General features: G+C 65.4%; 2 protein-coding genes across 3 annotated transcripts; one reads left to right on the top strand and one right to left on the bottom strand.

Moving 5' to 3' along the window:
• The first annotated feature begins 25,628 nt into the window (after positions 1-25,628).
• On the top strand, positions 25,629-36,998 carry C3H14orf180 (chromosome 3 C14orf180 homolog). 2 transcript variants are annotated; one of them, XM_058290972.1, is made up of 6 exons: positions 25,629-25,777; positions 31,938-32,056; positions 33,800-33,923; positions 34,954-34,989; positions 35,235-35,440; positions 36,293-36,998. In XM_058290972.1, exons 2-5 carry the CDS (start codon positions 31,952-31,954, stop codon positions 35,429-35,431), a joined length of 462 nt encoding a protein of 153 aa, XP_058146955.1. In that variant the 5' UTR covers positions 25,629-25,777; positions 31,938-31,951; the 3' UTR covers positions 35,432-35,440; positions 36,293-36,998. The 2 variants fall into 2 exon arrangements, with proteins under 2 accessions (XP_058146955.1, XP_058146946.1); XM_058290963.2 differs by lacking the exon at positions 25,629-25,777 and adding an exon at positions 26,394-26,837.
• Positions 36,999-37,532: 534 nt separating this feature from the next.
• Positions 37,533-53,116, bottom strand: TMEM179 (transmembrane protein 179). Its single transcript, XM_058290951.1, has 4 exons — positions 52,812-53,116; positions 42,012-42,149; positions 40,761-40,839; positions 37,533-39,618 (listed from the first exon to the last, which is right to left on the bottom strand). The coding sequence occupies exons 1-4, from the start codon at positions 53,114-53,116 to the stop codon at positions 39,439-39,441; spliced, it is 702 nt and encodes a 233-aa protein (XP_058146934.1). The 3' UTR covers positions 37,533-39,438.
• Between the last annotated feature and the right edge of the window lie 14,982 nt (positions 53,117-68,098).

Below are 68,098 nucleotides of genomic sequence, written 5' to 3'. Positions count from 1 at the left end.
TTACAACTGAAAATGGGAGGATTGCATCCAGCATCCAGGTGGAATCTGAGCCTCCTCTTGACATAAAGGTGCAATGGACACAACCAATCCAATGTCCACATAGAAGAGGTGGCATTGGATTGGGAAAAGTGGACATAATGGACAAAGGGTATGGGGAAAGGCAGGAAGAGATGAGAGGTGGAGGCGTCTTCGGGACATGGAGCTGCCCTGGATGGTGCTTCAGAGGTAATCACCGGACATTGTAAATCCTCACAGGGCCTACATGATGGAATAGAGGAGAGTATGGGCCATGATGTGAACCAATGTATATGAGGTGCAGAGGTGCCCAGAGATGTACTTACCAAATCCAATGGATGTGTCATGATGATGGGAACGAGTGTTGTTGGGGGGGGGGGGGAGAGGGGGGGTGGGGGGGTGGGGTTGAATGGGACCTCACATATATATTTTTAATGTAATATTATTACAAAGTCAATAAAAAATAAAAAAATTAAAAAAAAAAAAAAAAAAAAAAAATAGCAGATGCATCAACAAACATGTCTGTTTTGACAACAAACATCCTTTTTAAAGAAAGCAATCCAAATACGCACTGTTTCTACAAGGTACACCAAAATAAAATGGTGCTTGAACGTTAAAAAAACGAACGAACTGGCACAGCCACGTTCTGCCAACATAAACAATAAGGAAGGAAATTAATAGCAGGTAAAGTTAAAAAACAAAAAGGGGGACAAAGTAACGTGATACTGGAAAGAGATGCCCGGCCTCGCGGGGCCTGCCAGGAGGAGCTCCACGCAGCGCAGCCCCGACCTGCCGCGTCTGGAGAGAGGCCACCAGCCCCGGCCCCGGGCTTCGGGGACGTGGGAGGCTTGGGGGCCGCGGCCCCGCTTCGGCTCGTCCCTCGGCTCTCGAGTCTCGGGGGCTTGCGCCAGCTTCCAGGGATCGGGCACGTGGCTGTCTTCCCGCTGAGTGTGGGGGTCCCGGCTTGAGCAGCAGGTGCAGCGCCGGCCCAGCCTCTGTCCAGCCGGCCCCCCACCCGGGGCGGGTCTGCCTCAGGCCTGGACCCGTGGCCCGGAACAGCCTTCTCTGGGGCCCCTGGCCCAGGGGTCCTCTCCCCACGGTCTCTGGTCCTAGAGCACCTCCCGGCGAGGGTGCTGACCGCGTGCCCGCGGCTCTCTGCTCCCCACAGCCAGGCTCACCCCCCACTTGCCTAAGAGGAGGAGACGCCACCAGAGCTGCAAGCCCAGCGTGCCAAGAGCCTGGAAAGAGCACTAACGGGGAGCAGAGACGGCTCTGGTTGAGCACCTGCCTCCCACACGGGAGGCGCCAGGTTGGGCTCCCGGTGCCTCCTGAAAACAAACCAAAAAACCAACTCAGGGGCCCAGCGTGGCTCAGTGGTTGAGTGCCGGCTTCCCACATACAAGGTCCGGGGTTCAATCCCCAGACCGGCACCTCGCTGACAAGTGAACCCCGATATCAGCTGAGCCCCAGCCTCCACGCTTCTTGGCTTACGGCTGGTGCCTGTGCCGTGAGAAGCTGCGGGCACCCCCTCCCCGTCTGCCGATCCCGCCCGTTCTGGCCCTGAGCCCCCTGCCATCTCACGCCTATCACGACCGCTGCCTCCTGCGTCTCCACGATCCCAGCCGGGGGCCACAGCCACTCCCCTTCCCAGAGCCCCGTCGGGGGCCGCAGCCCCGTGCCTGGAGGAGGAGGGGCCGGCAGGGCGGAGGGCAGCCAGCGGCACCCCAGAGCCCCGCCCCCTCCAGGGAGGCCGCCCGCCCCTCCTCGCTTGCTGGCTCTGGCCGGGCCCCCAGGCCGTCAGCCCCCTCCAGGGTCTTTTCTGACGGGGGCGCCCCCCCCAGAAGGGAAGCCGGGTGCCTCGTGGTGTCCGCCCCACGCGTGAGCCCCTCCCGGCTTCTCCAGGCCCTGGGAGCCACGCGCCCTCCGCACCGCGGCTTCTGACCCTGCCGCTAGGGGAGGCACGCGTCCCGCTATTGCCCCTCAACAAAGGAGGAAACGGACCCTAAGAGGTCGTGTGATGTGACCAAGACCCAAAGGGAGTGTGGACCAGGAGCCCAAGCGGGTTCTTCTGGTACGCCGACACCAAGTGAGGGCAGGACGTGTGGCTGTGGCTCTGTGGGCTCCTGGGTGGTCCGCAGGCTTCCCGAGTCCCACCAGCTGCCGCTCTGCCTGCTCGGAGTTGCTCAGCCTCACACACGTCGGCCTTGATCCCAGAGTGGGGGTGCTGGCATGCACGTGCGCGCCATGCGTGTGTGTGCGTGTGTGCATCCGTGCATGCATGTGTGCGTGCGTGTGTGCGAGCACGTGTGCCTGAGTGCGCATGCCTCTAAGCCCCGGGGGAGCCCGGCCCCCCAGAGCCCCCATGGCCACGAGGCTTCCCTCTAAGCCCCGGGGGAGCCCGGCCCCCCAGAGCCCCCCTTGGCCACGCCTGCGAGCCCCCCTCCCCGGTAAGGAGCCGCCCACCCAGAGGCGAGCTCGGCACCTCTGTCCCTTCTGGAGGCGCCTTTCGGTCCCAAGGAGAAAACGTGAGCAAACAGGCGGGAGGGGCCGGGTGGAGGCAGCCCCTGCCCCCTGCAAGCCCTGGACCGCCACGAGGGCGAGACGCCCGAGACGCCGCCGCAGGCCGGGGGTGGGAGGGGCTGCGCTGAAGCGCGATGCGGGCCTTGGAACCGACGAGCTCTTGGATGACAACTGTCTCGCTCCAGATGGGCCCACCCGGGCGCCTCGTTAGCATGCTAATTTATTCTGACTCATTCCAAAGCTGCTGCACAGCAGGGCTGGCGCCCGAGCAAGCCCCTGGGGGCCGCGATTCCCGGCTGGAACGGGACCCCTCCACGGAGTCTGTCACCGGCGCCGGGGGACAGCGACGAGGAACGGGGAGGGGGGCGCCAGGCTGTGGCGACGCGTGAGGAACTGGTGATCTCACCCCGCGCCCGGCAGCCCAGCGGCCTCGGTCTGGGGCAGCCGCATCAGGCCACGGCCCGGGCTGGAGGGGGCACCGCCCGGCGCAGTAGAGGTGGCCGAAGCGCTGGCCACAGAGCTAACAGCGAGGCACGCCCAGGAAGCGCTCCCCCAAGGGGCATCCAGGGCGTCCAGGCTGGGGGGTGTCAGGGGGGCTGCAGGGTATCGGGGCTGCGGGGCGTCCAGGGCTGTGGGGCATCTGGGGCTGCGGGGTGTCCAGGCTGGGGACCCACCCGTGGCCTCTGCCCACCCACCGTCCCTTTGGTCCGGCCAAGGGGCCCAGGGGAGGTGGGGGGCTGGGCAGCACCCTGGGCTCCTCCATACCCCACCCCTCCAGGCCCCCCGCAGACCCCCGTGACTGCCTGCCTCCCCCCAGCGCCCACCTCGCACCTCGCACCCAGGGGCTTCCGTGGGGAAGGGGCGGCAGGCCCCTCCCGGAGGCCCGGCTCACGCCCTCGTCCCAGCCACGGGGGGTGACCCCAGCCTTAGGCTCCCCCCGGGGCCCCCGGGCCCACGGTGTCCCTTAGTCCAGGCCCCGGCCCCCTGACTCGCCTGCCCGCGGCGTGGCGAGCCTGCAACGCGCACCCGGCAGCCGGAGCGCTGGGGAACCGGCACCCGACCCGGCACCGTCCAGTACAGCCCAGGGGCCTCGCGCCCTGACGCCCGGGGGGCCGGCGGTGCAGACCACCCCCGTCCTGGGCCCCGCCCCCTCCCCAGGCCCCGCCCCCGGGCCCCGCCCCCTTCCCGGGCCCCCCAAATGGCTGTACCCCTCAAGCGCCTCCAGCCGGGGGCGCCGTGGTCAGCGTCCTGGGACCCAGAGCCCCCGGGCCTGGCCGCTGCCTCCCGGCACTTCACTCAGAGGCGCGGGTCCGACCCCAGGCCGGGCACCTCGGCTGGGAGACCTGGGAGCGAAGGCACCTGGCGGCCAGCACACCTGGGAGGTCGGCTGCGGCCCCGCCCCCGTGATGCAGGTGCGAAGGCAGCGCCTGCTCTGAGCCACGGGGCGGGGGGCCGGGCCTCCCTGGGGCGCCCTCCCCTCGGCTCACGGGGGCGGTGGGTGAGCAGAGGCGCCCCCTGCCCTGGTCATGGCACCAGCGGAGCAGGGCACCCGCCTCCCGGCAGCGCACACCCATCCCTGCAGGGGGCTGGGCAGGGGTCCCCCGTCCCGGCTCAGCCGGGACAGTCCCGAGGCCCGGAGACCCCTGGTCACCCCCTCTTCCGCCCAAGGGCCAAGCGTCCTGGCCCTGCCGTGTCCCCCGTGCTCTGGTCGCCAGGACACGCTCAGGTGGGAGTCGCAGGAGAGTGAGGGGCAGCCTGGCGGGGCGCGGGCTCAGCCCCCCGGGGGCAGACGTGGGGAGCAGGCCGAGCCCTGAACGGAGACCCCCGCCCGGCAGCCCGGGGCTCGGCTCGGCAGGGCGGCCCGGAAGGTTCCGAGCGACGCACGAAGGGACCCCTGTACGCCGCTCTCCGTGGGCGCCCTGCCTCTCATGGGGGTCCCCGCCATCGCAGCAGGGAGGACACCGCCGTTTGGTGAGGTTGGAGGGAAGGAGGCTTGGGGCGGGGGCGGGGGCGGGGGATGGCGTCGGCCCAGGCTCGGCCCAGCTGCGCGGCTCCTCATCGGGCGCATGGCCGGGAGCCTGGACCCCTGGCCACCGAGCGCCGCTCCTGCCTCAGTCGCCAGCTGGGCCCTGCGGGGGGCAAACAGGGACGGGTCCCGGGGGGAGGCACCGCGGGGGACAGGCGGCCAGCGCCAGGGGCGTCGTGGGGCACAGAGTCCAGAGGGACGGCGGCCTGCGCGTGCGCGTGGAGCGCCCGGCATTGTCTGGAATCACTGGAACGATGCGTCTGCGGGCGGTGGGGCTGGGGGCGGGGGGCGCGGGCAGAGGCGAACACGAGGCGGGCGCGGCCGCTGCGGCAATGGGATCGTGGGCTCGAGTCCCGAGATCAAGGGTGAACCGTCCACAGGAGGAAGCCTCATCTCTAGAGGACACGGGCAGGCCGGGCCCCGGGACAAGGCCAGCTTCGGGGTGCAGCCTCCGCGGGCCCCAGGCACGAGGGTCTGGGCAGCCATCTGCAAAGGGTGGCCCCAAGAGCTGGGGGCCTTCAATGCCACTGTGAACCCCAAATCAGAGCCGTGGCTTCGGGGCATCTGGGGACACAGGGGCTTTGACCTGAGCCCTTGCTCTGTGCACCCAGGACCCCGTCCTTCCTGGGGGCAGATGGACAGGCCCCGGTGGCCAGAGGAGGAGCGCAGGGCCCCCCGGTGCTCCCCCTGCCCCCTAACTCCCAAGTTTCAGCTCAGGCCTGCAGGAAACGGAGGGGACGGTGTCCGCGCGGAAGTGCAGGCGCGGCGGGCGCAGAGGCGCGGGGGCCACACGGCTTCACGCACGTGAGCGGAGGCGGGGTCCCGGGAGGCGGCAGAGGGGAAGGCGCTCCCTCGGCCCCACGCCGGGGCCCCCCAGGGCTCTCCACGGGACCCCGCGCCTCCGCCACGCCGCGGGAGCCTGCGCTGCCCCTGCGCGGCACACTCGTGCGCTGTGGTTCATGACGGCAAGGAGGGCAGCGGGAGCACCGGGCCGGGGTGCCCGGGGCAGCAGGACGCTGCCGGCCGAGCCATGTGCCCCCAAAAGGCTGCGCTGCACCCACGCGCCCAGGCATGGCCCGTGGGGAGGGGGCCAGGCAGGTGCCCACAGCCACAGCGTGGCAGGGCCAGGCGGGTCTGATCCATGCCCCGGAGCCTCACACAGGGAAGCCAGCCGGGGCGAGCGCCGCCCGCGCTTCAAGACCGCGAGACACGGCCTGTTGCACCGCCGCGCCGCCCGGGATTTGTCGAGGACCACGCGTGGGAGTCCCACCCCGCCGCCTGCTAAGAGGCACCCGCCCCAGCGTCGTGGGGGAGGCCGCCCGTCCATGCCTCGCCCTGCCGCTCCTGGGCCGCCCAGAGGGGCACAGGCGCCAGCGGGCGCTCGGGGGGCCACATGCAGGGCCCCGCCGGCTGGGGTGGCTCGAGTCCACGCAGGCGCCCACGCCACCCAGGGGAGGGTCCCAGCGCAGCCCCTGTCCTCACTGTGTGCAGCCCGGGCCAGGCGGGGGAGGGCACGGGGCACAGCAGGCCACGCCAGCCACGCGCCATCGTCCCCCAGCTCCGGGGTAAGGCCTGCTCGCCGGAGAAGGGCAGGCGGCCCCCACGCCCCCCGCGCACCTGCCGGGGCTCTCGGGCAGGCCTGGGAGGGAGACCAGGGCTGGGTCCCCCGCACAGTGGGCACCGTGCGGCCTCAGGCCAGGACTGAGCCAGGCGGGCGGCCGTGCGGTCAGGGCCAGGGCCTCGTGATCAGCCTTGCGCCGGCGTGGCGGTCCTCGCCCCTCCCTGAAGCACGGGGGCCCCTGGAGCAGCCAGGGCGGCCTGGAGGGGCGCAGGGACAGCGAAGGGTCTGGGGAAGTCGCCACGGCGTCTTGCGGCCTTGCTTCTGGCGGGCAGCCCGGGCCACACGGCAAGACAGGCCACGTGTGGCTCCACACTGTGGACCGTGCCACGTGGTGCACCGCCCCTGCCTGCTATACTTGGAGCAGCATCCCCGGCCCTCCGGCCCCTGGTGGCCCCCGTCCCTCCTGGAGCAGGCCACACCCCTCCTTCCCCGCAGGCCTCTTCTGGGGAGGAAACGACGGCGCGGGCAGGCGGCAGCGGGATCGGGGCCCGGGTCGAAGCCCCAAAACGGGCCGAGACCCCACCCCAGCGCCTCGGATGGGTCCTTGTGCTCCCCGAGGCCAGGCCAATTCGGGGGGCACCTAGTCCAATAGGTCTGACGTTCCCAGGAGAGAGGAGGCGCGGGGCGTGGGGCAGGCGCACAGTGGTGCCGCCGGGTCCAGCCTGGACGGAGCCCTGGCCCCCGAGCGTGCCGGGCGCTCGCCACGACTTAGGGCTCCCGCCCCGGGTGGGGTCTGCTTACGCCCCCCGCGTTGGCGCTTTGCTCCGGCCACTCCAGGGACAAGACGCGGCTGGCATCTCCCGCCACGCCAGGGGCCCCACCTGGGCCTGGACACCTGGGGGTCCGAGTCAGCGTCCAGCGCCGGCCCTCAGCGGGCGCTCACGGCTCGACGCAAGCCCCGCGCCCCTTTTCCGGCTCGGCCCCCGCGCCTGGCACCGCCGCCCAACCCCTCGGGGCCCTGCCTCGCTGACCCAGGCCCGGCTGCCCCTGCAGCCCTCCCCGGCCTCTGCTGACGTCCGGCCGCAGGGCCCAACGAGGTCGTCCGGTGCCGCTACGGCGCCCGGCAGCCACCCCGAGAGTTTCGGGCCCCCAGGGCAGCCGGCGCTCCCGCGCCCAGGACGCCGTCCTCCAGCTCAGGGACGTGGCGCTGGGCACGCACCGTCCACCCCGCGCCGCCGTGATCGAGCCGAGGACCTGCCGAGGTTTCTGCTATCCCCATTGCTCGGCAGGTGTCATTATTTTAATAAAAATACCACCGGGGCCTCCCGCCGCCTCCTCCTGCCTTGGTTACAGCACTGGCGCCCACGCAGTCCCTCCCCTCGGCCGTCCCCGGGCTGCGCTGTCCAACGGGACGAGGCCCCCACGTCCCCTCAGGCCTGGGGGCTGCCGGGCGCCAGTGCTGCATTCTCCATCGTCGGCCCCCAGAACAGGCGGGAGGGAAGGGCGCCCGGGACCCCCGGACAGGGGAACCCCATCCCAGGGACACGAGGGGCCAGCGTCCCCGAGCTCACGTCCGGGCCAGGGGCTCACAGCCGCCGTGAGGCCAACGGGACCGCGGGGCCGGGCATGCGTGGACCTCGGCCCTGCGCCCCGGGAGAGGTGGGCGCTGGCGTGGGGACCCGTCTGCGTAGCCCTGCAGGCGAGTGTCCGCCAGGAGGCCCCTGCGCTGGGAGTAACCGCGCGGCCGTGCGCTGGGCAGGGCAGGACACTGCTTGGCCACTGCTCGAAGGAGCTGCTTCCTGCCCCTGCCCCGGGGTCACCCCTCCTCCTGGCTGAGCAGCCCAAGTCCAAAAGGAAAGGAGGTGCCCTGTCCCCCCAGCTGAGGAGACCTGAGACTGTGGTGGGGTGGGAGGGGCTAGCCTGGGGCAAGCCGGGGTGGGGGTGGGGAGGGGCTAACCTGGGACAGTCGGGGTGGGGTGGGAGGGGCTAGCCTGGGACACAGGGTGGGGTGGGGGGCTAATCTGGGACAGTCGGGTGGGGTGGGAGGGGCTAACCTGGGACAGATGGGAGGGGCTAACCTGGGACAGTCGGGTGGGGTGGGAGGGGCTAGCCTGGGACAGACGGGAGGGGCTAACCTGGGACAGTTGGGGTGGGGTGGGAGGGGCTAACCTGGGACAGTCAGGGTGGGGTGGGAGGGGCTAGCCTGGGACAGATGGGAGGGGCTAACCTGGGACAGTCGGGTGGGGTGGGAGGGGCTAGCCTGAGACAGATGGGAGGGGCTAACCTGGGACAGTTGGGGTGGGGTGGGAGGGGCTAACCTGGGACAGACAGGAGGGGCTAACCTGGGACAGTTGGGGTGAGGTGGGAGGGGCTAACCTGGGACAGACAGGAGGGGCTAACCTGGGACAGTCAGGGTGGGGTGGGAGGGGCTAGCCTGGGACAGATGGGAGGGGCTAACCTGGGACAGTCGGGTGGGGTGGGAGGGGCTAACCTGGGACAGACGGGAGGGGCTAACCTGGGACAGTCGGGGTGGGGTGGGAGGGGCTAGCCTGGGACAGACGGGAGGGGCTAACCTGGGACAGTCGGGGTGGGGTGGGAGGGGCTAGCCTGGGACACAGGGTGGGGTGGGAGGGGCTAACCTTGGGCACGGTCGGGGGAGACTGGGCCTCACTGGGCACACGGAGCCCCCAGCCGCCTGGCCGCATCCCCCGGCTGACCCCGTCCCCAGCCCATTTCCAGACCCCCTGCCGTCCCCCGCAGTAGCCGCGCCCTGCGGTCAGCAGCGCAGCAGTCGAATGCAGCCTTTGGGGGTTTGGCTGGTGGAACTGGCCGCAGGAAACCGACTTTGCAATAAAACCGTTGCTAACAGTGAAATGGCGCTTAAGGTGCTTTCCTGCGGGAATCGCCTTGGCAGGCCTGGGTGCTGGAGCTGCCCCTCGGCTCCCGTCCCGGCTGGCCCGGTGGGGGGCGGGGGGCTCGAGGGCGCTGGGGGCAGCTCCTGGCTGGGCGGGCGCCCCTCAGCCATGGATGAGCCGCGCGCCCCGAAGTGAGGCCCCCGCCGGCCAATCCCACAGGCTGCGGCCCAAGCTGGCAGGGCCCAGGCACGAGGCCCGGGGGGGCTCAAGGCAGCCACCGCCCCTCGGGGTGGGTGGACCTGTCACGCCAGGCGAATTGCCGTGTTTCCGGCGTCTCCGTGTCGCTTCCAGGCTGGGTTGCCCCAGGCTGTGGCCTCTGTCTTGTGGCCCGATTCCTGCAGCCCCACCTGAGCCGACACCTCAGGGGACACCCTGAGCCCCAGGGAGCCCCGGAGACAGAGAGGCTAAGCGCATGCTGCTCTAGGCTGCTGGGGGTGATTTGTTACGCGGCGGGGGTAACTATTGCACCTTTGAGGCTGGGGGCAGCAGCGAGCTCGGCTCGTCCCCTCCCTGATGTTATACCCGGCAGCTCAGGAACACAGGGCCTGGGAGGGCAGCACAGAGGGGCAGGGGAGGACCCGAGCTGCCAGCCCGGGGGTCACGCCTCGGGCCCACATGCCATCTCAGAGACTCGGGGGCGCAGGGGTCGTCTCGGCGCCCAGGGCTCGTGCCGCCCTGAGGGCCCCACGGGGCTCTTTGCGCACCAGAGGGCAGGGGTCCCACCCGCCCCGCTCACCAGCCCCCTCCCTCAGGACAAATGCTCCACCCCCGCTGCCACCCCCTAGCCTCGCAGCCACAGGACGCAGCCTCGTGGCGCAGCCGCGGCAGCTCCCAGCAGCCAGCACGTGCCGTGGGCGCGCGCCCTCTGCCCTGCCCGGCTGAGGCTGAACGCACTCCTCACGGCGCTCGGAGGAGGCAGGACCACCGGGGGCCTTCACGGGCGGCCTGGGGTCCGCGGGTTCGACCTGGGCCAGGTACTTCCCACACCAACAGAAACAAGTTCCAGGGAAACGGACTTTGGCCCAGTGGTTAGGGCGCCCGTCTACCACATGGGAGGTCCGCGGTTCAAACCCTGGGCCTCCTTGACCCGTGTGGAGCTGGCCCACGTGCAGTGCTGATGCGCGCAAGGAGTGCCCTGCCACGCAGGGGGTCCCCCGCGTAGGGGAGCCCCACGTGCAAGGAGTGCGCCCCATAAGGAGAGCCGCCCAGCGCGAAAGAAAGTGCAGCCTGCCCAGGAATGGCGCCGCCCACACGGAGAGCTGACACAACAAGATGACGCAACAAAAAGAAACACAAATTCCTGTGCCGCTGACAACAACAGAAGCAGACAAAGAAGAGGCAGCAAATAGACACAGAGAACAGACAATGGGGGGGGGAATAAATCTTTAAAAACAACAACAACACCAGGTTACAGGCTCCCAGGCCGCCCCCAGATCAGAAGCACAGGAAGCTGCGTGCAGGCACAAGCGGCCGCTGGGAACATGGGCCCTGACGCCGCGGGGCTCTGACCTCATGGCCCAGGCCGGACCCTCGGGGGAAGCCGCACGTTCTCGGGCCGAGGGTCAGGGGCCCCGTGCTGCGCCACGCACACGAGTGTGTGCCACGATGCGTGAGCCGTCGGCGGGCGTCGGGGCTCTGTGCGGGGCTGCAGGAGGCGCTGCCGGGTGTTTTGCCCCGAAGTGCGCACTTTCCTGCGATTCCAGGAGGGAGACCTAGACGCGGCCACGCGTGGCGCCGCCCGGGCCCCACGGGAATCACCCGGTCCGGGTCAAAGGCGCCGGCTCGCCACAGCGGGAGGCGGGGAGGCTGTGGCGCTGCGAGGTCGTGCCCCGGGGGAGGGGCCGGGATCCACCGCCAGAGCGGACGGAGTGAGCCCACGGGGACGGCGATTGCGAGGGGGGACGAGTCAGTCCAAGTCCTGGGTTCTAGAAACCCCGAGAAGCCCTCACGGGCCTGCTCTGGGGGAGAGTGGGGGGAGCGGAGCCTCACCCCTGCTGACCCCGAGCCGAGCCCCGCCCCCCGAGCTGAGGCCCCTGCCCTGCTCGAGAGCCCCCTGCCCTGCTCGAGAGCTCCCACCCCCCCCCAGCTGAGCCCCCAGCTGAGCCCCCGCCCCCCGCGAGCTGAGCCGGGTGGTTACCCAGTGGCTGTGGGGTGTGACCATCGTCGAAAGGCAAGTCGGAGTCACGTCTGCAGATTGCCGCATTTTATTCAGGACACCGAAGTTTCACTGCGGGTGAGAGCTGCAGGGCGCAGCCCACCACCAACGGGAAGGGCCAGCCAGCCCGGCCAGGGGTCCCGGTGGGCAGGTGGGCAGGCGGGCAGGTGGGTAGGTGGGCAGGTGGGCAGGCGGGCAGGTGGGTAGGAGGGCAGGTGGGCAGGTGGGCAGGTGGGTAGGTGGGCAGGTGGGCAGGAGGGTAGGCGGGCAGGTGGGCAGGCGGGCAGGTGGGTAGGTGGGCAGGTGGGTAGGAGGGCAGGTGGGTAGGTGGGCAGGTGGGCAGGTGGGCAGGTGAGCAGGCAGGCAGGCAGGCAGGTGGGTAGGTGGGCCGGTGGGTAGGTGGGCAGGCAGGCAGGCGGGCCAGTGGGCAGGCGGGCCAGTGGGCAGGTGGGCAGGCGGGCAGGTGGGTAGGTGGGCAGGTGGGTAGGAGGGCAGGTGGGTAGGTGGGCAGGTGGGCAGGTGGGCAGGTGAGCAGGCAGGCAGGCAGGCAGGTGGGTAGGTGGGCCGGTGGGTAGGTGGGCAGGCAGGCAGGCGGGCCAGTGGGCAGGCGGGCCAGTGGGCAGGTGGGCAGGCGGGCAGGTGGGTAGGAGGGCAGGTGGGTAGGAGGGCAGGTGGGTAGGTGTGCAGGTGGGTAGGAGGGCAGGTGGGCAGGTGGGCAGGCAGGCAGGTGGGTAGGTGAGCAGGTGGGTAGGTGGGCAGGTGGGTAGGTGGGCAGGCAGACAGACGGGCCAGTGGGCAGGTGGGCAGGCGGGCAGGTGGGCAGGAGGGCAGGTGGGCAGGTGGGCAGGCGGGCAGGAGGGCAGGTGGGCAGGTGGGCAGGCGGGTAGGTGGGTAGGTGGGCAGGTGGGTAGGAGGGCAGGCAGGCAGGCGGGCCAGTGGGCAGGTGGGCAGGCGGGCAGGTGGGTAGGAGGGCAGGTGGGCAGGTGGGCAGGCGGGCCAGTGGGCAGGTGGGCAGGTGGGCAGGCGGGCAGGTGGGTAGGTGGGCAGGTGGGCAGGCACCTGCTCTCCCCTGCTCAAGCCCTCGTCCCGGCCAGGGGCGGGGGAGTGGAGGGAGGTGAGGCGCCAGCACTCACCCCTCCCAGCCCTGCCCGGGGCCCAGGGCAGCCCCGCGAGGCAGGGCAGTGTCCGCGCCCCCTTCGTCACGCTCCTTCCCAGCCTCCCTGTAACGTTTCAGCTGGAGCCCAGGTTATTTTTAATAAAAATTAGGTACAAGCAGATACAGGGGATTAATCGCCGTGTTATGATTTTATAGTTCTCCACGTACACCACCGTGGAAAGACAATCAGAGCCAGGGCCATTTCAGGCAGATAAAATGGGGCATTTATTTTTAATGGAAAGAGAATCTCAGGACGCACTGAGCCGTGGCAGGGGAGCTGAACAAAGAGGAGGCCGAGACCACGGGGGGTGCGGGGTGGGGGGAGGCTGCTGGCCCGGGAGGTGCGGGGGGCCGTGCCCCAGCCAGCCGGCGGGGGCCCTGCCTGAGGACGGAGTGGGAGGGAGCCCAGCTCCAGAGCCTCGGTTTCCCTGCCCGTACAGCAGGCTCCACAGGGCCAGGGAGGGGTATCTGCAGCCGCCGCAGCCACGGCCTCTGCTCCTCCCCTCGGGAGCACACAGTGGGCGCCTTCTGTGTGCCGTGGCCGCGCGCCTGCGCCTTAAGTCCCACCCGTCCCCTCAGCGGCGGGGGCCAGCCCCTCCCTGGAGCCCCAGCAGGACTTGGAGGCCAGCCTTGCCGGACATGGCTCGGGCCTGGGGCAGGGGTTCGGCCGCGCCCCGAAGGCCCCCGCCCGGGCCTCTCATGCTCCCCCAGCAGCTGGGACAGAGGCCTGGGTCTCCCGGGGCCCCGGGCTGGCGCTGCAGGGTGGGGGAGCGGAGGGCGCTGTCCTCAGAGCCACGGGCTCAGCCCTTGCTGGGGGCGGGGAGCCCTGGAGCCCTGCCGGCCCCCCATGAGCCCTGCACCCCTGGAGGGACGAGGGTGCCAGGAGGCCGAGCGGGGCCAGGGTGGGCCGGGGAGGCAGGCTCCTCCCCCAGCACCCAAGCCACCTGCCTGGCCTTAGAGGGGGGGCCCCAGGCTGCGCTCTGCACCTGCTTCGCTGACACAAGACCCTGCGGCGTGACCCTCTCCCAGCCCCCCAGCCGTCCAGGGTCAAGGAGAAGCAGGGCCCTCACTGCCGGTCCCGGGACCCCTCCCCGGGGGCTGCTCGCCTCACCCCCCCCCGGGCCAAGAGCCTGCTCTCCCCTCAGACCCCCGTGCTGCTCGGGGACCCCCCAGAAGGTTTGGAAATGTTAAAGAGTCTGCCAGCACCCCATGCGGGCGCCCCCAGGCCCCCTGGAGTCTGCAGAGCCGGCCCCACGCCCCTCTCCCACTGAGCCCCCACCCAGCCCAGGACCCCGGGGAGAAGCCGCGGCAGCAGCCCGGGACCCTTCCTCCCCCGAGGGTCTGGCCTCCGGGCGGCTGGGGGCGCGCAGCAGGGGGGACCCCAAGGGGTGGGGCCAGCCCCCCCTCTGGGCTTTACGTCCTGAAGTCTCCCACAGAGCAAGGCCCCCAAATGTCAGCGGAGATGTGGGGTGCAGGCAGCGAGGGCCCCTCACGGGGGCTGGTGGGGATCTCGGCACCCCCACAGCCCGCGAGGGCCACTGCCCGGCGGCGACACCGGGCCGCCTCTGTCACCACAGGCGCAGCGCCAGTGTGGACTCGCCTGCCCTGCCACGGGCCCCGCCACGTGCGCCACCTGCCAGGGGCACAGCCCCGAGAACGGACCCCAGCGGGCCGCAGGGCGCCCCCTCAGCTCCCAAGTCCCGCTGCCCGGTCCGTCCAGGGCCCAAGGGTCAGCGGCCCCGCGGGCACCGGGCAGAGGGGCTCCCAGGGCCCCAGCCCCCCGTGCAGAGCCGCTGCCTCGGGGCAAACCCCCGGCAGGAGCCGCGGGCCGGCCAGGCCGGGAGGACCCGGACCCGCTTTCTAAACCACACAAATTAATTTAGAGATGAGAGCGGCCCCCGCAGCTGGACCGCCGATTTCAAAGCAGCCTTGCAAATTACCAAACCCCTTTAAGAAGAAGAATTATTCCGGCGCCTCCGCTGCGCCCGGTTAATTATGCGTGCGCTTTTGTTCGGGCGTTTTTGAACATTCACAGGCGGTGGGTGTGCACTTGGGACCCGCAGCCTCGGGTCCTTGCAGGCCGCGGCGCCCTGTCCACCCGCAGCTGCCGCGCCAGCTTGGCGCGGGCCCTGGGTGCCGGCCTCGGACCTCTCTGTCCCCCTGGGGTCCTCGCCCACGGCCCGCCCACGGCCCGACCCCGGCATCTCCAGCCCTCCCCGTGTCCTCTGCCCTGACTGAGTGACGCGCTCGGGGTCTCGTCGCGCTCCGGGCCTCGCAGGCCACCAGGCCCTGGCCAGAGGTCAGTCATGCCCGGAGGGGTAGGAGACCGGGGTCCCCTCCTTTGCAGCCCAGTTCCAGGCTGCCTGGACCCCTGGGGCGCTGCAGGCCCCCCATCCATGGGGAGCTGAGCCTCAAGCAGGCCCAGGTGCTCCTGCCACGTGAGGCGGCCGCCGCTCCAGCCTGAGCGCCAGCGGACCTCACGCACGCCGCTGCACACAGAGTCACAGTCCTAGGGCACGCACACAGTGTGCACCAGGCACGCACACACTCACACATGTGTACCCATGCACAGTGCCCTGGACACATACACACAGTGTGCACCGGCACACACACACTTGTACACACGTGTACCTGTGCACAGTGCCCTGGACACACACATGCTTATACACAAGTGTACCTGTGCACAGTGCCCTGGACAGCCCTGCATGCCCGGGCCGAGGTCAGACCCCCAGCCCTCCGTGGCCTCCCCCAACGGCCTGTCACGTAAAGCCCCCCAGCTTCTCGGGCCACCAGCACCGCTGCCATTCTCCTGGGACAGCCCCCCGGGGCCCATGAGGGACGAGCACACTCGGCACCTCGGGCCGCTCCTGCCCGCTCCCCTTCCTGCCAGTGCTCAGGCCCGGCCTTCGACCCCCTCCCAGGCCCCATAAGCCACGCACACCCACCGCCCTCCGGACTCGGCTCCAGCCAGGGCCCCAGGCCCCAAGCAGCTCTGGGCATGGGCCAAGGCCTCAGAGCCCAGAGGTCACCCCGCGCCCCTGCGGGGACCCGCCAGAGGCACCGCGACCACCTCGCGAGGGAGGGGCTGGGGCCGGCGCGTGGGGGCTGGGGGGCTGGGGGGCCGCGAGCGGGCGGGGAGGGCCCCTGCCGCGCCGCCTTCACTTTGGAAACTGCCGGTTCAGCAGCCCAGCTAACTACCGCTCGGCGTGGCCTTAAAACTGTCCACATCATAAATCACCCCGGGATTCAGTGGCGCTGGTGGCAGGTGATTTTTCACAGCTCCGCCTGCTCACGTGTGGTGCGCACTCTCACGGGGCGCACGGGAGTGGAGAGAAAATGAATGGGACGGGATGCAGGGCGGGCGGCCGCCATTGAGGGGCGCTCGCGGGGTTGGCGGCGGGCTGCCCCGGGCTCAGCGAGGTCGAAGGGGCCCGCGCCCCAGCCTTCCCCCCCAGGCCCTCACCCCACGTGTTGCTCCTCCCAGGGAAGCCCGCCCTGCAGCCGGGACCTCACAAGGGGTCCCACTAAAACGACGGGTGTTTCCCTCCACCCAGGGTTTCCTCGGTAACAGCAGACGAGGCTCTTCCCAGGAAAAGTGCTGGGGGGGTGGGGGGGACTTGGGCCCCGAACAAAGAAAGACGGTGCCAAGAGCCCCACCCAGTCCACAGGGCGTGGGCCCAGAACCCCGCAGGGGGAGGAAGGGGGGAGACCGCCACGCCACAGCAGAAGGGGGTTCTGCCTCCTGTGTCTTCTCTCAGCCCCAAGTCGCTGATGCCCATCTATCCCTTCCACATAGAATTCCAAAGCCCTGCCTGGATCAAAGTCTAGACTCCGTGTGGGCTGGGATCAGGGCTCTGTGTGGGTTGGGATCAAAGTTCAGTGTGGGCTGGGATCCAGGCTCAGTGTGGGCTGGTATCAGGGCACTGTGTAGGCTGGGATCAGGGCTCTCTGTGGGCCGGGATCAGGGCTCTGTGTGGGTTGGGATCAAAGTTCAGTGTGGGCTGGGATCCAGGCTCAGTGTGGGCTGGGATTCAGGCTCAGGGTGGGCCAGGATCCAGACTCAGTGTGGGTTGGGATCAGGGCTCAGTATGGACTAAGTTCAGGACTTCACGTGGACTGAGGTCAGGTCTCCTGTGGGGCTCCCCCAGAAGTGGCCGGCACGGGCTCAGAGAGGAGGCTTGCCTTGCCCAGGGCACAGAGCTGGTGACAGAGACGCCGGCCCAGTGCCTGGTCCAGGAGGCCCGGACACCGCGGGTGGACCCAGGACTGGGCTATCTGAGCACCTGTCCCGCGTCCCCACGTGCTGCCACCCCAACAGTTTGCAGAGCACCACGGAAGGCGAAGGCGCCCACCGCCCTGAGCCAGGGCAGGGCCCGGCTCCCGCGAGCTCCTGGGACACTGTGGTCTGGCCAGCACTGGGCGGCCGGAGCTCCCTGGGGCCCGAGGGGCCCGGGACGGCGTGGAGCAGCCCCCAGCTGCAGCCGCCCGCCGCCGCCCGCTGGCCGGTCCTCTGCTGCCACCTGGTGGCCGCCAGCCGCCGCCCGCCGCCCGCAGCCCACCCGTCTCGGTGGACACCCTGCGGCTGTCGGGGACCCCCGGGTGGGGGCCGGGTCGCCCCCAGTCCCGAGTGGCTCCTCCGATCTTGAAAGGCATTTTGATCCTCAGAAGGAGCCAGAGGGCAGGCGGCAATAAAACGGGCCTAAGAGCGAGGAATTAGGCTGGAGAGCGACTGCCCGACTGCTAATCAGCTCCCGACAGCCCGGGGCGGCTCAGAAGTGCCCTTATTGCGCCTGTAAAAACACTTATAAAAAATTCTAATCAGCGTGGCTCCAAACGGCGTCTCCTCCGGCGCCGTTACACGCCTGGCGGCCGCCGCACACCCCCACCCCCTAGTTATTTACACACCCGCGTGTTCCAGACAAGCCTCTCCGGCCGCGAGGCGGGCACTCCCTCCCCGCCGGGCCCCAGGCCCGTCCAGGTGGACCCGGCCACCGCCGCGCGCCGCCTAGCCCGGCCAGCCCGGAAGCGCCGCAGGCCCTGCGCAAAGCCAGTGGCCAGGGGCGGCCAGGGGTGGCCAGGGCCCCGGGTGTCGACCGCCGCCCCACCTGCAGCCCGGCCCAGGGCCCAGTGGACGCTGTCCCCCGTGATCGGCTGTGCCTCTGGACCTGGGCCTGGCCCCAGCGACGCTGCTGACACGCCTGAGGCGGGTCAGGTCTGCGTGGAGCCTCGGTTTCCCCATCTGAGGCTGCCTGGCGCCCGGGAAGTCCGATGCCAGGCGGTCCCTTGGCCCCTCGCTAGCCATGTCCTGAGCCCTCGGCTTGGCCCAGAGCCTCAGGTTCCACGGCAGGGCCCGGGGGAGACCCTGCAGGTGGGCGTCGGGCTCGGGCAGGGCCCTCGGGCCCCCTCCCTGGTTTCCTCTTAGCACCGGGCTGGGGGCTCCTGGACAGGCCTCTGAGGCCCCTCAGCCCCGGGGAGCAGGTGCGGGAGGCGGGGAGCCCGACTGCTCGCTGGAGGCCCCCCACTTGGGATCCAGGCACCGCAGCTGTGCGGCCCCCAGGCCACCTCCCCCCGGCCGCAGGCACCAGCCCTGCCCAGGACCCAGCCCCCTGCCGGGGTCAGCCTGCAGTGGTGACCTCGGGGACCCTGGCCTCACCTCCCTCCAGGAGGAGCGCCCCCACCGCCCCACCCCCCCAGGAACGCCCCCCACCGCCGCCCCTCCCCCCAGGAGCGCCCCCACCGCCGCCCCTCCCCCACCAGGAGCGCCCCCAGCCGCACAGCCCGGCCCCCAGGGACTCGGTCTGGCGGTGCTGGGCAGCAGGTGGGGCCTCCAGCAGGTGAGCCGGCGCCGGCCAGTCCCGTCCCAGCAGGAGGGGGAGGAGCTGCCCGCAGGCCGAGCCCCTTCCAAGACCAGGACGGACGCCCCAGGAGAGGAGGGTGTTTCAACTCGAGCTACTTCTCGGGGCGATGCCTGTGCTCCCCAAGTGTGACGGGTCACCTCGATGACACGCAGCCTGAAGCTGACCCCAGCGGGCTCGCCGTGGAGGGGACGGGCTCCACGCGTGTGTAAGGGCGGGCTCCACGCGTGTGTAAACCACAGGCTCCATGCGTGTGTAACGGTGGGCTCCACACATGTGTAAGGGGGCTCCACGCGTGTGTAAACAGCAGGCTCCACGCGTGTGTAAGGGCAGGCTCCACGCGTGTGTAAGGGCGGGCTCCACGCGTGTGTAACGGTGGGCTCCACGCGTGTGTAACGGTGGTCTCCACGCGTGTGTAAGGGCGGGCTCCACGCGTGTGTAAGGGCGGGCTCCACGCGTGTGTAACGGTGGTCTCCATGCGTGTGTAAGGGCGGGCTCCACGCGTGTGTAACGGTGGGCTCCACGCGTGTGTAAGGGCGGGCTCCATGCGTGTGTAAGGGCGGGCTCCACGCGTGTGTAACGGTGGGCTCCACGCGTGTGTAAGGGCGGGCTCCACGCGTGTGTAAACAGCAGGCTCCACGTGTGTGTAAGGGCGGGCTCCACGCGTGTGTAAACAGCAGGCTCCACGTGTAAGGGCAGGCTCCACGTGTGTGTAATCAGCAGGCTCCACGCGTGTGTAAACAGCAGGCTCCACGTGTGTGTAAGGGCGGGCTCCACGCGTGTGTAAACAGCAGGCTCCACGCGTGTGTAAGGGCGGGCTCCACGCGTGTGTAAACAGCAGGCTCCACGCGTGTGTAAGGGTGGGCTCCACGCGTGTGTAAGGGCGGGCTCCACGCGTAAGGGCGGGCTCCACGCGTGTGTAAACAGCGGGCTCCACGTGTGTGTAAACCACAGGCTCCACGCGTGTGTAAGGGTGGGCTCCACGCGTGTGTAAGGGCGGGCTCCACGCGTGTGTAAACAGCGGGCTCCACACGTGTGTAAACAGCAGGCTCCATGTGTAAGGGCGGGCTCCACGCGTGTGTAAAGGGCGGGCTCCACGCGTGTGTAAGGGCGGGCTCCACGCATGTGTAACGGTGGGCTCCACGTGTGTGTAAGGGTGGGCTCCACGCGTGTGTAAGGGCGGGCTCCACGCGTGTGTAAGGGGGGGCTCCACGCGTGTGTAAGGGTGGGCTCCACGCCTGTGTAAGGGGCTCCACGCGTGTGTAAGGGCGGGCTCCACGCGTGTGTAAAGGGCAGGCTCCACGCGTGTGTAAGGGCGGGCTCCACACGTGTAAGGGCTGGCTCCAAGCGTGTAAGGGCAGGCTCCACACGTGTGTAAGGGCGGGCTCCACACGTCGGTAAGGGCGGGCTCCACGCGTGTGTAAGGGCAACTCCACACGTGTGTGAACAGCAGGCTCCACGCGTGTGTAAGGGCGGGCTCCACGCGTGTGTGAACAGCAGGCTCCATGCATGTGTAAGGGCGGGCTCCACGTGTGTGTAAACAGCAGGCTCCACGCGTGTGTAAACCACAGCTCCACGCGTGTGTAAGGGTGGGCTCCACGTGTGCCTTGAGGGCAGCTTCGTCGGGTCTGTGCCGGCCGCCGCGCACCCGCTGAGGCCCCTGTCCCGGCCCCGGCAGAGGAGCAGCTCGCGTACCCCTCCCCTCCTCGCTGGGGCGATCCCGGAAGACGCCACGTCAGCGGGCGTGAGCCAGGCCGAGGGTCGGGCGGCGTCAGAGGGACAGCCCGGCCCCCCAGAGGGGGAGGCCCCGATCCCGCTGTTCCCGCGGCCCCGAGGGAGGAACGGCCTCTTGTAAGCAGAGCCTGAGCCCCCGGGCGAGCGCGGCCGGGACGTCCGTGCCCCGCGCCTGCGAGGGGCCTGGGGGCTCTGGGCCCGGACGTCGCCCCCCACGATGGGGGCCAGGCAGCACCGCAACGAGCGAGGGGCTTCCTTACACCGGCTCTCGCCGCCAGGCCACTCCCAGCACGCCGGGACCCTGCGGGCCTACAGACGCGTCCTGCAGCAGCCGCGGCCAAGCGGGGAAGGCGCGGAGACCCCGGCGAGGGCCCGGCCAGCCTGCCCGCCCCGCCCGTGAGCCGAGGGGCCGCTCGCCCTGCCTGGTACCGAGGGGCGTCCGCGGAGCCCCCAGAAGGGACGGGACTCGACCAAGCCCTCTGCGTCCAGAACTTTCCCCGTCCGAAGAATGGACAGAGCCCCCGGGTCAGAGGGGCTGGCTGGGGAGGGGGCTGGAGAGGCTCGGCAGCCGGCAGGCAGCTCCAGCCCCGAACCCGCTGCTCAAAGCGCGGCTCGTCCGTGGTCCGGCAGCACCGTGGAACATTCTAGAAACGCAGGCTCCCGGCCTCTGGAATCAGGCTCCCCTTGTGACCACCTCCAGCTGACTCCGAGTAAGCACAGGTGTGGCCGGGGGAGCCCAGCGTCCCTCCCTCCCCAGGTCCAGGCCGTGGAGGCGGCCCCGGTGATGGGGATGTGCTCTGGCCGGGAGGCCGGCCCGGCACGCTGCAGGCCGCGGTTTGGGGGCGCGGGCACGCAGGCGTGGGGGCCTCCTGTGGACACGGCAGCGGGCCGGGGGCCGTGGTGCGTGGCTGCTGTGCTCCCGCCCTCGTCCTCCCCGTCCTCCCGGCCGCTCTGCAGCCAACACCTCTGTCCACGGAGGCCCCCAGCCCCCCGGCCCCGCCCCACCTGGGGGTCCTGGGCCAGGCCCTGTGCCGTCCCCGCTCCCCACCTCCTCCTGGGCGCTCGCCGCCCAGCTCACCCCCGCTCAGCTTCGGGACCCTCCTGGCTGGCTCGCCTCTTGTCCCGAGCCCTTGGTAAGGGGACAGCCAAGGGGCGTCCTCGCGTCCCCCCACCCTCAACACCTCTCAAGTAGCCCCCGGGCCTCGGCACCCCCGACACCTTCAGCCGGAAGGCCCCACGGGGCCTGGGGCTCCCCCCCCAGCACCCAGCCTCGCAGTAGCAGGGAAGTCCCACCAAGAAACATTGTGACTTTTCAGGCTGTGTTATATCAAGAAAGCCACATAAACGCTCTAAATAAATTCCAAAAAGGAAAATAAGACTGTTTTACCACTGAATCAATTCACCTCTAATTTTAATGCTGGGAGAAGATATTTTAACTTAATGATGCCATTATTTTATCATACGGTGAGCGATAAACCTCCTTCCTGCGTCTGCAGCCAGCTCTGCGCAGACAGAGCCGCGTCCTCGTTTAGAGATGGTTTTATAGGATTCTCCACTTTCCCTTTAATACAAAGTCTGGCCCTTAATTAGTCTCTGCCGGCCCCTCGAGCGCAGTGCCGTGGCCGTAAACGCGGCCCCAGCAGCCTGATCAGCAGACCCTCCCGCACCAGACCTGGTGGCCGGCCCCTCCTGCTGTGGGCACATGGGGGGCACACCTTGTGAATTCTGGGCCCGGCTCCCTGACCCCTTCCCAGCCGGACAGAGGCCCGCATCACCCAGAGGCCCCGGCCCCACCGCGCCCCTGCCCGGCCTGGCTCCAAACGCCCGGCACACGCTGAGTGCCCTTGGCTGCGCATGTGATCCCACGGGCAGCCGAGCAGGCACCGCTGCCCGGGAGAGCCACACACGCGGGAAGGCGGGGAACGCTCCAGCCCTTTGGCCGTAGGGACAACCGGGCAGTTGATGAGAGGCAAGGACACGGGGCGCGGCCTCGCGAGGAGCCCGTGGGCGCGGGGCGGGGGCCCTGGCGTGCCGTCCCTTCCCAGCTTCCTCGGGCTGCGGGGCAGTGACAGCCTTCCCCCCTGGGCCGGGGGTCGGCGCTCCAGGGAAGGGGTCCCCGCACCCCTGGGGGAGCCCGCAGTCTGGGAGCCCTCGGCCAGGGGCCTCGCTCCGTCTCGGCTCCACCCGCACGCGTCCCGCACGGCCCACCCAGCCGTCCCGCCTCGAGGACCTGCTTCCAAAAAAGGGTGCGTGAGGACGGGGCGCGGCTCTCCTTCCCCAGGGAACGAGGAGGAGCTGCCGGCGGCGAACGGGCCTGCAGAGGCACCTGCGACCAGGCCACGTGAACCGACGTGGCCCCTGAGGACGGAGCGACGCCTGTGGACGAGGGGCAGCCCGGGCCAGGAGCCCAGGGAGGCGCAGCCTGGCGAGGCACGCGGGACCCTCGGCCTCTGAACCCGCGAGACGACGTCCTGCTGCTCGCACGCCCCGTCGCTGCCACCCGGCACGGCGTCGGGCGAGCGAGGCTCCGCGGCGGCAAGCGAGGGGCAGCCCGGCCGGGAGCCCAGGCCAGCGCGCCCATCGGGGCCCGCACAGACGCCGGCCTCTCCGGCCCCCTGCCCTCTCCAGCCGCCCCCAAGACCTTGCCAGGACAATGGCCATCCCAGGCAGTTGCCCTCGGCATGGCTGCGGGCGGCCCCCAGGCTGGGGCTGGCTTCATAAATAAAATTTATCACGATGATTACGGCGCGCCGAGGACGTTTACGGCCTCTTGGAAGTCATGAATAATTTAAGGAACGGGAACAGGCGCGTTTGTCAGCGCGCAATGGGGCCCAGAGGTCCCCATTATCTCCACTGTGGGGGCGCCGGGCCGTCCCGCGCATCAGGCTGGAGCCCGCCGGCGCCCCGAGCCCCCCACGCACTCGTCTTCTGGATCCGGGGCTCTGGAAGGTCTAACCACAGGGGTCCCCACTTCTGCCTGAGGAGGAAGAGCCGGGGGCCCCAAGTCCGCGCGTCCAGCCTGCAACCCCGGGCAGGCCCCAATGGGCGGCGCCGGCAGACTGAAGAGCAGAGCGCAGCTTGTCCACAACGGCACCGAGACGCCGCAAGGCCAGGCCCTGTACCCCGCGCCCAGCTCCAGCTCAGCCCCCTGGACTTGTACGGGGCCCTGGAGAGGGCCCGGAGCCCGGGCTCACCCCCTTGCTTACCTCCAGTGACAGGAGGCTCACTGCCTCCTGCCGCACCTCTGCCCCATGAAGGCGGCGCACCCTGACCCAGGCCCCCTCCCGCTCCTCTCCTGACTTCCCTGCCCAGCCCGCCCCAGCGGCCCCCTCCCCCACCCTGACAAGATGCCCTGCCCGTGCTCCTCCGTGACCCCTCCTGGCCATGCCCTCCCCCGCATCCTGGCTGGCACAGAGCCCCCTCCCCGGGCCCTGCCCCCACGGGCTCCCACCCCCAGCCTCACCCGAGCCGGCTTCACCCACCCATCTCGCCTCGCTGGACCTCGACTTTGGCCGCCCAGGTCCCTCCTCCGGCCCCCGGCCCGAGGCTTCAGGTCACAGGTGGCTTGAGTTTCCGGGGGCCTCGGGGCGGCTGAAAGCAGCTCCCGTCAGGGTTCCGGAGGCGCACACGGGCTCGAGGCCTCAGGGCCGTCCCGCCGCGGGTGCCAGGTGCCGGGGGGCTGCCGAGCGCGGGAAGGCGCAGCCAGCAGCCCGCGACCTGACACCGTGGGACCCCCGCGGCATGAGCCGGCCGGGGCGGTGCTGCCAGGGGCGGAAGGGCCCGGAGCCCCCGCGAGCCCGCCCACTCCCTGCCCTTTCTGGGGCCTCGCAGGCCCAGGACTGCGCAGCTGTGGGTGCTCCAGCCCCCGAGCGGCAGCACCTGAGCACAGAGGGGCCCGGAGTGCGCGAGCAGCCTCGCCGGACGCACGAGCCCGTGGGGCGGGGGGGCTCTGAGCAACCCCCACAGGCCAGGATTGGGGCTCCAAGAGACGAGGCGCTGCGGGGTCAGCGGGCTGGGCAGGGGCAGCGTCCTCCCCCGCAGCGGCACCGGCCCACCGCGCACCACCAGCTCCCCGTGGCCAGGGGCAGGCGCGGTCCCCTCCCCCGTGCTGTCCCCCCACCGCCGACCCCCGAGGCTGCTCCGTCCAGACCGAGGACTCCCCTGAGAGGCCGGCGGGGGAGGCGCACTGGGGGCTCAGCAGAGGGGTGCAGCGCCTGCCTCAGGAATGCTGGTAGAGCACCCGCTGCCCGGCGCAGCCCGCTCTCCCGGCAGGGGTCACCAGGCCAGGAGCTGGCCGGAGGTGGGACAGCGTCCTGGGACCTGGGACGGCTGGGCCCTGGGGCCAGATCCTTCCAGAAGCCGTGCCGCCAGCAGGTCCCCCACCCCGGGCCTCCCCCAGGGCGTGCGCTTGTAAATAAAGTTTTACCTGCTGGCAGCCACGCCCACACGCGTCCTGCGTCCGCCCCGTCCTCCCCGAGCGCGGCCCACGGAGCCTCCCGAGCCGCCTTCCACTCCCCCCTAGAGCGGGGAGGCCACGGGCCGTGGGGCGCAGGCTGACACTGACGTGTGCGCAGAGGGTCCCCGAGGGGCAGGCGCGCCCCAGTCCAGCGCACCCTGGGCGCTGCGGGGTCCTTTCGCCTCACCCAGCGAGAAGCGCCTCCTCTGACGGCGCCCCGAGAGGCAGAGGCCCCACACGCCAAAGGGGGACGGGCCAGGGTCGGAGCCAGTGCCCGCAGCCGCCGCAGGGGCCGCTCGGACCAGGGGGTGCAGGGCTGCCGCGTGCACCGGCCAAGGGGGACGCGGAGGGAGGGGACTGCCGGCAGGCTCCTGCTGTGTGACCTCAGCAAGTTGCTGGGCCTCTCTGAGCTGCCATTTCCTCATCCACAAATGTGGGGCAAAACCAGTCCTGCCACGCAGGGCGGCCGTGAGCGCCAGCCCCTCTGACCCGTGTGCTGTCCCTCCTGCCCGTGGGGGCCAGGGCTCAGCTGGCCTGTCGGGGGCAGCCTCCGCATTTTTCTCCTGGACCCCAGAGGAGAGCCCCGTGGCCTCAGGGCTGCACGCGGGAGAGGCCTGATGGGGTCACCCCTCCTACAGCCCCACGCCACCCGGCCCCACGCCCCCACCCGGCACCCACGCCGTCTGGGACCCACACCCATGCCCGGCCCCCACGCCTGTGCCCAGCCCCAACGCCGCCCGGCACCCACACTGCCCAGCGCCCACGCTGCCCGGCCCCCACGCCGCCCCAGCCCCCACGCCTGTGCCCAGCCCCGACGCCGCCCCAGCCCCCACGCCTGTGCCCAGCCCCGACGCCGCCCGGCACCCACACTGCCCAGCCCCCACGCTGCCCGGCCCCCACACCGCCCCAGCCCCCACGCCCACGCCCAGCCCTGACGCCGCCCGGCACCCACACTGCCCAGCCCCCACGCCACCCGGCACCCACACTGCCCGGCCCCCACGCCGCCCGGCCCGTCCTGCCCCTGAATTCCAGCCTGCGGGTCTCTCCGAGAGCTCCGGAATGCGCTGAACCCGGGTGCTCCTGAGACGCGGCCCGGGAGGACGCCTCGGGCGGGGCAGGGCCGCACAGCGGCCACCCCAGTGTCCACAGGCCCCACGGGCCCTTCCTGGGGGGGTGCTGCTATTTCTGCCTGTGGGGGGGGTGGCGGTAATTATAGCACAGCCGGGCCAGCCGGCTGCAGCCAGCATGACCCGCGGCTCCCCGAGAGGGGGCGGGCAGCACGTCCAGACCCGCGCCCCAGCGCCCACCCTCGAGGGAAGGAGGGGCCCCAGGGGGCCCGGCCAGGGCTTGGAGGAGCTGGACACGGGCGGAGAGGCCGCCGCAGGTGGGCAGGTGGAGGAGGGGCCGGGGCGCAGGGGCGCTGGGGGCAGGGCCGGGCGGGGGCTTCCAGGGCCAACCCGGGCGTCCCGGCAGGCAGGCCCCTGGGGCAGCCCTCTGCACCTCGCGGGGGGCGCTCAGCCACCCCAAGGCCCCCTGGGGTGCAAGGCCACCCTCCCCGCAGGCCGCGTGGGGGGCAGCGGGAATGCAGCCGATTCACCCCCACAACTGGAGGGGGTCTCCACCGCGCCCTGCACCTCCAGACTTCTCCCAACGCAGGAGAGCACCTCCGGGAGCCCCGGTTCTCGGGCCTCGCCCCATCGCAGGGCCGGGGTCGGGCTGAGGTCAGCTGAGTGCAGGGGCACGGGCAGGGGGCAGCGAGGCACTGTCCAATCACCCTGCGCTGTGACGCGGGGTCTCCGCTCCAGGGCCAGGGGCCAGCCGGGCGCCATCGTGCGCCGTCCCCCTGGGGCGCAGCACCCCTGCTCTCTGCAACACCCGCGCGGCTGGCAAGGAGCCTGTTCCCCACGGGACCCGGGCTGAGGGCGGCCGCCAGGTCTCCCAGCTGCTGGGGTCGGGACCCAGGGTCCGCCCGCTGGAGGGTGCCGCCCGGCTCGCGGCGCCCAGGCCGGGGCCTCCCACTCCAGGGCGGGGCTTCTGCGTGGCGCCCCGCCCCGTGCGCGGCAAGGGGGCCCGGGGGTCTTGAGACACACCACGGCCAGGCCAGGGGGCCCTCCCCGAGCTCGCCCTCGCTCCCTCGGGAGGCGCGCCGTGACTGGGGAGGGCCAGGCACCCCTGCGCCCCCCAGCTGCGCGCTGCCCCCTCCTGCGCCCCTCTTCCTTCCACCTGCGGCCGCGCCCTCAGGAGCTGGGGGGGGGGCCGGAGGGGTGCAGGGAGGAGGTCCAAGTGCCAGGCGCCCCGGGACAGCGAGGCCGCCAGCGTTGTAATGGAAACCTGCGGGCGCTGCCAGGGCGCACGCCTCCCGCCCGCCCGCAGCGCCCTGGCCCGTCACAGCGATGAAGGGGCCCGCGCAGCGGGGAGCACAGCCCCGAAGGAGCGGAGGCCAGGTGGGCCGGCAGTGGTGCGAGGCGTGTGCAAGGGGTGTGCGAGCAGGTGTGCGAGCGGGTGTGCGTGTCTGCGTGAGAGTAGGAGGGAGTGGACGTGTTGAGTCTGTATCATCTGTGTGTGAATCAGCATGTGTGTGTGAGCGCGTGTGAGAGCGTGTGAGCTGTGGGGAGGGAGGCCCTGGGGGCGCCCGTGGCTGGGGACAGGCCCCTGGGGCTCCCGCCCTGGGGGGCTTGGCCTCGCCTGCAGAGCAGGGGCTGCCGCTGGACAGCGGGGCCGCCTGGGCGGGGGCAGCTGTGCCCCTCACTCCCCGGGTCCCACGTGCACAGGGGCCCGTGCAGGGAGCAGGAGGGGTGCGGGCCCAGGGCAGCCCGGAGTGGTGGGAGCCCCCCGTTAGAGGCGGAGGAGCCACTCCCCCAGGCCAGGCGGGAGCTGCACCCCACCCCTGCTGGGGGCTCTGGGGGCTCTCAGGGGCTGCCGGCCCGGGGACTGGGGGAAGCGGAGGCAGGTCAGCTGTGATGGCTGCAAGTGACCGGCTGGTGGGTACGGGGCGGGGGCGCGGGCGGGAGGCGTCAGCCCAGGGCAGGCCAGGCGGCACTGTCGAGCCCACGTGGGGGTCCCCTGGAGGCGGCCTGGGGGAGCTGGGACGGGGTGGGGGGCCCGCCTCTGACGTCTGCCCCAGACCTAGGACCCCAGGGAGGGTCTCCTGCAGGTGACCTTGGCAGTGGGTCCTAGGCTGGGGCCCCCCCGGGTGGCCCCGCCCCTCTCAGCCTCGGTCTCCCCATCCGCGAGGGGGGAGTCTGAGAAGTCCCCGCCAGTGCGAGGCGACCCCTTGGTGTCTCCCAGAGCAGAGGGTGGCCCCCGCCCAGATGGCGGCTCCCCCAGGCGGGAGGGGGCGGCGGGCGCTGCCGTGACACTGCACAGGCCCCTGCCTGGCACCCGAGCTATTTTCCATCCTTTATCGCCATCTGTCACGCGCCGGCCCTGAGTCCAGCATCCTCTCCTTACACGCGTCTCTGCCAGGGCCCCCACCCCGGCACTGAGAGCTGCCCTCCCCACCCCCCCCAGGAAGGCAGCCGGCCCCTCCCCCCGGCAGTGGGCAGCCGAGGTCGGGAGGTCCCGGGCCGAAGGAGGACAGAGCCCAGGCGGCCCCTAGGGTGGCAGGCCCCCAGGACCTCCTGCTGGGCACACGGGGCCGCCGCCCACCTCCCCGACGCGCAGAGGCCCACCTGGCCCCTGTGTGCTAAGAGCCGCCACCGAGGTGGCCGAGCGGGCAGGCGGCTCCCCGCCCCGGGCCCGCCGTCACCCACTGGCCGCCGGTAAACAGAGGCCAGGGCGCTGCCCAGGGCCGTCCCGCTGCACCTGCGGCCGGGGGCGCCGCCGTGAGGGAGGAGAGGGGCCAGCACACGCACACGTACACAGGTGAGCAGCCACACTCACGTGTGCTCGCACAAGCACACAGTTGAATGTATGCACATGGGCACATCAGGGCTCACATGTGCGCACACACATACGTGCACACTCACATGGGTGAACACACATGCACACAGGCCTCACACTTACACATGTGCACACACGCAAACAGGTGGGGACTCACATGCACACACAAAGGCACACACAGGACATCACGCTACATGCACACAGACACGTACTTCCACAGACACACATGTGTGTTCACACTCACACCCGCACACTCTCAGACACACACTCACATATGCATGTGCACACACAGGCACGTGGACGCCTGCACGCTCACACACATACACATACGTGCATATTCCTGCTCATATATGTAAACACGCCCATGTGCACACTCTACCCACTCGTGTGCTCGCATCACACAGTTGAGAGCAGGCTGGAGGGGCCAGCCCCGGCCATCGGCCCTGCAACCTGTCAGGGACGGGGGGCCGCTGTCTCCCCAGGAGATGCGAGTCTGCGTTCTAAGACCCCTGGGTGGCCCGGCCCCGCCGAGGCCCCGTGCACCATGGGAGCAGGCGGATGGACAGGGCTCCCGCCACCCTGGACCTGTTTCCTCCCAGAGAGTGGGCGTCCAGCCCGGAACTGCCCAGCATGTGGAAGGGCACAGGTCCTCCCCCAGGACAGCGCTGGCAGTGCTCAGGGCCACGTGGGGGACACAGGGACATGCAGGGGACACAGGAGCTCAGGGGATGCTGGGGACACAGGTGCTCAGGGGACACACAAGTATCACTCAGGTGGCACATGGGACACAGGGACAGAGGGACACAGGGCACTCGGCACACGGGGACACGGGAGCTCAGGCACACGGGGGCACAGAAACGGGACATTCGGGGACACATGGGGCACTCAGGTGGCACTCCGGCAGGGCACAGGTGGCGCTCAGGTATCACACAGGTGGCTCACAGGTGGTACTTGGGGCGGTGCGGGAGCCTGCCTGCCGCCCCCCTGCACCGCCCCAAGGCCGCCGTGCCCCATCCGTGTAGCCGCGAGGCTGAGAGCGGCCGGCGTTGCCCACGCGACAAACGGGCAAACGGAGGCTTCGGGCTCGGTCAGGAGGGTCCAGAGTTCTCCTTAGACGCTGGAGGAGGGGGCTCCTGGGCCTGCGGGGTCTCCAGAGAGAGGGGCCCGAGGGCGCTGGGGGCCGGGGGGGCAGCTCTGGAAGCTTGCGGGGGCGGCAGGACGGGGCGTTTGCGACGCCCCCACCCTCGGCCCAGCCCCTCAGCAGGGCTCGCTCCCTGGGGGTCTCTCCTCCCCCCTGGCCCCTCATCGAGCATGTCCCTGTCTGCGCCTGGACGGCCCAGCGGGGGCCCCTCAGGGCCACATGGCACCTCTGCCCCCAGCGTGTCCCTCAGCCCCAGGGAGGCCCAGGGAGGCCCAGGAAGGCCTGGGGGGGGTGGCCAGGAAGGCCTGGGGGGGGCAGCCAGGAAGGCCTGGGGGGCCGGTGCCGCTCCAGCAGGACGGGAGGTTTGGGTCCTGGCAGTGGAGGGGGAGGTGGAGGCCGAGGAGCACCCACGGGGTGTGAGGAGAAAGGCCGCCCCAAGTCCCGGCAGGGGCTACTGGCGGGCAGTGCCCCTGAGCCGCACGGGGGCAGGCTGGGGCGCCCGGTCGTACAACCTGAGCAGCGCGGCCCAGGACTCAGGGGAGTCCGAAGGCAGGAGGCCCCAGGAGAGCCCCCTCCTGTCCCCAGGGAGGGCAGTGGAAGGGCGCGTGGGCTACGCGGCCGTTTCGGGGCGCGGCCACTGCGGAAGGCGCTCCATCTCGGCTCGAAGCCCAGGGGGCACCGGCCGGGGGCTCGGAGGCCTCCCCGACCACATGGCCCGAGAGGAGCCCCTGCCCCCGAGGGCTGCCCCGGGCCAGGCAGTGCCCCTCTGCCCCCTCCACCAGGCCTGCTCCCCCAGCCCCCGGCTGAGCCGCCACGGAGAGACCCGCCAGCCCCAGGAGGCCGTGGGGGGCTCCGCTGCACCCCAACCCCAACCCCCTCCCGGCCAGCCACGCTACGGAGCCATCCGGGTGGAAACTGAGTCACAGAATGTCCCGGAATCCACGGGCTGCCCGGGCCCCCCAGGGCGCTGCCCAGCACTCCAGAGGTGGCGATGCCCCGGGGGCCTCCTCGCCGGCCCTGCGGCTCCCCAGGGCACAGGGGTGACTGTGGCCCCAGGGGCAGCCCCCCCGGGCCCTGGCGGTGCCCCCGCCTCCCTCCCGCCCCTTGTAACCCTATCTGCAGTAAAATCCTTGGCACCGCGACGGGAGGAACCTGCCGCCGACATCCCCAGCCCGTCCCCACGTCCGCGCAGACGTCACCCACGGGCGCTGCTCGCATGGGGTGCTTACGCCGCGGGCCGGGCGGGCCCAGCAGCCGCCCTGGAGGGGGCTAGGTGGCCCACCCACCCCCGCCCCGCCCCTGCAGCCCTGAGCCGCGGCCCCTCGGGCAGCCGCCGCCCTTTTGGGGTGTCCCTGGAGGAGCGAGGCTGGCTCCCCCCCAAGCGCCACCCTCGGGGTGAGGGGCCTTGGGGTGTGGACGGAAGCGAAAGGAGGCTCCTGTGGAATGCTGAGGACCCAGGCAGGGGCCCCCAAAGCCCCTGGCGTGGGGCGCAGGGGTCAGGGCGAGCCCAGGGCGGTGTGTTCCCCTGCACCCGCCCCCCCAGACACCCAGCCCGCCACCCAGCCCCCTGGGGACCCCGAAGGCCCAGCCGGGCAGTGCCCGCAGCTCCGGGCCCAGGAGGCGCCTCTCCGGCCCCCTGTCCCCACCACCCCCAGCGCCCTGGGAGGACTGGGGGGGGTTGTGCCAACCAGGACTGGGGGGTCTCAAGAGCCACGGACCCATGAAGGAGGTGACAGGCAGGGCTGGGGGGGACACGTGGCCTCCTGGGGCCTCCTGGCAACCGCAAATTGAAGCAGCCAGGTAGCATTTCACACCTTCAGTGAGCAAGACAAAGCTAGGCAGGAGAGAGGAGGGGGAGACGGGGGAGGGGAGGGGGAGAGGGAGAGGGAAGGAAAAAGAGATAGGAGGGGGAGGGGGAGGGGAGAGAGGAGGGCAGAGGAAGAGGGAGGGGGTGGGGACGGGGAGAGGGAGAGGGGAAGAAGGGGAGAGGAGGAGGGATGGGAGGAGGGGTAGGGGACAGGGGGAGGAGGAGGAGAGAGAAAGGCAGAGGGAGGGGGAAGGGGACAGGGAGAGGGGGAGGAGAGAGAAAGGCAGAGGGAGGGGGAAGGGGACAGGGAGAGGGGGAGGAGGAGGGAAAGGGGGAGGAGGAGGGGAGGGGGGAGGAGTGAAGGGAGGGGGAGGCCAGGGCCCCGGGAGCCCACGTGTCCCCTCCTGCCACGTGCCAGGCCTGTCGTGGTGCCCCCCACCTGACTGGGCACAGCCCCCCGTTCCTGCGGAAGCAGAGTTTGCGGGCGCCTCAGCCGTGCTCAGGACACCGCCCGCGGGGGGCACGGAGCTCAGGCCCCCGCAGGCCCCCGGGCAGCGGGCCAGCTGCGCGCCCCAGGAGTGTCCCGCGTGCAGAGCCGCCCACCCCGGCTGGGGCGGGTTTTAGGGCACAGCGTGGCCAGCCTGGGGCTCCCGGGAAGGGGGAAGGAAAAGGCTTTGTCCTCCTGCGCCCCCAAACCAGCTCGGCTCCCCTCAGGCCATGTGGGGTGAATGAGGACGGCGGCCCCCACCCCGAGCCCCGACTCCTCGCCACAGACGCAGCCACGGGCCAGGAAGGAGAAGGAGGGCCCCGGAGGCGCCCCCGGCCCGGGGAGGGTAAGGCTGCCAGGAGACGGGTCCTGCGTCGGAGCGGGGCTCCCGGGGGCGGGGGGCTCCCGGGGGCGGGGGACTCCCGTGGGCGGGGGGCTCCCGGGGAGGGACTTCCAAGGGACCGGGCTCCCAGGGGGGGCTCCACGGAGCAGGCGGGGCTCCCGTGGGTGGGCGGGGCTCCTGGGGGTTCCAGAGGGGAGGGGCTCCCAGTGGGGGGGATCCCAGGGGAGGGGTCCAGGAGCTGGGGGGCGCGGGCTGGGGGGGCGGAGGCCGCTGAGCGGGCAGCAGGAGCCCAGGTGCCTGGGGCCGAGCCCCCGCCCGCCGAGCCCCTGCCCGCGAGCCTCCGGAAGGCAGCATCTGCAGGGGAGCGGGGGTCTGGCTTGCGGCGCAGCCTGGGAGTCCACGGAGGGCAGGTGGGCCAGGCCTGGGGGCACCGGAGGGGGCCAGGCAGGAGGCGGGGGAGGTGGGAGCCATGGCGGGTCCTGGAGCAGGGCAGTGCCAAGGCCGGGGCTCTGCAGCCCGGGATGCAGGGTGCGCAGGGGGCGTCCCCGGGCCGCCACGATGCAGCCGCGGTCCAGATCGAGGGGGCCGCGTGGGGTGAAGGGGGGGCGGGAGAAGCAGTGCACGGGGAGCAGCAGCGAGGCCCTCCCCCCTGCTCAAGTGGGGTCCCAGCAGGCAGGGGCAGCTTCAGAGGCCGCTGGGGCAGGCACAGGCACAGCAGGTGCTGGGTGCAGGGGGTCCTGGGGACGGGGGGTCCTGGGTGCATGCGGGGTCCTGGGGATGGGGGGTCCTGTGTGCATGGGGGTTCCTGGGTCACGGGGGGTTCCTGGGTCACGGGGGGGGTCCTGGGGCATGGGGGAGTCCTGGGTGCATAGGGGTTCCTGGGTCACGGGGGGGTCCTAGGGCATGGGGGGGTCGTGGGTGCATGGGGGGGTCCTGGGGCACGGGGGGGTCCTGGGGCACAGGGGTTCCTGGGGCACAGGGGGTCCTGGGTGCACAGAGTGGGGAGATATGTTCTGGGTGGACAGAGCGGGGAGGTGGGTCCTGGGCCTGCTGGGAGGCAGGGGGTGTCCAACACCTGCCGGGCGCTGTCCACCTGCCGGGCACCGTCCTCCCGCCGTGCAGCCTGGTGGCGCCCGAGGGAGAAGGAGCGCCGAGCTCCTGGGGCCGGGGCCAGCGGCCGGCACCACAGCCCAGGCCTCCTCACTGCCCGGGCACGAGCTCCCGAGCCAGGGGCGCCCATCCCCCATCCCCAGACCAGCCCTGCCCGCCGGCTCCCCGCCCCCTCCCCTGCCCTCGCCCCGTGGCCCCCTTGGCGTCTGAGGCAGAGAAGAAAGGGCAGTGGGGCAGGTGCGCCCTCCGGGAGGAGCGGCACCGGGGCCTCCTGCCCTGCTCTCGGGCCCACCTGGCAGCCCCCAGACCCCGGCCCTGCGCCCGGCGTGCCCCGTGGGCGCTGCTGGGTGCCCGGGCCCGGCCTCCCCGCCCGGCGCCCCTGCTGAGACCGCGCCCGCAGCCCGGGCGGCGCAGCTGACGTGAAGCCTCCGCCGGCGCCCGTGACATTTGAGCCGCCGTCACCGTCTGCGGTGGTTTATGACTCCGAATACGGCACAGGAGCCGCGGGCATGGTGCAGGGCGCGGCCCGGGCGGGGGGGAGGCAGCGGGGCCGCGCGAGGCCGGGGGGCTCTGGGTGGGGGAGCAGGTGTGCGGGGCGTCGGGGGCCCTCACGCTGCCTCTGCCGCCCGCCCCCAGGACGGGGGCAGCAGGCGCCCCCCCTCGATCCTGAGACGGAGCCGGCCGGGGGGCCGCAGGGCCGAGCCGCGGGGGAGCAGGCGGCGCGTGCGGTTCCAGGAGCCCCTGGAGGCGGCTGTCCACTGTAAGGGGCGCCCCTGGGGGCCGGGGTGGGGTGCCGTCGGGAGAGGCCCCAGCTGCCTGCCCGCCCTGAGCAGGCGAGAGCCCCGACCCCGGCCCGCGGCCCCTGGACAGTCGCAGAGCCGCCGCGCCGGGCAGGGACACGTCCGCGTGCCCACTCCCCTGAAGCCCCCTCCGCTGCGCATCCATCTCTCAGGTGCCCGTGTCGCCCAGTCCGGGGCCCCCAGAGGCACCGCCAGCCCTCCCTGCCCCTCCCCCCTTCCCTTGGGGCTCAGCCCCGTATGTGTCATCCAGGCTGCGTAACAAAAGCTGCACAAACTTTGTAGCCTCAAGCAACGTGCATTTATTATCTCAAGTTCCAAGGCACAGCTCAACCTGCTCAGGCAGCAATCCTCTGAGGCCCAGGGGTCCTTTTCCAAAACTTCCCAGAGTTGTAGAAGAATGAGTTTCCCGGTAGCTGTAAAATCTGCAGGAGCGGCTCTTTCAGGGCCAGCAGCAGAACCTCTCTGAGCTCGAGATCATCTTTTGAGGGTTTGTCTGATTAGATCAGGCCCACCTAAGAGCCTCTCCCTTTGGATGAACTTAAAATCAACTAACTAGGGTCTTAGTCACATCTGTGCCATATTCCGTTGGTCAGAAGGAAGGCACAGGTGCCAGCCACGCTCACGGGGAGGCAGGGCCATCAGCGGGCAGAGTCACAGGACCATCTCAGAAACCCCGTCACAGCCCCCAGGAAAGGGGCTCCCTCCGCCCCTGCTTCCGCCAGGAGGATCACTCCCTGCCCGGCCCGCTGCTTGGCCCGCACTGGCTCCCAGCACCGCCAGCATCGCCCGGTGGCCCTGCCGCGCCCCCCCACCCAGCGGCCGGGCACTGGCCCTGCCCACCCCAGCTGCACCCAGCTCCCGGGGCCGCCCGCACCCCGGGTTCCCAGCCGAGCCCTGGCCTCTCCGCTGCCCGGGAAGCAGGTGTGCGGGGGCGTGGGGGCAGGAGGCCCCCGCCCCCCGCTGGAGCCCCCTCTCCACTCTCCTTCCCAGACATCGCCCGCAGGGAGGCGCCCCCCACCCTCAGAGGTAAGCCCCAGCCTCCCGCTCCCCGGCAGTACCGCCACGGCCCGGACCACCGACCCCCCCCACCCTCACCCCGTGTGCCCCCGCCTCTGCTTGGCTGCCCTGACAGGGTCCCCCTATCCTGGGCCCCCCAGGGACCCCCGCCCCACCCCCGCTGCCCACAGGGCTCCGAGGGGGCCTGGCCCGGCGGCCGGGACGGCCCCGCCGTGGGGTGGGTCCCCGCCCTGACCCGCCGCCCCGGCCCCCAGCGCCCGTCCGGCCCGCGCCCCGCGGCGCCCTGCGGCTCTGCGCCTGCGTCCTGCTGGCCCTGGCGCTGGGCCTGTGCTGCAGCCGCGCCGAGCCGGTGGCGCTGGCCCTGGAGGAGCTCCGCGCCCGGCTGCGCGCCCTCGCCCTGCACCTGCGCCGCGCGGCCCTCGCCTGCTGGCACCGCCTCCGGCCGCACTGACGCGCAAAGGTCAGGCCCGGCGAGCCCCAGGGCGGGGTGAGGGCCCAGGGCAGCACCACTTGGCGGGACCCGGGGAGGACGGGGGCAGCGGCTGCGGCGGGCGCACGGAGAGGGCGCCCCGTGGTGGAGACCGGGCGCCGGCCCCCACTCCACCCACAGACCCCCGCTGCTCCACAGAGGGGCCGCCGAGAGGTCTCCCTGGAGAAAGGATTCCGCCACCGGAAGTCAGGGACCCCGCGCTCCAGCTGCTCGTCCCTGGGGCCAGGCCGGCTCTCGCCCTGGAAGCGCTTAGGGACGGGATCCCCGCCCCGCGCCCGAGGGATGCTTCGGGGAACGTGACTCCGGCTTCTTTGGGACTCGGGGTCCGGGGCCTCAGGGACCCCGAGGCGGGGGGCACCCCCCGGGGCTGCACGGGCCCTCGAGGCCCCTCCTGAGGCACACGGGGGCCCCGCATCCCCACCCCGGGCCCCCCGCGCCCACTCCCACCCCCTCGCTCAGCAGGGGGCCTCGAGGACGGCTGGGGGGGCGCGGCGAGGGAGGAACAGCGAGGGCTGAGCCCAGACCCCCGGCCCCTCAGGGCCACCGCCCCTGGCCGCCCGGCTCTGCTGGGGGCCGGGGGGCCGCGCTGGGGCCCCAGGCAGCTCCGCGCGGGCTGCAGCCCCTGAGGCCTCTGCAGCTCGGCCGGGGGGCCCGGGGGGGGGGGCAGCCTCGCCGGAGGGGAGCCGGGAGCTGGTCCTGCACCCGGCCCTGGTGGGCACCTGGGGAGGGGGCTGGCAGCGGGAGCGTGGCGTCCTCAGCGCCTGCCCCGCCCCGGTGGGCGGGAGAAGCCGGGGCTCTGCTAAAGCACCGTGGCTCCCCCAGGCTCGGCGCTGCCCTGGGCACGGAGCAGCCGGCACCCCCGGAGGCCCCGCCCCGCCGTCGTGGCCCCCTGGGCTTTGCGGTGACGACCGACCCGGCGTGAAGATGGAGAGGTGCCGACACCGAAGACAAGAAGCCAATTTCTGCTTCCTAGTGTGCAATTATTTTGTAATCTTAAAATAAAAGTGGCTCATGCAGTTGAGCTCCCGCCTCCCATATGGGAGGTCCTGGGTTCAGTTCCTGGTGCCTCCTAAAAACACTATCAAATAAGCAGAACAAACCAAAAAACCAACTCAGGGGGGAGCGGATTTGGCTCAACTGATAAAGCATCCTCCTACCACATGGGAGGTCCAGGGTTCAAACCCCGGGCCTCCCGACCTGTGATGAGCTGACCCATGCGCAGTGCTGATGTGCACAAGGAGTGCCGTGCCACGCAGGGGTGTCCCCCATGTAGGGGAGCCCCATGTGCAAGGAGCGCACCCATAAGGAGAGCCGCCCAGCACAAAAGAGAGTGCAGCCTGCCCAGGAATGGAGCCGCACACATGGAGAGCTGACACAGCAAGATGACACAACAACAAGAAACACAGATTCCCGGTGCTACTGACAAGAATATAAGTGGACACAGAGGAGCACACAGTGAATGGACTCAGAGAACAGACAATGGGGGGGAGCAGGGAGGGGAGAGAAATAAATTAAAAAATAAATCTTTTTTTAAAAAACTCAAGGAAGCCGATGTGGCTCAGTGGTTGAGCGCCAGCTTCCCATATACAAGGTCCTAGATTCAATACCTGGCCCCTGGTACCTCAAAAAATAACAATAAAATTAAATAAATAAAAAATAAAAGCTGGGATCGGATGTGGCTCAAGTGATTGGGCTCCCGTCTACTTTATGGGAGGTCCGAGTTCAATTTCCGGGGCCTTCTGGTGAAGGCGAGCTGGCCCGTATGGTGAGCTACTGCAGCAAGATGATGCGACACAAAGAGACACAGAGGAGAGACAATAAGAGACGCAGCAGCTGGGGAGCTGAGATGGAGCACCTCTACCCCACTCCAGAAGGTCCCGGGATCAGTTCCTGGAGCCACCTAAAGAGAGGACAGGCAGACCCAGAAGGCACAGCGAATGGACACAGAGAGGGGACAACTGCAGGGGGAGATAAATAAATCTTAAAAATAAATAAAAGCAGTTAAGACGAGATAAGCCAAGGGAAGGGACAAGCAAAGGAAACACCTGAGGCAGATCCCTCGTGGTCACACTTTTCTGCTTTTATTTTGATGTTGGGAGATGGATACACTTAAGTTTAAGACTATTTACGCTCCGCTTAGATGGAAGTAGAAGGAAACAAGGATGCCTGTCACCAAAACCACTGCGGGGGCGAAGCAAAGGTACCCAGGGTGGCCCGTTCCAGAACGCCGCGGCCGCGCCCTCCACCCTTCCCCGAGGAGAAGACCCCCGCCCAGGGGGCCCCGGGGCCGGCTGCTCTCCTGGAAGCCCCCAGCGTGCTGGTGTCTGGGGACGTGGGTGGCCCGCCTGCCAGCGACAGCCCCTGCACGGGTGGCGCAGGTAAGCCAGGTGGGTGCCTCAGGCCAGGGGCTGCACAGCCCAGGTCCTGGAACCATGAGCGGCCGCTCCAAGGACGGGCCGGGAAACCTGCCCCCCACCCACCCCACAGGAGCTGGGAGCCGAGACGCGCTGGGGGCCGGGGAGCACCACGTGCAGAGCCACGAGCCCACATCCAGGGCTGCAGAGCGCCACGTCCAGGGCCACGGAGCCCACGTCCAGGGCTGCAGAGCGCCACGTCCAGGGCCAGAGAGCCCACGCCCAGGGCCGCAGAGTGCCCACGTCGGGCAGGGCTGGGCGGGAGGCAGGGACCAAGGGCAGCCAGCAAGCCCGCCCGAGGCCCTGCCCGGCTGCTGGCTCCGTGGGCGGCAGAGCCCTGAGGCTCAGGGAGCGACGGCCGCCCGGCCCCTGGCCCGGGGCCCCACCTGGACAGCATGTGCTGCCGGCCAGCTGCCCCCGAGGCCGGGGAGGCCCCGCAAACTCCGTGCTCCCCACCCAGAAACACACGCCTGCCCGACCAGGGAGGGGAGAGCCCCGCGCGTGGAGCGCAAGCGGGGCGGGCAGCGTGGCCAGGACGCAGGTGCCTGCTGGGCCCGTGGTGGGCTGGGGACGAGGGCAGGGGCTGGGAGGGCCGGGGCGCCCCTGTGGGCAGGGTCCGGGGCAGGCAGCGCCGGCTCCGCCCGGGACCTCCCCCAGCAGCCTCAGCGCCGCCTCCGTAAAGTGGGGCGAGGGGACCCCTCCCAGGAGGCCGGGCTGGAGCAAGGGGGCCACGGAAGAGGTGCCACGCTCACACACTCAGCCACGCGCACATCCGCACACTCCTGCGTATGCTCTCGTGCACACGCCCCCTCGCACGCCCGTTTGGGATGTTCACACGCACTCGCGCACACTCATTCACACGCTCACATGCGTGCGCACACGCTCGCCGCAGCGGGGCCTCCGTGGGGGATGGTGCCCCCGTCTCCGCACCGCGTGGCCCGAGCCGACTCCAGGCGTTCAGGCGAGTCCCCGTGGCCCCTGGAGGGGACCGAGGCCGCCCGCACGTCCAAGCCGGGGCCCCACCTGCTGCCGCCGTGCTGGAGAGCCGGAGGGTCTCGGCTCCAGGGGCAGGGGCCGCCCTGGGGGCCCGAGGCGGGCGGGGGTCATGCGGGGTGGCGTCCACCCACACGCGGGACCCTCTGCTCCACAGGACTCGTGTCCCCCCCCAAGGAGCCACCGAGGGTGCGCAGGGGGCTCTGGGACGAGGCTGGGGCCCGCGTCACGCCCGAAACTGGCCGGTGGCAGCTGCTGCCCCGGGGCCACAGGCGCGGGGACCCGGGCCGGCCGCCACCCTCCAGCTGCCCGGCTCCTGCTCACGCGGCACCCGCCCACCGTCCACCCGTCCCGAGGGCTGAGTCTGTCCACGGGTGGGACGGGCTTTCGGGGTCAGGGGCCGCCTGGCGGGCAGGGCACGGGGGGCATGCAGAGCAGCGTGGCAGCGTGGCGGGCCCAGGCGAAGCCCTCCAAGCCACGCCCCCAGGACAGGCCGCACGCCCCTGGGCAACGGGGGGCCGGGAGACCCGGCCGGGACGCGCGGGGCCGCCCGCCCAGCCCCTAGATGACGGCGCTCTTCTCCTCCAGGAAGGAGGCGCGGGGCGAGGGCCGGGCCAGCAGCAGCTCCTTTTCGTGGATGAGGCTGTCCAGCAGGTCCTCCTGGCGGGAGCTCTGGTAGACCTTGAGGAAGGTCAGCACAGAGACGGCCAGCCAGGCCAGCCACGACACCCAGAGGCCACACTGGACGGGGGGGGCACGAGTCAGGGCGGCGTGGCCACAGCCCCACCCTGACCACCCCCCTGCCCACAGGCCCCCGGGCCGCAGGGAGGAGGCGGGCGAAAAACGCTGAGACCCCCACCCCACCCGCTCAGAGCCTGAACAGAGACCCAACCCCCCCACCCGCTCGGGCCTGCACCTCTGCTCCCCGGCATCACACCAGCACCCGCCCACCCTCCCCAGACACCCCAGCTCGTGCAAACGCTTTGGGAAAGCGCCCGCGCCTCAATCCCAGGGGCCGTGGGGGAGGGGGGCCCGGGGTAGCCCCCTCCCCAGCCCTGACGGCTCCTCCCCTCTGGAGCTCTCGCAGCACAGGAGGGACAGCGCAGGGGGCATGAGGCCCGGCGTGTCCGGCCAGCCCCCTGGGCGCTGCTGCCAGCTTGGCGCACGCCCGCCCCCCCCGGGTCTAGGGGGCCCGCGAGGCCGCGGCCCTCGCTGCGGGGAGGGGTCTGGGCCGTCCCAGCTGCAGCTGCCCCCGCCGGCCACCCCACGGAGGGCGCCACACAGGGTCCTCCAGGACGGGCCACAGGGCCCGTGACGGGACCGCGACGCTGCGAGCCCCAGCCAGGCCGCCAGCTCACCCTGCGCAGACCCCGCCCCCAGGGCCAGCGGTGCCCAGGGCGCCCTGGTGTCAGCAAGTGGCCCGAGCCGCCCCAGACCCCTCCCACGCCACCGCCTTCAGAGCCGGCACAGGCGCGGGCTGGACAGGGCGCCCTCCCACGGGCCCCGGGCCCCTCACCCGTCCTCGGGTGCCCGGAAGCTTCTCCTGGCCGGGGAACAGCGCGCCCCTGGCCTTTATCCAAACGGGGCCATGCAGAGCTGCCCGAAGCCAAACCCCCACCCCGGGCGCCCCCTTAGCCCCCACCCCGCCAGCCCCACGGCGGGCGCCATCGCACTTCCGCCCACCTGCCCCCTCCCTGCAAGCCACCCCCAGAGCCTCCTCCTCCAGGAAGCCTTCCCAGCACAGCTGCCACCACCTGCATCTCGTCCACCCAGCACCGCAGGGACGCAAGAGTGCAGGTGCTGCCCCCCAGCCCGGGCAGCTCGCCCCCGGCCTCCCCCCGAGAGTGCCCACCCCCCGGGGCGTGTGCACACCCGCCGCCTACCTGGGTGATGGCGAACTGGTCGTAGAAGGCCGAGTTGTCCACGCCCAGCTCCAGGTCGACCCCCTGCAGCGCCTCGCAGCTGAAAGGTGGACGCGGGGCGGGAGGTGACGCGGGGCGGGCGGTGACACGGGGCGGGAGGTGACGCGGGGCGGGAGGTGACGCAGATGTGGGGGCCGAGGCAAGGGCGGGGCCCTGTGGACACCGTGGGGGGACACGGCGGGCCGCGGGAGGGGCCAGTGGACTGCGGTCCCTCCTGCACGAGCCTGTCCTGGTCCCCGCATCCCCCCAGCACCGCCGGGATCACGGGCTCTCAGCCCCCGGCCGCAGCTGCCCACTGCGGCGCCCCTGCTCACGAGCCGCAGGCCCTCTGCACTGCCCTTCTCAAGGGGCTGGGGGCCGGACAACCAACCCGCGGGACAAGCCCCAGTGATGCCCGCGGCAGGCTGGGGTGGGTCTGGCTCCGAGGACGGGGCCCGAGACTGGAGCGCCAGGGCCCGGTGGGTGTCCTGCCCCCCCACCAGCAAAGGTGAGGTCAGGACACACCAAGAGGAGCGCGACGCCCGGAGAGAGGCTGGCCCAGGGGCCAGGGCGCCCGAGGGGCTGTGCATGCGCTCCTGGGGGTCACGGGGCCTGGGGTGCCCGCCTGGAGGGGACCGAGCCACACCCAGGGCCTGCCCACTCCAGCCAGGGCACAGGGCGGCACAGGGTGCCCGCCAGCCAGGGCAGCTCTGCTCCTACCGACATTATACAGTGCAGTTCCGCGTTGATTTGCTTCCAGAAAGTACCTGGAGCCCCTGGAAGACGTGACCCAGGGCCCCTGCCTGTCCAGCATTTGGCCTGAGGTCCCGCCAATGGCCCAGAGGGCTCTGGACAGCGGGCAGCCCCGCGGGCGGCCGGGCAGCTGCCACAGCCCCTCCGGGCGGCCCCAAGCCAGCCGCGAAGAGCTCCGTCCCCGACCCGCCTTCCTCCGCCCTGTCCTTCGCTGCCACACCTGCCACACCCTCCCGGGCCGTGACCAACCAGCCTTCCGGAACTGCGGCGGCCCGGACCCTCCCCTCCCAGCGACGCCACGCAGCCCCGGGCCCTCCGGGCTCCCGGTCCCTGCCCTGGGGAGCCGCTGGCACCCCGTCTGGACGGAGGGGGCGCCCGGCCTGGACTGGGGGGAGCAAAGCTACAGGCCCGTCCCGGCGGGAGGCGGCAGGGGCGTGGGGCCGGGCCCTGCACACCTGCCGGTGGGGCGGGGCCACGCACCTGTGCGGCCCGGTGCCCTTCTCGGTGACGGCGTCGCACCACATGCTGAAGCCCACGGTCACGATGGTACTGGCGATGAAGACGAGGAAGGTGACGCAGGCGCCTGCCAGCAGGTTCAGGAAGGCGCGGAAGAAGGAGCTGCGGGCGGGAGAGGGGCGCTGACGCGGGCGCGGGCGCAGGGTGCGGGCGCGGGCCAGCCCCGGCGAGAGGGGCCCTGAGGGGCCTCTCCTCCGGCGGCCCCTTGCCCGGCGTTTCCACGACCTGGGCTGCCCGCTGCCCGCTGCCCGCTGCCCACGCGGGGCCTCATCTCATCCTCCCAAATCCCCCGACTTCCACCTCGTTCAGAGGCAGAGCCGTGGTTGGGGACCAAGGTCGCTCTGCTTCCGGAACATCAGGCTCAGCGCACGTGCGGCCTGTGAAATGCAAGCTACCCTTTCAAGGTCATCACCAAGGTCATCCATCACCCACGGGGTCATCGACGTGGGCCACCACGAGACCCAGCTCTGGCTAATCCATTTAAGCCTGAGAGGTCGAGCTATGATGGGCCCAACACGCTCTGTGTGGCCCAAAGGCAGGGGCGGGAGGCCCACCGGGGAGGCTCGCTCAGGGAGGGTGCGCTGCCCACCAGCCCGAGGGCCTCTCCGGGGCCCCGCGTGGCCATGGCCACGGCCGGGTTGCCTTCCGAGGCCACCGATTTTGCTGTCCCGGCAAACGGGTCAGGCTGGCCCTGGTGCCAGCCTCAGGGGACAGGGGACAGTTCTGGAGAACAGAAGCAAGTGGGGGGTCTCCTGCAGGCTCTGGGGGGCTCCCCAGCGGGTGGGTAGGAGGTCAGGAAACCCCATCCGCCCCCAGACGCCCTCCAAGCTCTCCATCAACACCCCCACCCACGGCTCTGACCGCTCCCCGGAGGCGCAGGTCCTCGGCTGAGCCCGGGTGGCCGAGCCCCGGGGCGGGTGCTGGTGCTGCAGGGCGGGGATGGGGCCAGGCGCCCAGGGGAGCTCCCCGTGCTAGGAAGGCAGCAGCTAGCTGGGCGACGACGAAGGTCTGGGCTGGCTGCAGAGCCTCCTCTGAGACCGCACAGCTCTCTCGGGTCCCCAGCAGCAACGCTGCCGGCATGCCGACTCTAAAGAACGTGCCAATAAAAACTGGCTTCCAGGTAATCAGCTAACAAGCAAGGTCTCTGCTGGAATCCCCACCAAGAAAACAGCCATCGCTGTCACCTGACAGTGGAAGCTACTCAGAAGCAAAATGGGCACCAATGCACTGTCCACCCACTCATCCACCCGTCCCTTCATCCATCCATCCATCCATCCATCCACCCATCCACCCTTCATCCCTCCATCCACCCACCCATCCCTCCATTCCATCCACCCACCCAACCATCCATCCACCCATCATCCACCCATCCATCCAACCATCCATCCCTCCATCCCACCCACCCAACCATCCATCCACCCATCATCCACCCATCCATCCAACCATCCATCCCTCCATCCCTTCATCCACCCACCCATCCATCCCTCCATGCCATCCACCCACCAAACCATCCATCCAACCATCCATCCACCCATCCACCCACCCACCCATCCATCCATCCACCCATCCACCCTTCATCCCTCCATCCACCCACCCATCCCTCCATCCATCCACCCACCCATCCCTCCATTCCATCCACCCACCCATCCCTCCATCCATCCACCCACCCAACCATCCATCCACCCATCATCCACCCATCCATCCAACCATCCATCCCTCCATCCCTTCATCCACCCACCCATCCATCCCTCCATGCCATCCACCCACCAAACCATCCATCCAACCATCCATCCATCCACCCATCCACCCACCCATCCATCCATCCATCCACCCATCCACCCTTCATCCCTCCATCCACCCACCCATCCCTCCATCCATCCACCCACCCATCCCTCCATTCCATCCACCCACCCATCCATCCAACCATCCATCCCTCCATTCCATCCACCCACCCAACCATCCATCCAACCATCCATCCATCCACCCACCCATCCATCCATTCATCCATCCATCCATCCACCCACCCACCCACCCATCCACTATCCATCCATCTAATCATTCATCCATCCATTCATTCATTCATCCATGCATTCACCCACCCACCCATCCATCCATCATCCATCCATTCATTAATTCATCCATCATTCATTCATCTATCCATCCATTTATTCATCCATCCACCCATCCATTATCCATCCACCCAATCATTCACCCCTCCATCCATTCACTCATTCTTCCATCTATTCATTCACCCATCCATCCATTCATCCATCCACTCATTCTTCCATCCATCCATCCATTCATCCACCCATCAACTCATCCATCACATTCATTTATCCATTCAACCAATCACTCAACATTCATTCCATTCATCCATCCATTCATTCATCCATCCACCCATCCATCCTTCCACTCATCATTCAGTTCATTCATCCATCCATCTAATCAATCACCCACCCATCCATCCATTCACTCATCCATCCATCCATTCACTCATCCATCCATTCATTCATCCACCATTCCATCCAACCAACTGTTCACCCATCCTTCCATTCACTCATTCATCCATCCATCATTCCATCCAATAATTCACTCATCCATCCATCCATCCATCCATCCATCCACCCATCCAACAAGCACCTTCTCAGCATCTATTCCTGGCCTTGTGCTGGATGCTGAGGCTGAGGGAGGGAAAAAATGATGGTCCTGGCCCCCAGGAGGCGCTCCCAAACCAGACGCAAATGATGAACCGAGGTCACCCAGACCCCAAACTCAAAGCACATGTCACTGAAGCTGCTGTACAACTGGAACCATCTGATGTCTCCGGCAAAAGATCCCAAAAGGGCTGTCAAGGCCAGGGCCCCCTTCCCTGGCCACATGATCCAGTGGCCACCAAGCAGACAGCAGGCAAAGAAGAAACACCCCAGGTAGGGAGTCTTGAGTCATCACCTAAGCAGTCTCAGAGGAGGGGTGAGGCAATGGACCATGGGCTGTAATCCCAGCAATTACACCCAAAAGGGCAGCAAAGGTGGGACTCCCCTAGCATGTTTGCACATGCACACACGTACACGTAAGCATGCTGGGGGAGGGCAGGCAGCCCATGCCTCTGCACCTATGCACACTGCCAAACTTGACAGGAAAGGTGAGGACAGTGCGTTGGTCACACCCGCCACAATCCCTCACCCACAACTCCAAAATCCAAAAGTTCTCAAAACTCATACGGGCTTACCTCAGTTTTCTGCACCTCGCAGATACTGCAATTTTTACAAATTGAAGGTCTGTCGCAACCCTGCATCAAGCAAGTCTAGTGGCGCCATTTCTCCAACAGCCAGCACTCACTTTGTGTCTCCACGCCATGTTTTGGTAATTCTAGCAATGTTTCAAAATTTTGCCTTATTGTTCTACCTGTTATGGCGCTCTAGGATCAGTGATCTTTGATGTTACTGCTGTCATTGTTTTGGGTACCACAAGACACGCCCACATAAGATGGCGAACTCAATCCGTAAGTGCCGCGCGTGTCTGACTGCTCCACGACCAGCTGTTGCCCCGCATCTCTCTCCTTCTCCTCAGGCCTCTCTGTTCCCTGAGACACAACAATTTCTAAAGTAGGCTAATTAATAACACTACACTGCCTCTAAGCGTTCACGTGAAAGGAAGTCACCCGTCTCGCTTTAAATCAAAAGCTAGAAATGATTAAGCTTAGTGAGGCAGGCATGCCAAGAGCCAAGATAAGCCAAAAGCTGGGCCTCTTGTACCAAAGTAAGCCAAATTGTGGAGGCAAAGGAAAAGTTCCTGAAATTAAAAGTGCTACTCCAGCGAGCACACAGAAGATAAGAAAGCAAAATGGCCTTATTGCTGATACGGAGAAAGTTTTAGTCTGGATAGAAGATCAATCCAGCCACAACATTCCCTTAAGCCACAGCATAACCCAGAGCAAGGCCCTAACTTTCTTCATTCCCATGAAGGCTGAGAGGTGAGGAAGCTGCAGAAGAAAAGTTTGAAGCTAGCAGAGGTTGGTTCATGAGGTTTAAGGAAAGAAGCCGTCTCCATAACGTAAAAGTGCAAGGTGAAGCAGCAAGTGCTGATGGAGAAGCTGCAGCAAGTTACCCAGAAGATCTAGCTAAGATAATTAATGAAGCTACACTAAAGAACAGATTTTCAAAGTCGATGAAAGAGCTTTCTCCTGGAAGGTGCCATCTAGGGTTTCCTTAGCTAGAAAGGAGAAGCTTTGAATGCCTGGCTTCAGAGCTCCAAAGGACGGGCTGACTCTCTTGCTAGGGGCTAATGCTGCGGCTGACTTTAAGTTGAAGACAATGTTCATTTACCATTCTAAAATTCCTAGGGCCCTTAAGAATGATGCTAAATCCCCTCTGCCTGTGCTCTATAAATGGAACAACAAAGCCCGGATGACGGCACATCTGTTTTCAACATGGTTTACTGAATATTTTAAGCCCACTGTTTGAGAATTACTGCTCAGAAAAAAAGATTCCTTTCAAAATACGACTGCTCATTGACACTGCACCTGGTCACCCAAGAGCTCGGCTAGAGATGTACGATGAGATGACCGTTCCTGGCACGTCTGCTAACACAGCACCCATTCTGCAGCCCATGGATCAAGGGGTCAGTTTGACTTTCAAGTCTTACTATTTAAGAAATACATTTTGTAAGGCTATAGCTCCCATAGACAGTGATTCCTCTGATGGATGTGGGCAAAGTCAGCTGAAAACCTTGTGGAAGGATTTGCATTCCAGATGCCATTAAGAACATTTGTGATTCATGGGAGGAGGTCAAAATATCAGCATTCACAGGAGTTTGGAGGAAGTTGAATCCAACCTCATGGATGACGCTGAGGGGTTCAGTGGAGGAAGTAAGTCCAGATGTGGTGGAAACAGCAAGAGAACGAGAATTACAAGTGGAGCCTGAGGTGGGGGCAAACTACTTGCGACCTCAAGTGAAAACCTGAACAGATGAGGAGTTTCTTCTCAGGACGAGCAAAGAAAGCAGCTGAGATGGAATCTACTCCTGGTGGAGATGCTGTGAACGTTGTTGAAATGACAACAAAAGATTTAGAATATCCCATAAACTTAGCTGATAAAGAAGCAGCAAGGTTTGGGAGGATTGACTCTGATTTTGAAAGAAGTTCGGTGGGTAAAATGCTATCAAACAGCATCACGTGCTACAGAGAACCTTTCATGAAAGGAAGAATCAATCGACTCAGCAAACTTCCTTGTCCTATTTTAAGAAACTGCCACAGCCACCCAAGCTCCAGGAACCACCACCCTGGTCAGTCAGCAGTCACTGACACGGACACTGACACGGAGGCCAGACCCTCCACCAGCAAAAAGACTGCAACTCGCCAAAAGGGCTTAGACATAATGCTATTGACATGAACAGACTACAGTATCGTGTAAATATCTCCTTTCAAATATTTTATTTATTTATAGTACCTATCTCCCCACCACCCACCCCATGTTTCCCTCGTCTGTCTGCTCATTGTTTGCTCACCTTCTCCAGGAGGCACCGGGACCCAAACCCAGGACCTCCCACATGGGAGGCGAGTGCCCCACGGCCCGAGCCACGTCCCCTCCCCGTGGGCTGTGGCATCAGCTGCCTTTTGGCGTCTGGCTCGTTTGGGTGGGTGAGGCATCTAGCTCGTTGCAGCAGGAATGGCGTCTGTGCGTCTTCTCTAGGAGGCACTGGGACCTGAACCCAGGACCTCCTTGTGGTAGGCAGGTGCCTAACTGGTTGAGCCACATCTGCTTCCCTACACCTCTTTTTATATGCACTGGGAAACCAAACATCTGTGAGACTCACTGTGAGATTTGTGGCGCTGTGGTGGTCTGGAGCCCGCGATAACTCCGAGGGGTGCTTGTCCTGGCAGCCACACCTCACCTGCGCCCACGCTCAGCTGTCCCAGCCTTAGTTTCTCCCTGAGTGTATAAGTCATGACGCCGTGGGCTTGCCTGGGGAAACCTCCCTGTGCCTGCCGCACCCCTGCCCCTCGTCCTGCGGGGCTGTTCCCCTGTGCAGAGGCTGCCCTGGCCTGAGCCTGCCCCGGAGCAGCTTTCGCCCAGTGTCCAGGCTGAGAGGCGGCTCACCCGGCCAGGCAGGGCTTGGAATTCTGACCCGCCCTTCCGAGCCCCAGCAGGAAGCAGCTGTGCCCGGAGCCGGCCCGTGTCAGCCCAAGGAAACAGGATCAGAGGAGCTGCTGAGCCGCCACAGGACGAGGGGCTGGGGCTGGGACTGGCTCAGGGGGCCGCGGTGCCGGCTGGAGGGGCGCGGGGGACGGGGCTGAGGCAGGGAGCAGGGACGGCGCTGAGCACTGGGCCAGACGGGTGCTCCAAGGACAGCAGGCGGTTCATCTGGCACCCGCGCCTCCCAGGGGCTGGCCGCGGGCTCCAGCCATGGCACTCACCCGACCTGGGTGCCCGCGAGGAGCTCCCATGGACAGAGCAGGGAAGGACCCCGGCACGGCCACTGCCCCCGGTCCCCTCCCAGCTGCCCACCCACACGCCCATCCCAGCAGTGGCCTCAGACCTGCAGGACCCCTGGACCTGCCCTGGCCTCTTCCCAGAGGCCACCCCAGCAGGTCCCTCTTTCGAGCCCACCTGGGCAAGGTGCAGTCACGGCCAGGCCAGGCCCACGGCCCAGCGCCTGACCCCCTTCCCCTTCCTACATGGGACTCTGGCCATGGCAGGGCCTCTGGAGCTCCCTCAGGGCAGGGCTCCCTGGTGGCCCCCTGCCCCCCCCACGCCTGGCACCGCCACTGGACACAGCGGGTGCCGGGTCCAGCTGCCCCCATGGCTCCTCCAGCTGCCCCTCCCTGCTGCCCTCCCCACTGCCCCTCCCTGCTGCCCTCCCCACTGCCCCCTCACCCCTGCCCTCCCTCCCCCCTCCTCCCCCCTCCCTGCTGCTCTCTCTGCTGCCCCCTCACCCCTGCCCTCCCTCCCCCCTCCTCCCCCCTCCCTGCTGCCCCGGCACTGAGATGGTTTTAACCAACTCGAGCATCAGAAAGCCCCACCCCCAGGAGACCCCAGGACCCAGCACCTCCCAGTGAAGGACGCGGTCTGCAGTCGCTGCCCCTCACCTGTGTCTCACCACAGCCGTGGAGGGGTCAGTCCAGGCCGGCCCCGAAAAACAGTCCCGCAAGGGGACCGTCTGCCCTCTCGGCCACTTCTGGGCAGTTTCCTAGGACCCTAGTGGACTCTCCAGGCCCGGGCAGGCAAGAGGCAGGGCGCGGGGGGCGCCGGCACGCATGGGGTTAACGTGCCCTCCGCTGCTGCTGGGTGCCTTCAGATGTGCTGTCGCCATGGCAACAGGCATCCCAGCAGCCCTGAGCAATTTGCAGGCTGAGGGAACTGTGCGCAGGCAGAGGGGGTGTCCGCCAGCTCCCCCCGCCCCCTTCCTGGGCCCCGAGCCCGCCCCACCTGCCCGGAACGTCCACGGCCCTCAGGGCCACAGCGCCGTGGACGGTTCCCCAAGCCGCTGGCTCCATTACTAACGGGGACTAGTGCTGGAGCAGTGGAGACCAGGAGCGATGGGCAACTAGTAATGGAGCAGTGGGGACTAGTAATAGAGCAAAGGACAACTAGCAATAGGGCAATAGACAACTAGTAATGGGGCAGTGGAGACTAGCAATGCAGCAGTAGACGACTAGTAATGGAGCGATGGGCAACTAGTGATGGGGCAGTGGAGACTAGCAGTGGAGCCGCTGGGGGCTCTCAGCCCAAAGCTCCCCACAGGCCCTCTCCCGACCGGTGCTCCTGGGCACATGCTGTGGGGACCCCCACTGGCCGAGGGACATCCCTGTGTGAGGAAGGGGCTGCTCCTGGGATATCGCCTCAACAGACCAGGCAAAGGGCTCTGCCTCGGCGTGGGGAGGGGTGCCTGGGTAGCACCCTGGCAGGCCTCTGAAGGTGGGCGCTGCTCTGAGAGGATGAGAGTGCGCCTCCGTGCCGGAAGGTCTGGCAGGCGGTGATGCAGGGCGCTTGCCCAGAGGGCTGGAGGCCCAGCGGCCGTCAGTGGGCCGGGGGAGCCCTGTCCATCACACGTGCTCACTCCAAAGCCTACCTGTGCCCCCACACACCTGTGCCCCCACACACCTGTGCCCCCACACCTGTGTCCCCCCACCTGCCTGTGTGCCCCATGTACCTGTGCCCCCCACCTGTCTCTCCATGTACCTGTGTCCCCCCTACCTGCCTATGTCCCCCCTACCTGTTTGTGTCCCCTCTACCTGCCTGTGTCTCCCATGTACCTGTGTCCCCTCTACCTGTCTCTGCCCCCATGTGTCTGCGTCCCCCATGTACCTGTGTCCCAACCTGCCTGTGTCACCTCCACCTGCCTGTGTCCCCTCTACCTGTCTCTGCCCCATGTACCTGCATCCCCCATGTACCTGTGTCCCCTCAACCTGCCTGTGTCAGCTCCACCTGCTTGTGTCCCCTCTGTCTCTGCCCCCACGTACCTGTGTCCCCCATGTATCTGTGTCCCCTCAACCTGCCTGTGTCACCTCCACCTGCCTGTGTCCCCTCTACCTGTCTCTGCCCCCACGTACCTGTGTCCCCCATTTACCTGTGTCCCCTCTACCTGTCTCTGCCCCCACGTACCTGTGTCCTCCATGTATCTGTGTCCCCCCAAACTGCCTGTGTCACCTCCACCTGCCTGTGTCCCCTCTACCTGTCTCTGCCCCCACGTACCTGTGTCCCCCATGTACCTGTGTCCCCTCTACCTGTCTCTGCCCCCACGTACCTGTGTCCTCCATGTATCTGTGTCCCCCCAACCTGCCTGTATCACCTCCACCTGCCTGTGTTCCCTCTGTCTCTGCCCCCACGTACCTGTGTCCCCCATGTATCTGTGTCCCCCCAACCTGCCTGTGTCACCTCCACCTGCCTGTGTCCCCTCTACCTGTCTCTGCCCCCACGTACCTGTGTCCCCCATGTACCTGTGTCCCTCCACCTGCCAGGACTTGCTCATTTAGTCTATGCGGCCTGGACAATTGTGCCAGGTCAGCTGCTCCAGGCTGCCAGGCTTCCCCGGAGCAGACCCTGCAATGCCCCCCTGGGGCCCGGAACGCACCGGGGCAGCACGTCTGCAGGGGTGGCCTCCGGGCCTGAGCAAGTGGGCAGCAGCACCCCCTTCTCAGGGCCCAGCCCCTCTGCTGCTCCCTCAGCAGACACCCGGTGACCCTATGCTCAGCCCGGGGACACAAGAGGGACAAGGGACACAAGGCATCTCTGCTCCAGCCTCCTCCAGCCGAGGGCCTCTGGGACGCGCAGCCAAGGCGCAGATGGGTCCCGAGAGCTCGGCCACGCCCTGCGAGACTAAGATAAGTCCCGACCCTGTCGACGGAGGACGCACAGCTCACTGACTGGCCACTGGCTTGTGTGGTGGGCAAGGAGGAGAGGGGCGGGGCACAACCACCTGGCCTGGCCCCTGATTCCCGCTGGCCGGGAAGGGCAGGTGCCACGATGCCCCGGGCCCAGCCGCGGACAGAGGTCCGGTAAGACCAGTGCACCCCCAGGGCGCGAGGCTTCCCAGCCACATCCACAGCGTGAGTGGCCAGGGGGGGCCGAGGCCGTGGCGGTCCCCCACCACGGGCCAGCCACCTGGGGGTGAGCAGCGAAGGCCACGGGTCCCCCCTGGGCGGTGGGCAAGGCCGCTCCAGGGGCTGAACTGTGTCCTGGCAAAGACACGCTGCCGTCGCAGGCCCCGGTGCCGTGTTTGGAAAGAGGGTTGTTGCAGAAGGAATTCATGGTGGGGTCGCTATGGACCCCGATCCACAACTCAGTGTCCACAGGAAAGGAGAAGGCGCGGGGAGGCCACGTGGACGCGGAGGCGGCGGCCGGCGGGCTGGAACGGGCGCCAAGGGCGGCCACCGCGGGAGGGCAGCCGCGCAGGGTGCCCCCAGGTGTCAGGACGCGGCCTGCCCACGGGGTGCGGGCTCCCGCCTCCAGGGCACCAGGCAGTTCCATGGTTTGGAGCCACCACCTGTGGTCACACGTCACGCACCCCGGGGAGACTCAGACTGGCCAGGCCCCAGGCCAGCGCCTACGTTTACGGGGGGACGAAGCGGCAACGCCAGCCTCAACCCCAGCTTCCGGGGGACAAGGGTGGGACTTCTCAGCCCAAAAAACAGAAGCTGCGGTGACAGAGGTCCCGGGGACCACCACTGCCTGGAGCAAAACGGGCACCCCAGGAGCCCACGGCCCTTTCTGGGGTACTCAGCTCGCCCCCCCTCGCTGCCGGGGCGCCCTCAGCTCGCCCTTCCCCCACAGCCCACTGCAGACCCCCCGCAGAGCAGCTGGGCCCCGAGAACCCCCAGGTGAGGCGTGTGGGCTCATGAGGTGCCCCTGGCCACGGGGAACCCCTGGAGTGCCGTCCCAGGAGGCCTCCGGGCAGAAGAGGTGACGAGGACAGCGGAGCCTGGAGGCGGCAGGGCCCCCACCTGCGGCCGTGCCCGACACCTTCCCCGGGCCCGCCCTCACACTCGCCGCCCCCTGCCCAGCACCCAGCGAGCCAGGCCGCCAGCCGCTCCCGGGTCAGGGCGCGAGGCCCCGCCTGCTCCCGGGATGACGGTGCAACCTGCGCTCCCGAGGCGCCGGCGCCCGAGGCGGGGGCAGGTGCGCTCGGGGAGGTGTTGTCTTCACCGCCCCTGGGTCCGGCGGGGACAGAGGCCAGCTTGCCCGGATGCGGTGAGGGCCGAGGGCGGCGGCGAGGGGCCTGGGGGACGCCGGGGCGGGCGCGGCGGCACCGCGGCACCCTACTTACTCCTCGTGTCCCTTGCAGAGGAAGAAGAGCGCGCGCCAGGCGTGCGCGGCGGCGAGCAGCAGCGAGAGCAGGCCGGCGAGCAGGCCGAAGCGGCAGGCGGCGGGCGGGCCCCACTCCTGCACCGTGAAGCGCTGGCGCTCGGGCACCGTCAGGTTGGCGCTGAGCCACATGCCCGCCGTGAAGAGCAGGCAGCGGCCGCGGAAGTCGTGGCCGTGCTCGGCCAGCGGCACCACCACCACGAAGCTGGCCAGGAAGGCCAGGAAGTAGCAGGCGCACTGCGCCAGGAGCACGCTGCTGCGCGCCATGCCGGGCCGGGGCGCGGGGCGCGGGGCGGTGGAGCGCGGGGCCGGGGCGCGGGGCGCGGGGCCGGGAGCCCGGGGCGCGGGGCGCGGGGCCAGAAGTCCGAGGCGCGGGTTCGGGAGTCCGAGGCGCGGGGCGCGGGGCGCGGGGCGGAGGGCGGCGGGGTCGGCGGGGCCGGGGCGCGGGGCTGGACGCGCGGAGCGCAGGCCGGGCCGGGGCCGCGCGGAGGCTGCGCACTGACGCGCCGCCGGGTCCTCGCGCCGCGCCCCGCCCGGGGACGCGTGCGCAGCGGCCAGAGCGTGGTGGGGGGGGGCTGCGGTCAGCACCACGGACAGCTGCCGGCCCCCGCCCCAGTGGGCTAGGGCGGAGCACGCCGGGTACCCCGTGGGAGGTGCGGCCTGGACAGCCGCGGGGGGCGCGCGAGCGTCGCGGGGTCGGTTACGGAGACGCGCCTGGCGCCATTCGCCGTCCCAGGCGCTTTACGTGGGTGGCCCGTGGGAGGTCACGCAGGCCCGTGCTGCGTCCCCGGTCCCCCTGCGCGTGGAGGAATGGGGGTAGGAGAGGAAGGGGCTCCGTGGGGACGCGTCCAGGGTGGTGAGGCAGGGGGTGCCATCCGGGCCGATGGGTTCCTCCAGGCGGGCTGGGGTCGTCTGGAGAAGGACGGGGGGGGGGGGGGGGGGGGGGGGGGAAGCTGCGGGAGGACGGAGGGGCCCGGGGCTGGGCGCGCCCTCTGCGGGGAGCCCGTTCCGCGGCAGACACGAGCGGAGTCCTGCGTCGGTCTGTGAAGGGGAGACGAGCAGGCCAGGGGCGCGGAAGAGCCCTGCGGAGCTGGGACCGGCTGAGGCGCTAATTAATAGAATTAATGTCTTTTCTAGCTTCCCTTAAGGCCAAGGAGCTCAGCCCAGCTCCCAGTTTGTGGGAGTCCTTGTGCCTTTCTTTCTAAAAGAAACAGGCGGCTTAAAGTCACATCAGCACTTTGTTGCAAGCACTAATTATCTTTGGTTTTTATTGCCAAAATAATATATGTTCGTATTTTAATTCAAGCAATACAGATGATAAATATGAAATTAAAGGTAAGTTTCCTCCTTGTCTCCCATCCCCTCACACGACGGGGCCCACTTTTAAGAGTCAGCGGTCCCGTTTTTCAGTCTTTGGCTGAGCAAATAAACACGCACACGTATGATTTACAAAAACGGGCCATCCTACGCTGCCGTGCTGCAGATTGATTCTTCTGACCAGTAATGCGTCACGGACAGTAGTCCCTGCTGGCGCGCATCGGTCTGCTTTATTCGTGGCGATAACTGCATAACGCTCCCTCATCATGATGATGCCACAATTCGCATAGCTCGTCCTCTTGATGGACGCTCGACGTCTCCAGATCTTGCTATTTCAAATCCTGCTGCGTGAGCATCCTCGCACACACACGCTTGTGCACTTGAGCAGGTGCTTCTTTGAGAAATTCTTAGAAGATGAATGACTGAATCATGGGGTATGCACACTTAAAATTTTGACAGAAATTGCCAAACCAGGTCTCTCAAAAGGTTGGGCACAGGTACCCTCACATCGACACGCCATGGAGAAGGTGCAGGCCCCTCTCCAAACTGGGTCATACCAGTTGTTTTTAAAATGCGTCTTACACGTGAACAAAGTGTCTCCTCGGTATCTACCTTCAGGCTGCTCTTGTCTTTATCAGGTTCAGCGTCTCTGTCACGCTCGTCACCTGTGCAATGTATTTCTGGGAGTTGCACGCTCACTGTACAATCATCTGAAGTGTGCATTGAAGACCAGCCCCAAGTGCTCCTGAGGGCGATCCTTCTCTAGGGAGCTGGCTCGGGGTTTGTGCTTTGCTGATAACAGTTCAACTGAGGAGCCCACTCGGGCTGTGCAGCCCCCCACCCAGACCTGGGCAGGACTGACAGGAAATCCAATCCATTGTCCAGTGGTCTGGCTGATTTCAAACAGAAGAGACCACGCCAACCAAGAGGGGAATGACACAGTGGGCAAACCACAGAATATGCTGAGAAGATAATTCAGCAGCTGCCATTTTAAAAGGCACAAGACTGGGGCATTTAATATAGAAGAGTCCCAGCCAACCTTCAAAAGGTTGCAAATTCTCTTGTTGCTGAAATAATTCCAATCTAGAGAAAATACGGATGACTCCAAATTTTATTTTGAAAAGCCAGCATTATATTAATGCCAAAACCTTATTAAAATAGTGCAGGAAAGAAAACAGTAGGAAATATCAGTAACAAAAAAATCAAATCAAATACTGGGAAATTTTATACTACCCAAAGTATTAATAAAATAAGAAAACATGAACAAGTGGGACATATACTACCAATGCAAGAGTAGCTTAGCATTGGGAAATCTATCAACAACTTAGTATATCAATAATTAAAGGAGGGAAGCGGACCTGGCCCAGTGGTTAGGGCATCGGTCGACCACATGGGAGGTCGCGGTTCAAACCCCGGGCCTCCTTGACCCGTGGAGCTGGCCCACGCGCAGTGCTGATGCACGCAAGAGTCGTGCCATGCAGGGGTGTCCCCCGTATAGGGGAGCCCCACGTGCAAGGAGTGCGCCCCATAAGGAGAGCCGCCCAGTGCGAAAGAAAGTAGAGCCTGCCCAGGAATGGCACCGCACACATGGAGAACTGACACAACAAGGTGACACAACAAAAAGAAACACAGATTCCCAGTGCCACCGATAAGGATAGAAGCAGTCACAGAACACAAAGCGAATGGACACAGAGAGCAGACAACTGGGGACAGAGGGGAAGGGAGAGAAATAAATAAAAATAATAATAATTAGAGACAACTCATATTTCTGTTTCAAGGGATGCCTAAAAGGCATGTCATACCACTGAATAGCCATTCCTAGTTAGAAAAAAAGAAAAAACACCTCTACATAAAATAAGAAGAAAAGTACTTAAATACGATAAACACTATCTTAAAACAACAGCAGAAATCTGCTGTTATTAAAATCAGGAACACAATGGGAATGCTCGTTACCACTATTATTGACCATTTATTTGGGGAGTCCAGCTAATGAAACAGGATGAGAAAATAAAATAAGTGGCTATAAATATGCAAACAGAGTCATTATCTTTATTACAAGATAGTATGGCTATATATCCAGAAAACTCAGGGAGCTCCACTAAAATAATATTCGAATCTGCAAGTGAATTTTGTAAGATGGGTGAACACAAGCCAAACACGCACGATTCAACAACCTTCCTCTAGACTAGCATCTGCGGTCAAGTTCCCTGAGAAACGGGCTCTGAGACCTGCGAGCAGCAGCCCGGGGGAGGAGCCAGGCGGCAGGACTGGGCGGGGGCTGTGCTGCTGCAGCAGGAGCCTCAGGAGCTCTGGCGGGCAGGTGGTCCCTCTGGAGAGTCCCAGTGAGGGACAGAGGCCACATCGTGCTCCTCCCACGTTGTGCAGCTGTTGGATGTGCATCGCCTCGGGTGAGAAGTGTCCTCCTGCAGAAGGCAACACCTGGACAGAGTCACAGCTGCAACCGGTCCCCAGCCACCGTTTCAAGCAGCTGGGAGAATAAGAGCCTCTGCCTTGGAAAGGACAGTGGCCAGCACAGCACGACACCCCAGCAGCCCACCCTGCAGCTGCTCAGACCGTGCGCCTCTCCTAGGAAGTCCTCCCTCTTTGGGAACAGCTCTGCTAAAGCTCTGCCCGCTGGGAAAATCTTCCCTCGGTCAGCTCATGCCTTTCCCGGCTAGAGATTGTCCCGTGAGCCTTCCTGCGGTTTTCCCAGGTGGAGATTAACGGAATTCTGCTGAGGCAGCTTCTGGGGACTTCTGGCCCTGATACCCCCAAGTCCAACGTCGCATGGATGGCATCGTATTCAGCATGTCTGCTAGAGTCCAGCTCACGCTGGGCAGTTCTGGCTGCATGACCAACAGTGTCCTGTTTCAGGCTCCCTGTCTCTGCCAGGGCCCGGAGCAAGCCAGGAGCTGGGGCATAAATGGAACGCAAGCCTTTCCTGCAGACAGCTGGAGCTTGCCCGGGACCCCGGGGTCCACGCTGTGATCATCCAATTTGGACTTGCTGTAAAGACCTCGTAGCACCGAATGCTGCGGGCAGAAGGTCTACTGTTTGTAGGCCTGAGCAGAAGGGCTCTTAAACCACAGCCCAGACTTCTTGCAGGGCCTCCTCCAGCCCTGGGCCCAGGCAGAGCTGGCAGCCTTCCACATGCCACAGTAAATGAGTGGGAGCAGAATTCCCAGATGTGGAGTGTGCTGCGTTCAAAACCCAGAGGGGCTTCCCACACTGCACTTCCTCCTCCTGGGTGGTGGGAGGCGCAGGACACAATCTCTTGTTCACAGCAGGCTGTAGACCCCTCAGCTCCCAGAGGGGCTCTGCAGCAGAGAGCCCCTGTATCGTCCTTGGGTTTATCTCCCACACCGTGGCACTCACGTGTCTTATCAAGGCAGACAACATACTTGCCACTTCTTGCTTATCCCATCAGAGCAACTCGAGGCCGTTGCTTTTGTGACCGACGCGGTGTGTGAGGCATGCACGGATGGTGCAATCTCTTCACTTCGTACCCGGGCGAGGCTGCGCATTAGCCTTGCTGTCCTCCCACGTGAGACCCTGTTTCTGATGGGGATGGAAAAGAACACATTCGCCAGACCAAGGGCTGCCTATCACATCCCTGTCCAGCAAATACGCCACGTCCAGTGCAGGGGCTGCAGTGCAGGTTTCTGCTTGGTTGAGTCCACTCTCATCCTCCGGAATCCATCTGGTTTACGAAGGGGCCAGTCAGGGAGTTATGGGGCGGTGATGGGCACTGAGGCAGCAGTAATCCCTGCTTAGGGCCTCCTGCCTCGATGGACAAGGGTCAGTAGCTTCAGAGACTTCGACTTGGCCTTCCCCTCCGTGAAAGTGCTTAGACTCTGGGCCAAGGGACCAAAGAGGATGCTTCCAACTACACAGTATTTCCATCCCAACTACACCATTGAGGAGCCAGGAAATGACCCCTGGTAGCCCCACTGTGGGCCGGACCTGGGCCAGAACCCATTTATGACCTGCCCCTTAAGGGGGTTGATAGTGTCCCCAAAAGTCCATGCCCGCCTGGAACCTCAGGTGTGGCCTTATTTGGAATTAGGGTCTTTGCAGGTGTAATTGGTTAAGATGAGGCCCTCCTGGATTAGGGTGGCCCTAAGTCCAGTAACTAGAGTCCTTATAAGAGGAGAGACACGCAGACACGCAGGGAAGTGGCCGTGCGAGGACACCGAGGAACCTGGAGAAGGGTGTGAAACAGATTCTTCCCTAGAACTTCGGGGCGTCCCCGCGAGGGGCCAAGATCAGCAGGGCTGGCCGAGGGAGAGGCTGCTCGGCGACGCAGAGGTGATCCTGCAGGGTGGCCCTTCAGTGCCAACCAAATCCCAGCAGGGCTGGAAACGGGCCAGGCACTGGGCATGGCCACCCCACCGGGGAAGGGCTGTGGCCTCAGAGGAGCCATCTCTCCTGGGTTCCCCTGGGTTGGCAGCCGTGAGCCACCAGCAGCTGGGGGGTGAGCGCCTCGGCCATGACGGGGGGCCTGTGTGGAATTCTCCAGAGCCCACAACAACCAGCCAGCCGGCTAGAAATGGAGTCCCATCCACACCGGCTGCAAAATCCATAAACTATAAAAGACGAGGAGGGGAAGCAGATGTGGCTCAAGCAATTGCTACCAGACAGGAGGTCCCAGGTTCAGTTCCCGGTGCCTCCTGGAGTAGGCAAAGCAAGACAGCGAGCTGGCGTGATGGGCAGGTGTGGCGAGCTGACACAACAAGGAGACACAGAGGAAAGACAATGAGAGACACAACAAAGCAGGGAGCTGAGGTGGCTCAAGCATTTGGGCACCTGCCTCCCACGTGGGAGGTCCCAGGTTCAGTTCCTGGCACTTCCTAAAGAGAAGACGAGCACAAAGCAAATGAAATGGACATAGAATGCAGACAGCAAGTGCAAACAATGGGGGGGGGGGAATAAATAATCTTTAAAAAAGAAAACAACACATAAAATGAGATTGAGTAAACAGAAAGAAACCCCAAGTTTCTGCATGAGATGTCTAACCAGCCCTAAATACCAATCCTCCCCAAAGCAATATACAGACATATTGCTGTTCCTATAAAACTCCTATTTTTGATAGCTAAATAAGTAATTTCAAAGTTTCATTATGAAGAATAAAATTGCAATGATTTCTGGAATGTTTTGCAAAACAGTCAATTTGACCGTGGAGTCATGCTGAAGTAGCAGACAAATATGGGAAGAGATACAAATAGGCATGCGACTATAAACGAAAACCAGCCACGTGCGAAGTAGAGGCTGCTACTTACTTAGAGATTGCTGCAGCAAGGGAGTCAGGCTGCATTACCTGCACTCGGCAGGGCCTGTAGGGCAGGTGGGAGCAAGCAGGCTTCGGCCAAGTCGTGCCTGGAGGCTGCTGGCAGGGGAGCCTGGAAGGGGGTAACTAGAGGCAGGGCAGCCGTGGGGTTGGTTTGTTGGGAAGACATCGACCTTCTCTGGTTAGTCCTAACTTGGAAGAGGGAGTGGAAAGGTAGCGAAGCCACCAGCCACTGACCAAGACCGGCCATTCGGGCAACTGCTGCGGACAGTGCAGGTCGGGCTCCATCTTAACAAGCTCTGGCCGTTGTCTGTCTCTTCACCCCCCAGGTGCATGGGGGATAAACAATGAAACAGAAAGAGGGACCAGAAACGAGTCCAAGTGCACGTGGAAACCTGATGCAGGAAAAAAGGGGCCTTTGCCCTCGGGGTAGAGGAAGCCCCACTTCACGAAGGTGCTGGGGAGCCGGCCAAGCACACTGAGCCCTCGGCCTCACACCTGCGCAAAAAGGAACTCCGTGTGTTTTTAAACTATTCCTTAGTTTATTTTTAATTGTGGTAAAATATACATAACATAGAAATCATTTCAACCATTTTAAGAGGACAATTTGACATTAAGCACATTGACAGGACTGTAGCTTTCACACTATCTACTTCCAGATGTGCTCCTCATCCCAGCAAAACTCACACACGTTCAGCAGGATCCCCCACTCCTCCCCGCCCCGCCCCTGGTAGCCACTACTCTACTTTGTCTCTATGGATTTGCCTATTCTAAGTATTTTATATGAGAAAAATCATGCCCTATTTGTCTTTTGTGTCTGGCTTACTTCGCTCAGCGCAATGCCTCCATGCTGAAGTGTGTGTCGGCACTTCTTTCCTTCTCGTGGCTGAATATAGTCGCTGTAAGCATAAACCACATTTTGTCTGTTCATCTGTGGGTGGGTTGCTTCCACCTTTGGCTATTGTGAATAACGCTGCGACAAACATTGTTGTACAAACTTCTGTTTGAGTCCCTGCTTTCACATCTTGGGGGTATATACCTGGAAATGGAATTGCTGGCTCATATGATAATTCTAAGTTTAACTTTCTGAGAATCCACCAAACTGTTTTCCACAGCTGCTGCACCATTTCACACTCCCGCCAACAATGTACAAAGGTTTCTGTTTCTCTGCATCCTCACCAACACTTATATTTTCAGGGTTTTTAAAATAATAGCCATCTTTTGGGGTGCAAAGTGGTGTCTCATAGTTTTAATTTGAATTTCTTTAATGGCTTGCGATGTTGAGCAGGTTTTCATATACTTAATAGCCATATAAATATCTTCTTTGGAGAAATGCTTATTCAGAAACTTGACCTTTTTTAAAAATTGAGTCGTGTGGTTTTTTTTGCTGGTGAATTGTAGTAGTTCTTTATATTCTGGATATATGGTCTTAAACTAATACCAACCTAGTTCCAGTCATGTACAGACTTTCTACCCCGTATATTTCTGTCTCTCATCCCCCCCTTTATGTTATTATTGGCTCAGACTACATCTTTAAACATTGTATGCCCATTAACATAGGTTTAAAATGTTATTTCACATTTGCATGTTAAGTAATGGGGTGGGGGACATTTATAATCCAAAAATTCAGTAGCACAGGGTTTTATATTAACCTGTGTAGTTAGATTTACCAAAGTTCTTTATTATTTTATGGCTTCCAGTTACTTCCAGTATCCTTCCATTTCAGCCTGAGGGACTCCTTTTAGCATTCCTTATAGGGTAGGTCTTCTGGTAATTAATTTTTCTCTCTTGCTGTTTTCAAAATCCTCTCTTTGTCTTTTGGACTTTGACAATTTTGCTATAATGTGTCTTGGTATAAATCTTTCAGAGCCTCTCTTGTTTGGAGTTTGTTGTGCTTCCTTGGTGTGTATAGTTGTGTTTTTCATCAGATTTGGGAAGTTTGGGGCCATTTTTTCTTCAAATACTATTTCTGCCCCTTTCTCTCATCCTGGGGCTCCAATGAGGCATATATTGATATGCTTGATGGTGTCCCACAAGTCCTTCAGGCTCTTTTCATTCCTCTTCATTATTTTTTTTTTTTTGCTCTTCACAATGAACAATCTCAGTGGTCTTGTGTTCGAGTTTTTTGATCCATTCTTCTGCTTGTTCAGGTCAGCTGTTGACTCTAATGAGCTCTTCACTTCAATTACTGTTCTTTGCAGCTCCAAAATTTCCATTTGGTTCCTTTTTATAATTTCCATCTATGTATATTGTTCATACAATGTTTTCCTAATTTCCTTTAGTTCCTTGTTTATAGATTCCTAGCCCATTGAACATATCTAAGACAGTTGATTTAAAGTCTTTGACTAATCAATGCATTAGCTTCCTCAGGATGCTTTCTGGCAAATTCTTTTTTTTCCCCCTGTAAATGGACCACCCTTTCCTGTTTCTTTATGTATTTTGTAGTTTAATGATTGGGAACTGGACATTCTGAGTATTCTTTTATTATACCTCTGGAAATCTGGTGATATGGTTCTCCCACTCCTCTGGGGTTGCTAGGTTTTGTTGTTGGTGTTGACTGGAGCTGCCAAGTGGCTTTTCCAAACTATTTTTGCTCCCAAATGGAATGGAAAGTGAGAAGAGAAGAAGGAGGAGGAGAAGGAGGAGGAGGGGGAGGGGGAGGGGGAGGAGGAGAGGGGAGGGAGGGGAAGGGGGGGAGAGGAGGGGGAGGGGGAAGGGGAGGAGGGGGAGGGGGAAGGGGAGGAGGGGGAGGAGGAGGAGGAGGGGGAGGGGAGGGGAAGGGGGAGAGGAGGGGAGGGGGAGGGGAGGGGGAGGGGAGAACTGCCTCTTCAAGGTCCTCTGCTGCCCCACCTGCTCCCCCACCGTCTGTAGTAGTTGACCCAAAGCAGTGGTCAGCAGTCAGACCATACACCCCCGGTTTTGGAGGCCCAGGTCCTTACAGCCCACTCTGACACCAGCCAGCTGCACCAGGAGCCCAGGCCTCCATGCCCCCTGCTGCCCGGCACACGGCTGTGGGTGGAGGACGGCGGCTGCTGCACAGAGGGTGAAGTTCTCCAGGACTCACAGGAGTTTACCAGCCTCTTCCTCCAGCTCGCTCCTGGACAGTGCTCCACTAAGCTCCAGGCTTCCAAATTCTTGAGTCAGACAGTTCCCCTGAGTTCCACAGTCGTCGTTTTTGTTTTGTTTTGTTTTGTGGAGGGACTGATTCCTGGAGCTTCCAACTCCACCACCTTCTCTCCTCAGTATGCTTAAATGCCTAACTACAAAATATATTAATAGAATAAAATTTAAGAATACATTTGCATGATCTTAGGTGAGGGCAACCTTCTAAACAATACAGAGAACTCAGCAACTATTCAGGAAAATTCAGAAAGTGTAACCCAATCAAAAATTAAAAATACTCTACGGCAAACAAAACATATTATTATCAAAGCCAAAAGAAAAACAATAGAGGGGAGCTGACATGGCTCAGTGGTTGAACACCAGCTTCCTACAGAGGGGGTCATGGGTTCAATCCGTGGTACCCCCCCCCAAAAAAAAAAAGGGAAAACAACAGATTGAGAGAAAATATTTGTAGCCCATCATTTTAGTTTGCCAAAAGGGCTGCCGATGCAAAGTACCAGAAATGGGTTGACTTTTACTAAGGGGATTTATTTGGGGTAAAAGTTCCCATCTGAAATAGCCAAATCAAGGCACTGTCAGAGGTGCTTCCTCTCCAGCGCCAGCTACGGTTGATCCTTTGTCCAGGCACGTGGCAGGTCAAGACGGCTGCCCATCCCTGCCCAGGACTCTGCCTTCCCTCCAGGCTCGCTGCCTCCCAGAACTCAGCTCCAGAGCTCAGCTCTGAGCAGCAGGCACAGGGCGTGCCTCTCTCCCGTCCTCTACCAGTTTCGGCTGCTCTGCTTGCTTCCTGATTAAGCTGCAAGCCAGCAGAAATGGCTCGTCTCCAGGGCCTCTGCCCTTTGAGCCTCTCAGGGCTTCTCTCTCTCTCTCTTTCTCTGTCTCTGTTGCTGTCTCTGTCTCTCTCCCTGTCTCTGTCTCTCTGTCTCTCTCCCTCTGTCTCTGTCTCTCTCTCTATGTCTCTCTCCCTGTCTCTGTCTCTCTATGTCTCTCTCTCCCTCTGTCTCTGTCTCTGTCTCTCTGTCTCTCTCTCTATGTCTCTCTCCCTGTCTCTGTTTCTCTATGTCTCTCTCTCCCTCTGTCTCTGTCTCTCTCTCTGTCTCACTGTGTCTCCGTCAGACCCAGGCAGAGGGTGGAGCCTCGACCTGATCCAGGCCTCGTGAAAGTCCAGTCAAACGGGTCTCGCACCCACAGGAACGGACGAGTTTCTTTTGGGGATTCATAAAAGAACTTCAGACTGTCACACCCATGTGAACAGCCATGGGTCAGCGCCCCAGATGTACAAATAATGCTGGCAAATTGTTAAGAAAAACAGGGGGCAAAGTTACAAGCAGATAATTCACAAAAGTAGAAATGTAAACATGAATATAAAAAGATGCTCACTCTCTCCCAGTAGTGAGAAGAACGCACAGTGAAAAAACCTAAACAGCAAAACTTAGGGAGACTGGTAACGCCAGGGCCCGGTCGGGCTGGGGGAGCCTGACGTATCCTCACGTCCTCGGAAAGCAAACCGGCAGTGTTTGGTAAGCGTTAAGATCCGAGCAAATCCCTGGGCCCAGCTCTGCCACTTCTGAGAAGCTTCTTTTTTGTAAGGACACGTGTACCTGGACATTTATCACAACTGTTTATACCACCATTCTGGAAACAACCAGATTGTTTATGAACCAGGGACAGATTGAATAAATTCTGGTGCCTCCCTGTGATGGGAAATGACACGGCTGTTAAATAGGAGTTCGACCTGTGTGCATTGTTTAAAAGATTAGCTGGGGGAGGTAAACTTTCAAAGGAAACGGTGGATATTGGTTTGAACACGCTTGTAGCAGCGTAAAGAGGCCGGGACGCAGGGCGAGGCCGGGACGCAGGGCGAGGGCCGGGACGCAGGGCGAGGCCGGGACGCAGGGCGAGGCCGGGACGCAGGGCGAGGCCGGGACGCAGGGCGAGGCGGCACCTCTCTGTCCGGTTTTCCTCTCCGGCTGCTGCCCGCTGCAGGTGACGCTGCTGGATGTGAGAGAGAGACGTGGGGCTCGAGGGAGGCGGCCACCACCGCCCGCCCGCAGGGCCAGGCCCCCAGAGGCGCTCCCGAGGGGACCCCGTAAATTCTCCCCTGCGGCTGTGGCTCAGCCACTTCTGAGGGTCAGCCCGGGGGGGCACAGGCAGCGCCCCTTCCTCCCGGGCTGGGTGAGGGGCGGGGGGCGGCCCAGCGCCCCCTCCTCGGCCCTCGAGCCCCTCCCTGCGGAGCCCCCACCCCGAGGCCTCTGCCTCGCGTGGAGCTGGGGGCACGGCCGCGTGCTCAGCGCCCACCCACGTTTGGGGTGAATGTCGGCGCCCAGACGCCCGCAGAGATGAGGCAGAAGCGCACCCCGAGCTTCCCGGGGGGCCGCTCCACCCCTGACCCCGCGGGGCGCCCCCGCTCTCCCCCCTCCGTGGACGGGGGCGTCCCCCCACGAGTGGGCTCTGCCCGCGCCCTCCCCTCCCATCCCTCCCTCCAGACCCCGCCAGGGCCCCCCCACCACGGAATCCCGCCTCGCCCCTCCGAAACCCCTCGACCGAGGGAAAGCGCACACGGGACCCCACACAGCGGCCAGAGCCGCCCCGCGTCCAGGGCAGCCCCGCCCACCGCGCCCCCCCGCCCCACGACCATCGCGGGGTGCTCGGCAGGACGCCCTCCCGGCCCTCCCCCTCCCCCGCACCCTGGGAGTCGCCGACCCCCTGCGCGTGACGAGACACCCCCCCCCCCGGGGCTCGCGTGGCGAGACCCCCAGCCAGCTGCGTGTCATCTCCTCCCGCCTCCGGCGACAGAGATACTGCTGTTGACCCCTCTTGGTACTGAGGGGGAAACTGAGTCCCGCCGCCAAGTACCGCCCGCCGCCCCCCCAGGGGCCGCTCGTGCCCCCTCCCCGGCTGAGTCTGCACCTGTCCCCACGGACCTCGCCAAGCGCTGGTCCTGCCCGAGGAGCCCCAGGTGCCTGCGAAAGAGGGAAGGTCTGGGTACACCGGGCGCGGCTGGGATGGGGCGAAGGGCAGAGGGGCCGTGACTCGATGGGCCTAGAAGGTTCCAGGATAGCTGGATGGGTGGGGGCAGGATGCGCAGTAATGGCCAAGGTGCGCCTGACAGCTTTTTACCAGGACTGTGCACCCCGATCTGGAAGGAGCCACATTGTCAGGCGCCTCCCACCTTCGCCGTCGCGCCGGGGGTGGGAAAGGGAGTGACCCTCCGGTGGCCGCAGACCCGCAGGGGCCCCCAGCTGGGCGACGAGCAGGGCTGGGTCCGCGGCAGTAGGAGGGGTGGGCTCCAGAGCAAACCGGGGGCCCGGCTGGTGCTGTTTCCTGCCATTCCCTCCACTCCTGAGGGCGGCGCAGGAAAGGGCCGCAGTTTCCTCTAAGGGCCGTGGCCGCGCTGCTGCCCGTCACCTCCCTCACCCGCTCCGCGGGAGCCGCAGGCCAGGCCTCGCCCTGCGGGCAGAGATGAGCGCGTGCTCAGAAGAACGAGCCACGCGAAGGGCGGGCTGCGGAGGGGACCGATGGCTTGAGGGTGGCTGGGTGGGTGGACGGGACAGTGGTCGGCGATGGGGGTTAAGTGGATGTACAAACCAGCCGATGCATCGGTCCAGGAGACAGTTAAAAGTGGATGGGAGAGTCGGTGGGTGGATGGCGGGAGGACGATGGCTGGGTGGGGGTGAGTGGGTGGATGGGAGGTTGGGAGGGTAGGTGGGTGGATGGTGGGTGGATGGATGGATGGACCAGCAGGTGGACAGGTGGGCGGGCAGGTGGGTGAGAGGGTGACCAGGAGGTTGGGCAGATGAATAAATCTATCACCGGTGCAGAAGGTGTGGATGGGTCGACGGGTGTGTGAGTAGGGATGGTGGATCCCTGGGTGGACACAGGGGAAGAAGGATGAACAAGCATTTGCAACCACACTGTGTGAGTCAGCCAAAGGCGTGCTGGTGCAGAATGCCAGAAATCAAGGGGTGCTGGTGCAGAATGCCAGAAATCGGTTGGTGTTTATAAAGGGTATTTATTTGGGGCAGGAGCTTACAGATACCAGGACATAAAGCACAAGTTACTTCCCCACCAGTCTAACTGGAGCAAGACGGCTGCCGACGTCTGCGCGGGCTCAGGCCTCCTGGGCTCCCACGTTCCCAGGGCTTGCTTTTCTCTGGCTTCAAGGTTCCTTCCTTCCTGGGCTGGCTTCTCTTTCCTCTGGGTGCTGACTTCCCGGGTCTTCAGCATCAAACTCTAACATCAGAAATCCCCAACTCTGTGCTTCGCCAGGCCTTTTATCTGTAGTCCCCACCCACCAAGAGGCGGGGACCCAACGCCCTAATCCTAACTCAGTCACACCCAGGTACAGATCAGATTGCAAGCATCATCCAATATTTCTTTTTGGAATTGATGACTAATATCAAACAGCTACACACACTGTGGCAAAGACCAGCAGGCTGGCTCTGGCCGGGTCTCAAAGGTTGACATTCTTGGTCTCGCTGAATTTGCTGTTTGGGGTGTGGCCTTGAGCTCTTCGGGCTCAGAAACATTTAAGGGCCCACTGAGAGTGGACCCAGCAACCACGCTGACCAGGCTCGGGCGGCTGATGTCGGGCATCAGAACGTCAAGGTGCCGATTCACCCTGGAGGTGACCGTCAGCAGGACTCGAACCCAGGACCCCAGCTCAGGGTCTTTGCTCCTCTCAGCAGTCCGACCAGGAAGGCGCCTTGGACTGCATGGAGTCAGGTGGGGGAGGGGGCTCGCAGACTAAGGGGGGCTATGCCCACATCTCAGGCGTCCAAGCCCTGGGAGCACAAAAACGGAGGCTTGCTCTTGCTGGAAGGGGCGTCGGGCCTCTCCTTTTCCTGTGACCCCACGGCTGCCGGCTCCTTGGATTAACACATTATTTCTCAGAGCTTATTTGTTGTTCCTTTTCATTTGTTTTCAGTTTCAATCAATGAATTCAAGTCTATACATTTTCCTCTTGGTAATACTTTGACCACATCCTATAATAGGCTTTGACATGAAATGTTCTCATAGTCATTCAACTGCAAATAGTTTATAATGCCCACTATTATTTTTTCATTAGCACCTGCTAAAATAGTTTGCAATGTGTTTCTCACCACACACATTTTGAAGGACTTTCTTTTTGCTGTTGATTTCTAATTTTTTGACTGTGCTTACTGAACTTGGCCTGTACATTATTAACTTTTAATTTGTTGAAATTTGTCACCTAGAGACAATCAGGTTTTTTTTTTTTAATGGTCTCGATAGGTTAACAATGTATGCTATTTGTAGCATACCCATTTTTAAGGGTCCAACTTTAATTGTGCTACTTCAGGGTTGTATATCATACTTATTTATAGTCTATCCAATCTTTTGGTTTCATAGGGAAGGCTCCCACCACAAATGTGACTTTGTAAGTTTCTCTTCGCTTTATATATTTTTATCATTAAATATTTCAGTTTATGAGCATGAACAGTCTTAACTTCATATGTTCTTTTTTTATCTTTTTTTAAATAAGATACATAGGTCACACAGAA

The sequence above is a fragment of the Dasypus novemcinctus genome, chromosome 3 (assembly GCF_030445035.2).
Source record: "Dasypus novemcinctus isolate mDasNov1 chromosome 3, mDasNov1.1.hap2, whole genome shotgun sequence".
NCBI classification, from domain to species: domain Eukaryota; kingdom Metazoa; phylum Chordata; class Mammalia; order Cingulata; family Dasypodidae; genus Dasypus; species Dasypus novemcinctus.
The sequence above is the reverse complement of the archived record's forward strand: the minus strand, read 5'-3'. Positions and strand labels throughout refer to the sequence as shown.

What these genes read in the sequence shown, in the direction of transcription:
- C3H14orf180 (XM_058290972.1), top strand. Translation starts at nt 31,952, where the DNA reads ATGAGGACGGCGGCCCCCACCCCGAGCCCCGACTCCTCGCCACAGACG. An exon ending in GCGCCCCCGGCCCGGGGAGG is followed by an intron (nt 32,057 to 33,799) that starts GTAAGGCTGCCA and finishes GCCCGCCCCCAG; the next exon opens with GACGGGGGCAGCAGGCGCCC. An exon ending in CCTGGAGGCGGCTGTCCACT is followed by an intron (nt 33,924 to 34,953) that starts GTAAGGGGCGCC and finishes TCTCCTTCCCAG; the next exon opens with ACATCGCCCGCAGGGAGGCG.
- TMEM179 (XM_058290951.1), bottom strand. Translation starts at nt 53,116, where the DNA reads ATGGCGCGCAGCAGCGTGCTCCTGGCGCAGTGCGCCTGCTACTTCCTG. An exon ending in AAGGGCACCGGGCCGCACAG is followed by an intron (nt 40,840 to 42,011) that starts GTGCGTGGCCCC and finishes TCCACCTTTCAG; the next exon opens with CTGCGAGGCGCTGCAGGGGG. An exon ending in ACCAGTTCGCCATCACCCAG is followed by an intron (nt 39,619 to 40,760) that starts GTAGGCGGCGGG and finishes CCCCCCGTCCAG; the next exon opens with TGTGGCCTCTGGGTGTCGTG.